This window comes from Coregonus lavaretus (genome assembly GCF_964263955.1).
Source record: "Coregonus lavaretus genome assembly, chromosome: 2".
NCBI classification, from domain to species: Eukaryota; Metazoa; Chordata; class Actinopteri; order Salmoniformes; family Salmonidae; genus Coregonus; species Coregonus lavaretus.
In genome coordinates, this window is record NC_139989.1 from 69,921,016 (window position 1) to 69,993,104 (window position 72,089).

The following is a 72,089-nucleotide window of genomic DNA, read 5'->3' on the forward strand; positions in this document are numbered from 1 at the left end:
AGCTGGCTAACTTCTATGAACCTGAATAGCTTAGCTCTAACTGGCTAACTTCTATGAACCTGAATAGCTATGTGACAGCTGGCTAACTTCTATGAACCAGAATAGCTTAGCTCTAGCTGGCTAACTTCTATGAACCAGAGTAGCTATGTGACAGCTGGCTAACTTCTATTAACCTGAATAGCATAGCTCTAGCTGGCTAACTTCTATGAACCAGAATAGCTATGTGACAGCTGACTAACTTCTATGATCCTGAATAGCTTATCTCTAGCTGGCTAACTTCTATGAACCTGAATAGCTTAGCTCTAACTGGCTAACTTCTATGAACCTGAATAGCTATGTGACAGCTGGCTAACTTCTATGAACCAGAATAGCTATGTCACAGCTGGCTAACTTCTTTGAACCTGAATAGCGTAGCTCTAGCTGGCTAACTTCTATGAACCAGAATAGCTTAGCTCTAGCTGGCTAACTTCTATGAACCTGAATAGCTTAGCTCTAGCTGGTTAACTTCTATGAACCAGAATAGCTTAGCTCTAGCTGGCTAACTTCTATGAACCAGAATAGCTTACTCTAGCTGGCTAACTTATATGAACCAGAATAGCTTACTCTAGCTGGCTAACTTCTATGAACCTGAATAGCTTAGCTCTAGCTGGCTAACTTCTATGAACCAGAATAGCTATGTGACAGCTGGCTAACTTCTATGAACCAGAGTAGCTTAGCTCTAGCTGGCTAACTTCTATGAACCAGAATAGCTTAGCTCTAGCTGGCTAACTTCTATGAACCAGAATAGCTTACTCTAGCTGGCTAACTTATATGAACCAGAATAGCTTACTCTAGCTGGCTAACTTCTATGAACCTGAATAGCTTAGCTCTAGCTGGCTAACTTCTATGAACCAGAATAGCTATGTGACAGCTGGCTAACTTCTATGAACCAGAGTAGCTTAGCTCTAGCTGGCTAACTTCTATGAACCAGAATAGCTTAGCTCTAGCTGGCTAACTTCTATGAACCTGAATAGCTATGTGACAGCTGGCTAACTTCTATGAACCAGAATAGCTATGTCACAGCTGGCTAACTTCTATGAACCTGAATAGCTATGTGATAGCTGGCTAACTTCTATGAACCAGAATAGCTATGTGACAGCTGGCTAACTTCTATGAACCAGAATAGCTTTGTGACAGCTGGCTAACTTCTATGAAGCAGAATAGCTTAGCTCTAGCTGACTAACTTCTATGAACCAGAGTAGCTATGTGACAGCTGGCTAACTTCTATTAACCTGAATAGCATAGCTCTAGCTGGCTAACTTCTATGAACCAGAATAGCTATGTGACAGCTGGCTAACTTCTATGATCCTGAATAGCTTATCTCTAGCTGGCTAACTTCTATGAACCTGAATAGTTTAGCTCTAGCTGGCTAACTTCTATGAACCAGAATAGCTATGTCACAGCTGGCTAACTTCTTTGAACCTGAATAGCGTAGCTCTAGCTGGCTAACTTCTATGAACCAGAATAGCTTAGCTCTAGCTGGCTAACTTCTATGAACCTGAATAGCTTAGCTCTAGCTGGCTAACTTCTATGAACCAGAGTAGCTATGTGACAGCTGGCTAACTTCTATGAACCAGAATAGCTTAGCTCTAGCTGGCTAACTTCTATGAACCAGAATAGTTATGTGACAGCTGGCTAACTGGCTCTCTGCGGCACAGCAAATGGACAAGAATAACTTAACGTTCACAACTAAGCGCTCCTGTCTGTACTTATAGCCTGTGGTTACTTTATTCATCTAACAACCGTTCCAGGGCCAGTGGTGGTTGAGCTCCTGATGGTATTGATGATGACTTGGCCAGGGTAAACTGATCCTAAGTCAGCAGTTCTGGGTCAGTGTGTGAGCGGTGGTTGCTGTAGAGCCTTATAGCTGGTGGTGAGTGGTTGTCAGGGTTGTTATTATAATAATGTTGGGGTTGTTGGACTGTAGAGAGGCCTTATGTAGCACTGACCGAAGGGTAACACACACACACACACACGCACAGTGGTTTTTAGGGTTTTCATTCAATTGAGTTTCCTGGACAGTGAGCTCGTCTTTAACCCTGAACCTCCCAGCTGAGTGCAGCTACGCCCACCACACCCCCTCACATCAGACCGTGCCACAGGTACACGTGCACATAGATTCTCTCTCTCTCTCTCTCTCTCTCTCTCTCTCTCTCTCTCCAGTGTGGTAGTTGGTACTGCATTCTGTTGATTTTATATCCCGCCTACTGTGTGGGGTGATTGGCAGTAGCGTGGGCCAATCACCAGTCAGCACCACATTGATGTTCCATGTACAATAAACATTATGGAAAGAAGGTTTGTTGTGGTTCTTCTACCCACGTCCTCCACATCAGCTGTACAGTGAGTTATTAGTTAGATTCACAGTGCTAGCCAGATTTAGGTTAACTGGTTTTTATTATTATTACATGTACAGCTAGTGAAGTTTTTCAATGGGATCTATCCATAGGGGGAGCCTGGTCAACTGAAATGTCTGACCTTGTCCAACAGTCTGACTGTGAACATCTGTACGAAAACCAAAGTAAGGGAGACATAGATATTATTTAAAAAACAACTGTTGATGCAATATGGGGAAAAAATGGGTGGAGGAGATTAATCCTAAACCCAAATTGAAAATATTTTGTTTGATTAAGGGTGAATTTGTGTGTGAGAGATATATTATGTATAACCTACCTGAAAGCAAGCGATCGCTATGTGCACAGGTAAGATCAGGGATATTGCCTCTGTGTATTGAAACAGGTCGGTATTGTGGTGAAATGGAAGATGAAAGACTATGTAACTATTTTGACCTCGAAGAAATAGAGAATGAAACTCATTTTATCCTCTATTGCCCTTTCTACCACTATATACGCTAGCTCTTATTCCAGAAAGCACACCAGATATACCCTGGCATGATGTGGCTGAGCGATGAGGAGAATCTGAAATGTTTTTTTGTCCATTGTGTATTTCCATTTACGGAATATTTAGATAAAGCCTGGAATAAAAGATACAGGGCTACCTGTAATTAAATTATTAAGATATTTAGCTTCTATGTGGTAAATGGCACGTGTGTATATAAATTGTGTATAGGCTTGTCTCCTATATGAATCTTCTCTTTATGCCAGACTGGGTTCAAATGCCTTCGGTTTCTTTTTTCTGTACTTATTTATCTGTATATGTTGTGTATGTATGTATGTATGTATGTATGTATGTATGTATGTATGTATGTATGTATGTATGTATGTATGTATGTATGTGTGTGTATGTGTAGGTATGTATGTATGTGTGTATGTATGTATGTATGTATGTATGTATGTATGTATGTATGTATGTATGTATGTATGTATGTATGTATGTATGTATGTATGTATGTATGTATGTATGTATGTATGTATGTGTATGTATGTACAGTACCAGTCAGAAGTTTTAGAACACCTACTCATTCAAGGGTTTTTCTTTATTTTTACTATTTTCTATATTGTGGAATAATAGTGAAGACATCAAAACTATGAAATAACCCATATGGAATCATGTAGTAACCAAAAAAGTGTTAAACAAATCCAAATATATTTTATATTTGAGATTCTTCAAATAGCCACCCTTTGCCTTGATGACAGCTTTGCACACTCTTGGCATTCTCTCAACCAGCTTCATGAGGTAGTCACCTGGAATGCATTTCAATTAACAGGTGTGCCTTCTTAAAAGTTAATTTGTGAAATTTCTTTCCTTCTTAATGTGTTTAAGCCAATCAGTTGTGTTGTGACAATGTAGGGGGGGGGGGGGGGGGGGGTATACAGAAGAAAGCCCTATTTGGTAAAAGACCAAGTCTATATTATGGTAAGAACAGCACAAATAAGCAAAGAGAAACGACAGTCCATCATTACTTTAAGACATGAAGGTCAGTCAATCTGGAGAATTTCAAGAACTTTGAAAGTATCTTCAAGTGCAGTCGCAAAACCATCAAGCGCTATGATGAAACTGGCTCTCATGAGGACCGCCACAGGAATGGAAGACCCAGAGTTACCTCTGCTGCAGAGGATAAGTTCATTAGAGTTACCAGCCTCAGAAATGGCAGTCCTGTTACTGTATGTGTATATATACAGTGTGTATGTATGTGTATATATTATTTTACTGCTCTAGCGATATAATTATTGTTTGGATAAACTTATTTACTATTATGTATAGATTTTTACCTTTAAATTGTTTCACTCTTTATGCGATGCGAACATTTCATTTATTCATCCATCCATTCATTCATTCATTAATTCATTCATGTAGGCCGTACTCGGCAGCTAAAAGCTTAATTGCAGCACATACAAGCCATTTGAACAAAAAACAATAAAACATTCTGCAAGTCAGTCAGTCAGGATGGGAGCTGATGGACAGATGGTAATCTGGGAGTTGAAACAGATCAGATAGTATTCAGAACGGAGGAAGCATTGATGGAGGAAGCTCCCTCCTGACTGAAGGAAGCATTGTTGGTGGAAGGTAGCCTAGCGGTTAAGATCATTGGACCAGTAACCGCTGGTTCGAATCCTCGAGCCGACTAGGTGAACAATCTGTCAATGTGCCCTTGAGCAAGGCATTTAACCCTAATTGCTCCTGTAAGTCGCTCTGGATAAGAGCGTCTGCTAAATGAGTCAAATGAAAAAATGAATGGTCTCAGAGGGAGCCGGTCAGTCAGTCGGAGAGACAGTAAGCTGCTGAGGTGATTGAGCATTAGCTAACGTTAGCTCACACTCTGTGAAGATCTCAAACCACGACAATATTCAATCACTCTGCAAGACTAAAATTAGGTTGATGGTAATGTTTACACTTTGCACAATTAATTTGCACTATGAAAATGTCACTATAAATCTATTTCTTTATGTAACCATGTAACCTTATTTTACTTCTGCTCTTTTTTTTCTCAACACTTTTTTTGTTGTTGTTTTATTTTTACTTTTTTTGTTAAAAATAAATGCACTGTTGGTTAAGGGCTGTAAGTAAGCATTTCACTGTAATGTCTGCACCTGTTGTATTCGGCGCATGTGACCAATACAATTTGATTTGATTTGATTTGATTTGATATACCGTGATGTACTGTAATGTATAAGGTCCAATGTGTTCGCTGTTAAATTATAGCAGTAGTAGTAGTAGTAGTAGTAGTAACAGTAACATTAGTAGTAGTATTAGCAGTTGATGTAATAGTATTAATTATTAGTAGTAGACAAAGTTGTTGATTTACATGTTGGTTTGTATGAATCTAAGGTATATGGAAGCAGTACTGCATGTTTTGCGGGTGTAAGCAGGTCAAGATTATTAGGATAAGAAGATGCAAAATCTTCAGACCACAAAGTAAAAAAACACCTCTTTACATTTGTTAAGATAATTTCTATCTCTAATTCAACCTAAGCTTGAATCATTACCAGAGGTTGTAAGGCTCTAGTTTTAATCATAAATTATTCAAGGTCCACAACCAACAAGAATGATCTGTCTTTTTATTCATGGAGAGCTCTGGCGCCAAAACCCATACACTCCTGTTTTATACCTCTTGACACACAAAGGCACTTTGCTCCGCCCACCTTTAGGAGGCTTTCTTAAACAGTTTCCACCTTTCTCCTTCACCCTGGAATGTTTAGTCCCGCCCCCCCCCCCCCCTCTGTTAGTGGGTTGATAATTGTAACACAGTTTACACATTTATACTGTATTTGGGGTGAAATCCTTTAGTCATTATTCTTAAAATACAAATTAATCTAACAATCCACCCCTTTGACTAAAGGTCTTCACATTCAGGATAAATGTATTTTACAAGCATGATTAATCTCAGAGATCACGTCAGAACTAATAAACATTTCATCCAATTGCGGTCTTTCAGGGTCCAAATCCTCGTCATCCACCAAGCCTGGAGGATCGTTTTTCACATTCCCCTGGTCAGAGTCCGGAGTCAGTCCATCTCTCATCATTGTTTAGATACTGCATTTCACCAACGCCTGACTCCCCAATCCTCGGACACAGGGAACAAGACAACAACCACATAATACAAGAATACCCATACAAACACTGACCGCTCCTAAGATGGTGGCTGCTATGGTTTTCCATTTACCAAATATTTCCTCAAACCACCCTATCCACGATGTACTAACTTCTGAGTTCTCAGTTCATTCTTCACTTAGTGCAGTTAATTCTGTAAGAGCTCTGGTGACTGTCCCATCCAGTGTGGTGTTGTTAGGGATAAATGTGCAACAATGGTTTATCATTCTATAGACACCGGCCCTTTCTGCCTGATCTAGAACCAACCTCTACTAAGTTATGAGCGGGATGGCGGATAATCGCTCGGAGATCCCCTTTACTGCATCTCTAGTCTGGTCAATAAATCGTTGTTGGTTGTAATAGATATAATTTATCCAATCCATATTTTTGTTTATTGTCACCCACCAGAAAAATGTTGTGGTAAAACCCTCCCATATTTGATTCATAGCTTTGTATTAGTCTGGAACACCCCTGGGGATGCCTATACCATCTATCCAAATTGGGCTATTTCCTTCCTGACCTATGTTTCTCCTCCTCCTGATTATTCTTCCTGTCACTGGTCTTTGATGACTAATTCTTACAGGTTTGGACCAACAATACTGGTGCACAAGTACCCACCCATCTTTCTGGTAATGTCTGTCGAATGCTCCCTTTGTTAGTGCATGCCCACCACACATCAGTCAGAGGGATGGTAAGGTTCCTAATTTTTCCCCTCCCTTCCTTATCTAAATCAGTCACATTAATTATCTCTTTACAGCCATCAAAATCACCCAAGTTACGGGTGCCATTTCTATGTCTGTAACACTGGTATTCGCCAGGAGTTAAAGTGAATCTAGGTGGGCTGGCCGAGTATGTCAATTTTGCCAGCCCAATCCCTGTGCAATTGGGCTCTTTTTGATTGGACCCCAGGTCTAATACACAGGGAAACATTGCCTTTGGCATTGGGGCGGTCAACATTGTCGGTCGCCCAATGGAGCATGCATAACAATTGGTCTCCCCCAAGGCCCTGGCGGTGTACTTCATCCACTTTAACCAGATATTCTCATCAGGGACCCCCTCCACTTCCCCCTGGTTCCATTCTTGGAGGAGAAAATCTTTCATAGTGGACGGGTTAGTCGAATTGACTCCGTCATCCCTTGACTGATCTACTCGGTCTATTGCTGTTAGTGGATCAATGACAGTACCTGTGCCCTCCATATCTTTTGACTCCATCAAATGTAATCTTAGACAAGTATCCCATCCGTATTCGTCCGCGCAAGCCCAGTAAGTTATTTTCATGTCCTCTTTAGTGACCTTTACTATTGTTACTACCATCTCCGTGGGGATGTCGTTATACCTTCTTATCCTCCATCTGGACATCCAGCCCCCCCCCCCCCCCCCCCCCCCCCGTCTCATATCTCCGTCCCCCAGTATGTCTAAATACCTGAGCCCAGGAACAATCCGCCGAGGGAGCTGAACATAAATACAATGGGATCTTATAATCCCACGTTGCTTGCTTATCCGTCCTGATAAGATCCCTAATCCTAATTTTGAATCTTACTCCCCACCCTTCTCTGACTCCTATTTTGTAGATCACTCGTCCTTGACGGTCAGTATGTCGGGTCGCTACCCTTTTATTTCTTAATAATGGTAAGGCCATGGTGGATCTTGACATACCAAGACTATTGCCGAGACTATGATGCAACTCAGGGTCACCCATATTCCCAAAAACCGCCAACCCTCTCCTGCCTTTAGTCCTTCTGCTTGGTACCACCCCATACTCACACCCTAAGAACACACTACAGTGATGATAGGTCGGGGTAGGAGATCTTTGTTGACAGAGGTGATCCCCGGACCCTATTGGTCTAGTTCTGCTCTCCAACTCTGTGTGTGTTTCAGTGGTGCTTGTATGTGGTCTTACCTCTTGCAGTGGGTAACATGGACCCAGGTTCCTCTCTCTGCTATTCTAATGGCAAAGGCGGTGACCAATATAACCTGATAGGGCCCTTCCCAACAGGCCTGCTTCCAGTTTCCCTTCTTTTAGGGACTGGATGCTCACCAGTCACCTGGTTAGATAGAGTGGGTCACCTTCTCCTTTAGTTCACCTGTGGGGCACAAAACCTCTGACATACGTGTGGTTAATAAACTATCTTCACACATGTTCAGATTAATATAACAATTTCTGACTACATTCTCTTTCTAGACTGTATCTAAAATTGTTTTTTTTTTTCAAGTATTTTGTCCTCTCCTTCGTATATATTATTTAATCCTACAATTAGCCTCTTCCCCCCTCTTGACACATAGTTCTGCTCATGTGTCAATATTACCACCTACCTAAACATTCCCTTAGGTAATTTATCAACCAATTGCCATGCCTTTCATTTTTGAGATTGTCTTTTGCTTCTTTATTGTTCCTCCCACTTCCTTTGTCTTTATGGCGGCTAAATTCGACTTTCATTCAGTTCAGAATCAATTAGTAATCCAATCAATCAATCTCTTATCTTGTAAAAACACTTATGTTTAGTTCAAACTCTGTTCTACCCCGGCTCTCCCGGGCTTGACCTGAAGACTGATTGTTGGACATGACAAGTCCATATTTAGGTCACCTAAGTCTTCTGCCTAGCAACAAAGAATAAAAACCTCTATGTTCGTGATTAACCCAGTTATCTCTAATAGCCCACCCAAAAAAACCCTCATCATCTTTAAATCACGACCAATGTCATATCCCTCTTTACTCTCTACCATTTGGGTAACATCCCTGATATATGTATAAAAAGCTAAGACTGTTTGGGAAGAGAGCAACAACATAAACTGTTCTTCCTTCTTAGAGTTCCAAATGATGTTACCATGGGCTGCCATTGCCTTCCCATAGATAAGATCACTTAATTTACCAGTATGCAGTACATAATGGGGCGGCAGGTAGCTTAGTGGGTAAGAGCGTTGTGCCAGTAACCGAAAGGTCGCTGGTTCTAATCCCCGAGCCGACTAGGTGAAAAATCTGTCGATGTGCCCTTGAGCAAGGCACTTAACCCTAATTGCTCCTGTAAGTCGCTCTGGATAAGAGCGTCTGCTAAATGACTAAAAAATGTAAAAAAATGTAGAGCTCTCCATGAATAAAAAGACAGATCATTCTTGTTGGTTGTGGACCTTGAATCATTTATGATTAAAACAAGAGCCTTACAACCTCTGGTAATGATTCAAGCTTAGGTTGAATTAGAGATAGAAATTCTCTTAACACATTTTTACATTTTAGTCATTTAGCAGACGCTCTTATCCAGAGCGACTTACAGTTAGTGAGTGTATACATTTTTTTATTCATACTGGCCCCCCTGGGAAACAAACCCACAACCCTGGCGTTGCAAGCGCCATGCTCTACCAACTGAGCTACACGGGTCTTTCCATCAGCATCATCTTTTCATGTGTGGTACTTTACCACATCAGCTAACTCTGCTCTGACACTTCAGTCCTCCAGCAACTCAGAGGGAACTACATTTACATTTACATTTTAGTCATTTAGCAGACGCTCTTATCCAGAGCGACTTACAGTTAGTGAGTGCATACATTATTTAATTTTTTTATACTGGCCCCCCGTGGGAATCGAACCCACAACCCTGGCATTGCAAATGCCATGCTCTACCAACTGAGCTACATCTGAGCCATTCCCTCCCATACCCTGGACGACGCTGGGCCAATGGTGCGCCGCATGGGCCCCAACCATGGGCCCCAACTAGATGAATAGATACAGGGCTATACAGTTCTAAACAGTTCTAAACAATTCTAAACAGTTCTAAACAGTTCTACACAGTTATATACAGTTATATACAGTTATAAACAGTTATAGAACCTTTATATAACCTTTAAATAACCTTTATATAGCCTTTATATAACCTTTATATAACCTAACCTTTTTCATTTTACTTGATATAACGTTTAATATATAAGGTCCAATGTGTTTGCTGAAAGTCAACATAAAGTTAATTGCAGTAGTAGTAGTAGTAGTAGTAGTAGTAGTAGTAGTAGTAGTAGTAGTAGTAGTAGTAGTAGTAGTAGTAGTAGTAGTGGTTTAGTATTTACATGTTTTTTTATGGTAAAGATGATATACAGTGAGGGAAAAAAGTATTTGATCCCCTGCTGATTTTGTACGTTTGCCTATTGACAAAGAAATGATCAGTCTATAATTTTAATGGTAGGTTTATTTGAACAGTGAGAGACAGAATAACAACAAAAAAATCCAGAAAAACGCATGTCAAAACTGTTATAAATTGATTTGTATTTTAATGAGGGAAATAAGTATTTGACCCCCTCTCAATCAGAAAGATTTCTGGCTCCCAGGTGTCTTTTATACAGGTAACGAGCTGAGATTAGGAGCTCTTAAAGGGAGTGCTCCTAATCTCAGTTTGTTACCTGTATAAAAGACACCTGTCCACAGAAGCAATCAATCAATCAGATTCCAAACTCTCCACCATGGCCAAGACCAAAGAGCTCTTCAAGGATGTCAGGGACAAGATTGTAGACCTACACAAGGCTGGAATGGGCTACAAGACCATCGCCAAGCAGCTTGGTGAGAAGGTGACAACAGTTGGTGCGATTATTCGCAAATGGAAGAAACACAAAATACCTGTCAATCTCCCTCGGCCTGGGGCTCCATGCAAGATCTCACCTCGTGGAGTTGCAATGATCATGAGAACGGTGAGGAATCAGCCCAGAACTACATGGGAGGATCTTGTCAATGATCTCAAGGCAGCTGGGACCATAGTCACCAAGAAAACAATTGGTAACACACTACGCCGTGAAGGACTGAAATCCTGCAGCGCCCGCAAGGTCCCCCTGCTCAAGAAAGCACATATACAGGCCCGTCTGAAGTTTGCCAATGAACATCTGAATGATTCAGAGGAGAACTGGGTGAAAGTGTTGTGGTCAGATGAGACCAAAATCGAGCTCTTTGGCATCAACTCAACTCGCCGTGTTTGGAGGAGGAGGAATGCTGCCTATGACCCCAAGAACACTATCCCCACAGTCAAACATGGAGGTGGAAACATTATGCTTTGGGTGTGTTTTTCTGCTAAGGGGACAGGACAATTTCACCGCATGAAAGGGACGATGGACAGGGCCATGTACCGTCAAATATTGGGTGAGAACCTCCTTCCCTCAGCCAGGGCATTGAAAATGTGTCGTGGATGGGTATTCCAGCATGACAATGACCCAAAACACACGGCCAAGGGAACAAAGGAGTGGCTCAAGAAGAAGCACATTAAGGTCCTGGAGTGGCCTAGCCAGTCTCCAGACCTTAATCCCATAGAAAATCTGTGGAGGGAGCTGAAGGTTCGAGTTGCCAAACGTCAGCCTCAAAACCTTAATGACTTGGAGAAGATCTGCAAAGAGGAGTGGGACAAAATCCCTCCTGAGATGTGTGCAAACCTGGTGACCAACTACAAGAAACGTCTGACCTCTGTGATTGCCAACCAGGGTTTTGCCACCAAGTACTAAGTCATGTTTTGCAGAGGGGTCAAATACTTATTTCCCTCATTAAAATGCAAATCAATTTATAACATTTTTGACATGCGTTTTTCTGGATTTTTTTGTTGTTATTCTGTCTCTCACTGTTCAAATAAACCTACCATTAAAATTATAGACTGATCATGTCTTTGTCAGTGGGCAAACGTACAAAATCAGCAGGGGATCAAATACTTTTTCCCTCACTGTAGTTGTTTTTATGGTATAGAATCTATAGTTGTTTTTATGATATAGATTCAATAGTTTGAGTATGTCAAGAACTGCAACGCTGCTGGGTTTTTCACGCTCAACAGTTTCCCGTGTGTATCAAGAATGGTCCACCACCCAAAGGACATCCAGCCAACTTGAGAACTGTGGGGGTGCAACTCATTATTAGGAAGGTGATCTTAATGTTTTGTCCATTCAGTGTATATGAACTACAACAAAAGCTTCTCATGGTAGATTGCAACAATCATTACAATCATCATAGCAGCTGAATCAAAGCTGACAGATATTTGACAGTCATTTATGATCTATGTATTTATGGCAGATAAGCCCTAGTCATGACATCGTGACATCATCAACCCGTGACCATCTGTACCCACCACACCCCCCACATCAGACAGTATCACATACACATGTACATAAATAAACGTATACTCTCTCTCTCTCTCTCTCCCTCCCCGTCTATCTCTTTCACTCTCTCGTTCTGTCTCTCTCCCTCCTTCCTCCACAGCAAACGTCCAGGCCTACGTTTTTCGCCCGTAAGTTTGAGGCTAGCGTGAACCAGGAGATTGTTACCCAGCTGGACAGCTTCCTATTTGGCCCTTATCCGCAGGTGGGTGGAACACACAGCGTACACACACACAGAGCACACACACTGCTCCCTGTCCTCCAGGACACCCCAGCGTTCTACTATAACACTGCTTCCTCTCCTCCAGGACACCCCAGGGTTCTACTATAACACTGCTTCCTCTCCTCCAGGACACCCCAGGGTTATACTATAACACTGCTCCCTCTCCTCCAGGACACCCCAGGTTAATACTATAACACTGCTTCCTCTCCTCCAGGACACCCCAGGGTTCTACTATAACACTGCTTCCTCTCCTCCAGGACACCCCAGGGTTCTACTATAACACTGCTTCCTCTCCTCCGGGACACCCCAGGGTTCTACTATAACACTGCTCCCTGTCCTCCAGGACACCCCAGGGTTCTACTATAACACTGCTCCCTCTCCTGCAGGACACCCCAGGGTTCTACTATAACACTGCTTCCTCTCCTCCGGGACACCCCAGGGTTCTACTATAACACCGCTCCCTCTCCTGCAGGACACCCCAGGGTTCTACTATAACACTGCTCCCTCTCCTGCAGGACACCCCAGGGTTGTACTATAACACTGCTCCCTCTCCTGCAGGACACCCCAGGGTTCTACTATAACACTGCTCCCTCTCCTCCAGGACACCCCATGGTTCTACTATAACACTGCTCCCTGTCCTCCAGGACACCCCAGGGTTCTACTATAACACTGCTCCCTCTCCTGCAGGACACCCCAGGGTTCTACTATAACACTGCTCCCTCTCCTCCAGGACACCCCAGGGTTCTACTATAACACTGCTCCCTTTCCTGCAGGACACCCCAGGGTTCTACTATAACACTGCTTCCTCTCCTCCAGGACACCCCAGGGTTCTACTATAACACTGCTTCCTCTCCTCCAGGACACCCCAGGGTTCTACTATAACACTGCTTCCTCTCCTCCAGGACACCCCAGGGTTCTACTATAACACTGCTCCCTGTCCTCCAGGACAACCCAGGGTTCTACTATAACACTGCTCCCTGTCCTCCAGGACACCCCAGGGTTCTACTATAACACTGCTCCCTGTCCTCCAGGACACCCCAGGGCTCCAGTCGTACTGGGAGAATGTGTATGATGAGACGGACAGCGTAGTCAGCCTATCAGACAGCCAGCTCACTCACTACCACGCCTTCACACGCATGGGCCTATCACGGGCCTCCATGTCACTGCAGGGCCACGCCGACGACGACAGCTGCAGGTCAGTCCGGAAGGTGTGGATGTGTAGGCGCGTGTGTGTGTGTGTGTGTGTGTGTGTGTGTGTGTGTGTGTGTGTGTGAATAACTCCTCAATTCCAAACCAACCCCTAACACCACCCTGTACACACTGGTTAGAACAAAAAGGATTGGATAGGGCCCTGTCCAAAAACAACCCCTACTCCCTAGACACTTGTACAGAGCGGAGAATGTTTGGACAGGTTTAGTAATATGAAATAAAATCCCATCTAGCCTATCAGAGGGAAAGGTGGAAAATATCACCACATTGCTTGTTATACCTCACTGTCTTACAGCCGTCTGCACTGTCACGTTCAAATAATACACCTGTCTGAAGACAATGTATTATACGGTGCCTTTAGAAAGTATTCACACAACTTGACGTTTTCCACATTTTTGTTGTGTTACAGCCTGAATTTAAAATTGAGATTTTTTTGTCACTGTCCTACATACAATAACAATAACTGATCGTGACACTTCAGTCCTCCAGGAACTCAGAGGAAACTAGGTGAATAGATACAGTACCTTCAGAAAGTATTCACACTCCTTGACTTTTTCACAATTTTGTTGTGTTACAGCCTGAATTTTTAAATGGTTGAAATTGAGATTTTTGTCTCACTCACTGTCCCACACACAACACCCCATTGTTGGTTAAGGGCTTGTAAGTAAGCATTTCACGGTAAGGTCTACACCTGTTGTATTCGGCTCATGTGACAAATACAATTTGATTTGATTTGATCTCTGTACCCCACACATACAATTATCTGTAAGATCCCTCAGTCGAGCAGTGAATTTCAAACACAGATTCAACCACTAAGACCAGGGAGGTTTTCCAATGCCTCACAATGAAGGGCACCTATTGGTAGATGGGTAAAAAAAAAAAAAAAAAGCAGACATTGAATATCCCTTTGAGCATGGTGAAGTTATTAATTACACTTTGGATGGTGTGTCAATACACCCAGTCACTACAAAGATGCAGGCGCCCTTCCAAACTCAGTTGCCGGAGAGGAAGGAAATCGCTCAGGGATTTCACCATGAGACCAATGGTGACTTTAAAACAGTTACAGAGTTTAATGGTTGTAATAGGAGAAAACTGAGGATGGATCAACATTGTAGCTACACCACAATACTAACCTAATTGACAAAAAAATTCTAAAACATGCAACCTGTTTGCAATAAGGCACTGAAGTAAAACTGCAAATAATGTGGCAAAGAAATTAACTTTATGTCCTGAATACAAAGCGCTATGTTTGTGGCAAATCCAACACAACACATCACTGAGTACCACTCTTCATCATGTTATGGGAATGCTTGTCATCGGCAAGGACTAGGGAGTTTTTTAGGATAAAAAGAAATGGAATAGAGCTAAGCACAGGCAAAATCCTAGAGGAAAACCTGGTTCAGTCTGCTTTCCAACAGACACTGGGAGACAAATTCACCTTTCAACAGGACAATAACCTAAAACACAAGAACAAATCTACACTGGAGTTGCTTACCAAGAAGACAGTGAATGTTCCTGAATGGTTGAGTTACAGTTTTGACTTAAATCTACTTAAGAATCTATGGAAAAACCAGAACATGGTTGTCTAGCAATGATCAACAACCAATTTGACAGAGCTTGAAGAATTTTGAAAATAATAATGGGCAAATATTGCACAATCGAGGTGTGGAAAGCTCTTAGAGACTTACCCAGAAAGACTCATAGCTGTAATCGCTGCCAAAGGTGATTCTACAAAGTATTGACTCAGGGGTGTGAATACTTATGTAAATGAGGCATTTTTGCATTTCATTTTCAAGACATTTGCAAATATTTCTAAAAACCCGTTTTCACTTTGTCATTATAGGTTATTGTGTGTAGATGTGTGAGAAATGTTTTAGTTTTTAAAATACATTTTGAATTCAGGCTGTAACATAAAATGTGGAATAAGTCAAAGGGTATGAATACTTTCTGAAGGCACTGTACCTATCAAAATCCTCTCAGATCTCCACAAGGGCCTAAACCAGTGTTTCTTCATCCTGGTCCTGCATGGGGATTAGAACCAGCGACCTTTAACCCTAGACCCTGTCCAGAATCAACCCCTAGCCCCTAAACTCTAGGCCCTGTCCAGAATCAAACCCTAGCCCCTTAAATAAAATGCAAACTTTCCACCCTCATAATGTGCAGCATCTCCTGACCACAGAGTTTAAATAGCCACTTGTTTTTTCCATCATCAACATGTTTTTCTGTGTGGTATTTGACCACCTCTTGTCAGGTTTTGGCCATGACTGTTCGGGTTTTGGTCACTAGATGTCCCCATTGCACCTTTTTTTGTACCTTTTTGTTTTTTCTTGATCTAATTATTGTTTGCACCTGTAGGTCATTCCCTTGTTAGTATTTAAACCCTGTGTGTTCCTCAGTTCCTTGCTCAGTGTTTGTAGTTAGCACCCAGCCCCAGCCCAAGCCTTGTGTTATATGGATATTTCTCTGGTGGGATTTTTACCACTTTTTGGAGTTTCTTTGTTTTTTGGAGGTTTTCCTCTTTGTGCCTCTTGGCTTTATTTTTGGACATTGTGGATTTAGTTTCTTTGCCTGAGGATTTTGTTCTTTATTAAACCACCATCTCTAGTACTGCTGTGTCTGCCTCATCTTCTGGGTTCTGACAATTATTAGTGACTGTTTCTCGCACCGGGTCCTGACAGAAACACTGAGCCATTATTATGAACCCAGAGGCAGCCAGTACCCAGGATTTTTTTTCCATGCTGTCCCACCATGAGGGGACTGTCCAACGCCACGAAGCTGCTCTGGTTCAGCAAGAGGCCTTAATGGCTAGACATTCTCAACTTCTGTCAGAGATGCTGACTTCCATAAAGCAGATTTCGGATCGACTTTCCCCGGCAACCGCTTCTGCTCCAGTTCATCCGATTCAAGGGCTCCTGGCAGTTAATCCCCTGGCGGAACCTCGTCTGCCGCCTCCTCAACGGTTCTCAGGGGACCCAAGTGTTTGTAAGGGGTTTTTCACCCAATGTTCTCTCTCCTTTGAGCTGCAACCATCGTCGTTTCCCACCGACCGGTCCAAGATAGCATATATCATCACCCTGCTGTCGGAAAAGGCTCTAGCCTGGGCTACTGCTGTGTGGGATGCCCAAAGTCCCTGCTGTGCCAGCTACTCTACCTTTGCTGAAGAATTCAAGCGAGTGTTTCAAGGTCCTACCAACGGCCCTGACTCAGCCAAACAGCTCCTGACTCTCCGCCAAGGTCGGCGCAGCGTGACGGACTATGCCATCCAGTTCCGCACTGTGGCAGCAGCAAGTGGCTGGAACGACGAGGCGCTCACAGTGTGTTTTTTGAAGGGTCTTTCTGACACCATCCAAGATGAACTGGCCACTCGGGAACCACCGGACAACCTCGAGTCCCTTATCAAGTTGGCTTCACGCATAGACCAGCGTCTGAGAGAGAGAGAACAAAACCATAGACCGCTCACCCTAGTTCCTATCGGTTCCAACTCCGAGTCTCCACCTTTATCCTCGCTGGCTCCACCAGAACCCATGCAGGTTGGACGCATCTCCCAGGCTGAGAGAGACCGCCGGATGAGGGAGCGATGCTGTCTATATTGCGGCAAACCGGGTCATTTCCGCTCCACGTGTCCCGGGCTCCAGGGAAACGCACTCTCCCGTGCAGGCCTGGGAGGACTGTAACGGGAAACATAACCTCCTCCCATCCATCCAACTCCCGCCTGCTCATTCCTGTTACCCTTTCCTGGGACGACCACGAGGTTTCTCTTCAAGCCTTGGTAGACTCTGGAGCCGCAGGTAACTTCATGGATGGGATCTGGGCGAAGGAGAATGGCGTTCCTTCTGAACCTCTAAGTGACCCCATAAGGGTTACTACGTTGGATAGAAGTCCTTTGGGATCTGGACTTGTCACTCGTGCCACTACCCCCTTACGACTTTCAGTTTCCCAACACAAGGAAGTGATGAACTTTCATCTGATCGCCTGTTCCGAGTTTCCTCTCGTCCTTGGCTATCCCTGGCTTCACAGCCATAACCCTAACATCGACTGGTCTGTGGGCACTATCAAGCAGTGGGGTCCCACGTGCCAAGCCACTTGTATCTTCCCGAGTTCCCAGAGTTCTCCTTCCGAGTCTCTAGAATCCATCGACTTGTCCCGAGTTCCCGAGTGTTACCATGACCTCAAACTGGTATTTAGCAAACAGAGGGCCACCAAACTACCACCCCATAGACCTTACGATTGCACCATCGACCTGTTGCCGGGGACCTGCCCTCCCAGGGGTCGGATCTTTTCCCTTTCTCCTCCCGAACGAGCTGCTATGGATACCTACATCAAGGACGCTCTGACAGCAGGCCTCATGCGTCCATCTACCTCGCCGGCGGGAGCAGGGTTTTTCTTTGTGGCCAAGAAAGACGGCGGATTACGACCTTGCATCGACTACCGGGGACTCAATGCCATAACCGTCCGTAACCGCTACCCGCTACCTCTTATGGCCACAGCCTTTGAGCTGCTCCAGGAAGCAGTTGTCTTCACTAAGCTTGACCTGCGGAACGCATACCATCTTGTGCGGATCAAACCCGGGGACGAGTGGAAGACCGCTTTCAACACGCCTACTGGTCACTACGAATACTCGGTGATGCCCTTCGGCCTGACCAACGCTCCGGCTGTGTTCCAAGCGCTCATAAACGATGTGCTTAGGGATATGCTTAACATCTTCGTGTTTGTGTACTTGGATGACATCCTCATCTTTTCGAGCTCCCTTCAAGAACACACTAAGCATGTCAGACAAGTGCTCAAACGCCTCCTAGACAGCCATTTGTACGTTAAGCCGGAGAAGTGTGAATTCCATTCCTCTCGAGTACAATTCCTGGGATTTATAGTGGAACCCGGACGAGTCCAGATGGACCCCAAGAAGGTAGAGGCGGTAGCGGATTGGCCCACCCCCAAGTCCGTTAAGGAAGTTCAACGTTTCCTGGGCTTCACCAACTTTTACCGCAAGTTCATCAAGAACTTCAGCTCGGTGGCAGCCCCTCTCTCGGCGGTAACCAAGGGTGGCAACACAAGGTTTCTGTGGGGAAGAGAAGCTGAGACGGCCTTCCAAGGACTCAAGCAGCGCATCCTCTCTGCTCCCATCCTGACACTACCCACGGCGGAGGAACCTTTTGTGGTGGAGGTAGACGCATCAGAGGTTGGGGTTGGAGCTGTCCTGTCTCAGAGGGGTGAAGACAAGAAGCTTCATCCTTGCGCCTTCTTCTCTCACCGGCTTACCCCGGCCGAGAGGAATTACGATGTGGGGGACCGTGAACTCCTAGCGGTTAAGATGGCATTGAAGGAATGGAGACACTGGCTCGAGGGGGCTTCTCAACCGTTTCAAGTGCTTACGGACCACAAGAATCTGGAGTATATCCAGCAGGCGAAGCGGCTGAACGCCAGACAAGCTCGATGGTCTCTTTTCTTCAGCCGATTTCAGTTTATCCTCACCTATAGACCCGGGTCGAAGAATCTCAAACCGGACGCCTTGTCACGAATCTACTCTCCTGCCATTCGAGAAGATACTGACATGACTGTCCTTCCGGCCGCTAAGATCGTGGCTCCGATCTCGTGGCAAGTGGAGGATACCGTGAAACAAGCTCAAGCCATCGAACCGGGCCCTGGTGGAGGTCCTGCTAATCGGTTGTTTGTTCCCAAGGCAGCAAGGTCCCAAGTCCTTCGGTGGGGGCACTCCTCTCGCCTCACCTGTCACCCGGGCATAGGCCGCACCTTGGAGTTCATCCAGCGTAAGTTCTGGTGGCCCACCATGAAGGAAGACGTTGCCACTTTCATCAAGGCCTGTTCCGTGTGCTGCCAGGGCAAATCTTCTCACCTTCGCCCTCAAGGACTCCTTCACCCTCTATCTATTCCCCACCGACCCTGGTCCCATATCTCATTGGACTTTATTACTGGCCTTCCTCCGTCCCATGGTAATACTACGATCCTAGTCATCATCGACAGGTTTTCTAAGGCGGCCAGGTTTGTTCCTTTGACCAAATTACCTTCTGCCAAGGAAACAGCTGAGTTGGTGATTAACCATGTGTTCCGAGTCTTTGGGATCCCGCAAGATATGGTTTCCGACAGAGGTCCCCAGTTCGCCTCAAGGTTTTGGAAGGCCTTCTGCCAACTCATAGGGGCCACGGCCAGTTTATCTTCCGGGTACCATCCGGAGTCCAATGGCCAAACTGAGAGGATGAATCAGGAGCTGGAAACCACCCTCAGATGCATGGTTTCCAACAACCCGTCCACTTGGTCATCCTTCATTGTTTGGGCCGAGTACGCGCACAACACCTTGTGCTCCTCCTCCACTGGTATGTCCCCGCATGAGTGTCAGTTTGGCTATGCACCTCTATTGTTCCCGGACCAGGAGGCAGAAGTCAGAGTGCCTTCAGCCTCGAGGTTCATCAGACGCTGTCGGCTTACGTGGAAGAAGGCACGTCTTAATCTTCTGCGTTCCTCTCAGCAGTACCAACGACAAGCCAACAGAGGTCGCCGTCCCGGTCCTACCCTGTACCCCGGCCAGAGAGTATGGCTCTCAACTAAGAACCTACCGCTACGGGTGGAGTCTCGCAAGCTGTCCCAGAGGTTCATCGGTCCCTTTAAGATTGCCAGGAGAGTCAATCCCGTTACTTTTCGCCTGCACTTACCCAGATCCCTTAAGATCAATCCAACATTTCACATTTCTTTATTAAAACCTGTTGTTTTTTCTCCCCTTATTCCGGCAGGCAGACCTCCCCCTCCGCCCCGTGTCATCGGTGGCCAGTCGGCTTATACCGTCCACCGGATACTGGATTCCCGCCGGGTGCAGCGGTCCTGGCAGTATCTGGTGGACTGGGAAGGCTACGGTCCCGAGGAGCGCTCCTGGGTTCCTGCCAAGGACATACTGGACCCTGACCTCATTCGTCAGTTCAGGGCCCTCCACCCTGAGAAGGCTGGTAGGAACGTCAGGAGCCGTTCCTAGGAGGGGGATTCTGTCAGGTTTTGGCCATGACTGTTCGGGTTTTGGTCACTAGATGTCCCCATTGCACCTTTTTTTGTACCTTTTTGTTTTTTCTTGATCTAATTATTGTTTGCACCTGTAGGTCATTCCCTTGTTAGTATTTAAACCCTGTGTGTTCCTCAGTTCCTTGCTCAGTGTTTGTAGTTAGCACCCAGCCCCAGCCCAAGCCTTGTGTTATATGGATATTTCTCTGGTGGGATTTTTACCACTTTTTGGAGTTTCTTTGTTTTTTGGAGGTTTTCCTCTTTGTGCCTCTTGGCTTTATTTTTGGACATTGTGGATTTAGTTTCTTTGCCTGAGGATTTTGTTCTTTATTAAACCACCATCTCTAGTACTGCTGTGTCTGCCTCATCTTCTGGGTTCTGACAATTATTAGTGACTGTTTCTCGCACCGGGTCCTGACACCTCTGCTCTGCTCTGACACTTCAGTCCTCCAGCTACTCAGAGGAAACCAGATCTCATCATTACCAGGGTAGGAGCTAGGTGTTATCTAGCAGAGGAAACCAGATCTCATCATTACCAGAGTAGGAGCTAGGTGTTATCTAGCAGAGGAAACCAGATCTCATCATTGCCAGGGTAGGAGCTAGGTGTTATCTAGCAGAGGAAACCAGATCTCATCATTACCAGGGTAGGAGCTAGGTGTTATCTAGCAGAGGAAACCAGATCTCATCATTACCAGGGTAGGAGCTACAGTGAGGGAAAAAAGTATTTGATCCCCTGCTGATTTTTTACGTTTGCCCACTGACAAAGACATGATCAGTCTATAATTTTAATAGTAGGTTTATTTGAACAGTGAGAGACAGAATAACAACAACAAAATCAAGAAAAACGCATGTCAAAAATGTTATGAATTGATTTGCATTTTAATGAGGGAAATAAGTATTTGACCCCTCTGCAAAACATGACTTAGTACTTGGTTGCAATTTGACCCCTCTGCAAAACATGACTTAGTACTTGGTTGCAAAACCCTTGTTGGCAATCACAGAGGTCAGACGTTTCTTGTAGTTGGCCACCAGGTTTGCACACATCTCAGGAGGGATTTTGTTCCACTCCTCTTTGCAGATCTTCTCCAAGTCATTAAGGTTTCGAGGCTGACGTTTGGCAACTCGAACCTTTAGCTCCCTCCACAGATGTTCTATGGGATTAAGGTCTGGAGAATGGCTAGGCCACTCCAGGACCTTAATGTGCTTCTTCTTGAGCCACTCCTTTGTTGCCTTGGCCGTGTGTTTTGGGTCATTGTCATGCTGGAATACCCATCCACGACACATTTTCAATGCCCTGACTGAGGGAAGGAGGTTCTCACCCAATATTTGACGGTACATGGACCCGTCCATCGTCCCTTTGATGCGGTGAAGTTGTCCTGTCCCCTTAGCAGGAAAACACCCCCAAAGCATAATGTTTCCACCTCCATGTTTGACGGTGGGGATGGTGTTCTTGGGGTCATAGGCAGCATTCCTCCTCCTCCAAACACGGCGAGTTGAGTTGATGCCAAAGAGCTCGATTTTGGTCTCATCTGACCACAACACTTTCACCCAGTTCTCCTCTGAATCATTCAGATGTTCATTGGCAAACTTCAGACGGGCCTGTATATGTGCTTTCTTGAGCAGGGGGACCTTGCGGGCGCTGCAGGATTTCAGTCCTTCACGGCGTAGTGTGTTACCAATTGTTTTCTTGGTGACTATGGTCCCAGCTGCCTTGAGATCATTGACAAGATCCTCCCGTGTAGTTCTGGGCTGATTCCTCACCGTTCTCATGATCATTGCAACTCCACGAGGTGAGATCTTGCATGGAGCCCCAGGCCGAGGGAGATTGACAGTCTTATGTGTTTCTTCCATTTGCGAATAATCGCACCAACTGTTGTCACCTTCTCACTAAGCTGCTTGGCGATGGTCTTGTAGCCCATTCCAGCCTTGTGTAGGTCTACAATCTTGTCCCTGACATCCTTGGAGAGCTCTTTGGTCTTGGCCATGGTGGAGAGTTTGGAATCTGATTGATTGATTGCTTCTGTGGACAGGTGTCTTTTATACAGGTAACAAACTGAGATTAGGAGCATTCCCTTTAAGAGTGTGCTCCTAATCTCAGCTCGTTACCTGTATAAAATACACCTGGGAGCCAGAAATCTTTCTGATTGAGAGGGGGTCAAATACTTATTTCCCTCATTAAAATGCAAATCAATTTATAAAATTTTTGACATGCGTTGTTCTGGATTTTGTTGTTGTTATTCTGTCTCTCACTGTTCAAATAAACCTACCATTAACATTATAGACTGATCATTTATTTGCCAGTGGGCAAACGTACAAAATCAGCAGGGGATCAAATACTTTTTTCCCTCACTGTAGGTGTTATCTAGCAGAGGAAACCAGATCTCATCATTACCAGGGTAGGAGCTAGGTGTTATCTAGGGATCATTGCCCGCATCCCAAATAGCACCCTATTCCCTATGGGCTCTGGTCAAAAGTAGTGTACTACAGTATGGAATAGGGTGCTATTTGGGATGCAGCCTCTATGGCTGCGTTTACACAGGTAGCCCAATTCAGATATTCTTTTCCACTAATTGGTCTTTTGACCAATCAGATCAGATTGTGAAAAGATCAGATGTGATCGGTCAAAAGACCAATTAGTGGAAAGGATATCTGAATTGGGCTGTCTATGTAAATGCAGCCTAAAGTGCAGAGAAATATCTCTCGCTCTCTCTCTGTCTGTATGTCTGCCTTTCTGTCTGTCTGTCTGTCTGTCTGTGTAGGTGCGTGTGTGTGTGTATGTTGCAAGAGGTCCAAATCAAATATGGAGATTAACTTGTTACATTTAGACAAACAGGCCTCAGTCTCTCAGACTGGCTTTTTCCAGTCATATAAGTAGTGGGGATGACTGTGTGTGTAGGTTTTGGGTGCAGTGTGTACACAGGCACAAGGACACACTTGTTGCTGGTTGGGTGTGTGTGGGGGGGGGCGGTGAGGGGTGAGAGTAGAGTGATCTCTCTGTTCCTCACAAGCTCCTGTGACTCCAGCCTAGTTAGCTCTGACGAGTGTTTGAGTACCATGAAGTGAACATGACTGTGTCTGCGTACATTTGGGTGGGTGTCTGCGTACATTTGGGTGGATGTGTCGTGGAAATTACCACTAAGGACCCCAAAGTCAAGCTTTAAAGTAATTTATGTTTATTCACGCCAGCGGAGAGATTACAGACAAACAGCACTTCATGCGGAGGTTAGTCAGAAGCTCCGACAAGGCATTTCCCCCTCAGCATATTTATACTATCGCTACGGGTTACACAAAGATAGCCAAGTGCATCCTTTCTCAGCGAAGCGTTTGCTCCCAGAGACCGGCTGCAGAGGAAGAGAACACCTGGCAACCACAGAGTCTGGGTGTTCAGACAATATTTCCACTCTCCTTGTGAGAACAAACCTCAGACACCCTGTCTGTCTACAACAGGCGCTTTTCTAAGTATGCAACAGGTCAAACATGTATGATAAGTGTGTGACACTGTAAGCAGAAAGACAACAGTAAAATTCCACTACAGATGTCTGTGGATATTTGGGTGGATGTCTGTGGATATTTGTGTCACGATCGTTGAGAGACGGGTCAGACCAAGGTGCAGCGTGGTATGCGAACATGTTTATTAAACTCAATAAACATAAACAAAACAAGAACCAGCGTAACGTGAAGTCCTCAGGCTATACACATACAAGCCTAAACACGGAACAAGATCCCACAACCAAGGTAGGCAAACAGGCTACTTAAGTATGATCCCCAATCAGAGACAACGAGCGACAGCTGTCTCTGATTGGGAATCACACCTGGCCAAACATAGAAATACAATACCTAGAACATAAACATAGAAATCTTAAACATAGAGGGGGGGGGGGGGGTTGAGAGTAGAGGGATCTCTCTGTTCCTCACAAGCTCCTGTCACTTCAGCCTCGTTAGCTCTGACGTGTGTTTGAGTACCATCAAGTGAACATGACTGTGTCTGCGTACATTTGGGTGGATGTCTGTGTACATTTGGGTGGATGTCTGTGTACATTTGGGTGGATGTCTGTGTACATTTGGGTGGATATCTGTGGATATTTGGTTGTGTGGGTATTTGTGTGTAACTGTACTGTGTATGTATATATTTGGGGTTTCCCAGGTATATCTCCAGGGGCCACCCGGTGTCTGTCCACCTGTACTTCCTGTCAGACGTGTTCCAAGGCTACCTGGTTCGTCAATACGCTAGTAACCTAGCAAACAGCCAGATAGAGACCCTAGAGACTTGGGTCACCCATAGCAACCACTTCACCCTGGCCCTGACAACGAAAACACTCAACAGACTACAGTTTGCAGAGGTGAGACACCCACGCCCGCACACACACACATTCACACTTTAAATGTAACCTTCTGCAAACATCTGCAGCCTCTAGCATCCCTGATCCCTGGTACCTGGGAGACAGATAGATGGTCGTTCTGTCCATGCTGAAACAGGCTTTGGTACCTGGGAGAGAGAGAGAGAGACGGTGGTTCTGTCCATGCTGAAACAGGCTTTGGTACCTGGGAGAGAGAGAAGGAGACGTGGTTCTGTCCATGCTGAAACAGGCTTTGGTACCTGGGAGAGAGAGAGAGAGACGGTGGTTCTGTCCATGCTGAAACAGGCTTTGGTACCTGGGAGAGAGAGAGAGAGAGACGTGGTTCTGTCCATGCTGAAACAGGCTCTGAGTTACTAGAGTTGTTAAGTGTCTTTATTGGCAGGTTGCTGCTGCCCCCTAGGGATGACATGTGGTACTGGATGTGTCCTGTCACGTTATAGCTGAAATACTCATTAAGATTACCATTTGTTAACAGGCAAATCGTTTAAAAAAATTAAGTAGTGCACAGGGTGTCATTCAGGGGACTTAGTTTCCACCTGGTTAGCCTGCTGTAAATCCTTCCCTTCTCTCACTTCTTCAATCTACAGTATCTCCATATTCATTCAAATCAATCCTCTGTTTATTGATCTATATATATATATATATATATATATATATATATATATATCTTTCTCTGTCCCCCTCCCTCCCTCCCCTGCTCCTCCCAACCCACCCCTCCTACTCTCAGGTGGGTACAGACTGGGACGCCAAAGAGAGAATCTTCAGGAACTTCGGAAGCCTCCTGGGCCCCATGGAGGAGCCTGTTGCCATGCAACGCTGGGGCCGGGGGCAGAACGTCACGGTAACCGTCGTCTGGGTGGACCCCACCAACGTCATAGCCGCCACGTACGACATCCTGGTGGACGGCGGGGCAGAATACACACACTACCGGCCCCCGTTAACCCTCCCGTTACGACCTGGTGTGTGGACGCTACGCGTTCTGCATCACTGGAACCTACTAGCCTCCACCAGCTTTGTGGTTTCACCCCTGGAGTACCACGACCAGCAACCTATACGCCAGGGTAAACACACACACACACACACAGCTAAGCACTTGGACACACAAACGCGCACACGCACACACACACCCACACCCACACACACAATCATAGCGCTAAAAGGCATTCTCTGCCTCTGCTGTCAACACAAGGCCTATAGAGAGATATAGCACCCAGTCACATATTAATCCACACACACACACCTCTGTCTGAATAAAGGTGCTGTGGGGAAATGTCCATGATGTGTGGGTACAGTAGGTGTGTGGAGTCCAGTGGAATTCTCAACTTCACCTCTAGGACTGACACTGGACTGATCACTAGAACCTGGACACCTCCCCTACATACAGTGCATTCGGGAAAGTATTCAGACCCCTTGACTTTTTCCACATTTTGTTACGTTACAGCCTTATTCTAAAATGGATTAAGTAAACTTTTTTTTCCTAATCAATCTACACTCAATACCCCATAATGACAAAACAAAAACAGGTTTTTAGAAATGTTTGCAAATGTATTACAAATTTTAAAAACTGAAATACCTTATTTACATAAGTATTCAGACCCTTTGCTATGAGACTCGAAATTGAGCTCAGGTGCATCCTGTTTACAGTGATCATCCTTGAGATGTTTCTACAACTTGATTGGAGTCCACATGTGGTAAATTCAATTGATTGGACATGATTTGGAAAGGCACACACCTGTCTATATAAGGTCCCACAGTTGACAGTGTCAGAGCAAAAACCAAGCCATGAGGTCGAGGGAATTTTCCGTAGAGCTCCGAAACAGGATTGTGTCGAGGCACAGATCTGGGGAAGGGTACCAAAACATTTCTGCAGCATTGAAGGTCCCCAAGAACACAGTGGCCTCCATCATTCTTAAATGGAAGAAGTTTGAAACCACCAAGACTCTTCCTAGAGCTGGCCGCCCGGCCAAACTGAGCAATCGGGGGAGAAGGGCCATGGTCAGGGAGGTGACCAAGAACCCGATGGTCACTCTGACAGAGCTCTAGAGTTCCTCTGTGGAGATGGGAGAACCTTCCAGAAGGACAAACATCTCTGCAGCACTCCACCAATCAAGCCTTTATGGTAGAGTGGCCAGATGGAAGCCATTCCTCAGTAAAAGGCACATGACAGCCCGCTTGGAGTTTGCCAAAAGGCACCTAAAGACTCTCAGACCATGAGAAACAAGATTCTCTGGTCTGATGAAACCAAGATTGAACTGAATGCCAAGCATCACATCTGGAGGAAACCTGGCACCATCCCTACGGTGAAGCATGGTGGTGGCAGCATCATGCTGTGCGGATGTTTTTCAGTGGCAGGGACTGGGAGACTAGTCAGGATCGAGGCAAAGATGAACGGCGCAAAGTACAGAAAGATTATTGATGAAAACCTGCTCCAGAGCTCTCAGGACCTCAGACTGGGGCGAAGGTTCACCTTCCAACAGGACAACGGCCCTAAGCACACAGCCAAGACAATGCAGGAGAGGATCTGCAGAGAAGAATGAGAGAAACTCCCCAAATACAGGTGTGCCAAGCTTGTAGTGTCATACCCAAGAAGACTGCTGTAATCGCTGCCAAAGGTGCTTCAACAAAGTACTAAGTAAAGAGTCTGAATTCTTATGTAAATGTGATTTCTGTTTTTTCTTTTTAATAAATAGCTAAAATAAAAAATAAAACAGTTTTTGCTTTGTCATTGTGGGGTATTGTGTGCAGATTGATGAGGGGAAAAAAATATTTAATCATTTTTAGAGTAACAAAATGTGGAAAAAGTCAAGAGGTCTGAATACTTTCTGAATGCACTGTACATCACCTGGAACACACAAACACACACACACAACACACACACAACACACACACACACTCACAGTAAACGCATTCACAGCTGCGCATGTTGGCTCGCTTTTGAATGACAGGCATTAGCAACAACATCAATGCTAATTATTTCATTAGCGCTTTCTGTCACCGATATGTCACCTAGGGATAGTAAGAAAGAGTCTGTGACACACAGCCTCTCACAGTTACACCTCCAGAACATCTGCTATGTGGATGTCTGCCAACGCTGGTTAATGCTGGTTAACACTCGACCTGATTTAATCTTCATTTAATAAATAACAATACTAGAACATTGATATAAACATTATTACATAAATTATCTTATTTTCTAGCTCATTGTTTGACACAAAGGCCTATCCTGTAACTCCTAGATGGAATTTAAATAGATTATCCCCTCCTTACCTCCCCCCCCCCTTCCCCCCTCCTCCTCCTTACCTCCCTCCCCCCCTTCTCCCCCCTTACCTCCCTCCCTCCCCTCTCTAGAAGACACAGTGAAGTTCCACAACGGCCCGGTCCATAACTCCTACATGGAGCAGAGTTTCCACGGCCTCAACCCCATCCTCAACCTCCCCGTGCACCTAGGACAGGTGGAGGAGGCGGAGTTTAACGCATCACTGACGGGGGCGGAGCTCCAGAGCTGGGTGGACCGTCTCCTGGCGGGGGTGTGGTCTGCGGCAGACGTGTGTTCTCAGGGTCCTAGCTCGTGTCCCGTTATGCAGCGGTGTCGGGAGACGGGATGGAGCGCGCTCAGTCCCGACCTCAAGTCTGATCTGGGCCCGCCCCGAGGGAACGGACGGATTAGGTAGCACCGTCGCCACGGCTACTGCTGCAGCCACTCAATGGCTTGGAGGATGAACTGACAGGAAACTTTTTTGTGTGTTGTGCACCATAGCTATCGTTAGATGGTCTGCTGTGTCCCAAATTGCTCCCCCCTATATACTGAGTGTACAAAACATTAAGAACACCTGTTCTTTCCATGACATAGACTGACCAGGTGAAAGCTATGATCCCTTATTGATGTCACTTGTTAAATCCACTTCAATCAGTGTAAATGAAGGGGAGGAGACAATTTAAGCCTTGAGACAATTGAGACATGGATTGTGTATGTGTGCCATTCAGAGGGTGAATGGGCAAGACAAAAAATTGAAGTGCCTTTTTAACGGGGTATGGTAGTAGGTGCCAGGCGCACCGGTTTGTGTCAAGAACTGCAACGCTGCTGGGTTTTTCACGCTCAACAGTTTCCCGTGTACTAAGAATGGTCCACCACCCAAAGGACATCCAGCCAACTTGACACAACTGTGGGAAGCGTTGGAGTCGACATGGGCCAGCATCCCTGTGGAACGCTTTCAACAGCCAACGAATTGAGGCTGTTCTGAGGGCAAAAGGGGGGTGGGGGGGGGGGCTACTCAATATTAGAGAGCTGTTCTTAATGTGTTGTACACTCATGTCTAGTGCACTAACATAGGGCTCTGGTCAGAAGTAGTGCACTATATAGGGAACAGGGTGCCATTTGGGACGCAGACGTGGTGTTTGGGTATGGGAGAAGATTGAATGCATTGGATTACTGTGTGAACCCTGTCAACACCAAACATGGCGTAACTCAGGAGCTGGGTAGTAAAGAAGGTTAGAAGGAAAGCCGTAGACTGACACCAAGAAGAAATTAGATAAGGGGCAAGACATCTTCAGCATCAGGTGGCGCCACCTGCTGTCTGGGAGGCTAAACTGACTCTAGGATTAGTTCCATTTGATTTATTGATTTGTGTGTCCAAAATGGCACCCTTTTCCCTATGTAGTTTACTACTTTTGACCAGTGCCCTAAGGGGAATAGGGTGCTATTTGGGACACAACCTCATGCCTGGAGAAGAAGATGGAGGAAGTGTACACGACGCCGCCCTCTGAAAGGAAGGAGAGGAGGTGGACACGACGCCGCCCTCTGAAAGGAAGATGGAGGAAGTGGACACGACGCCGCCCTCTGAAAGGAAGACGGAGGAAGTGGACACGACACCGCCCTCTGAAAGGAAGATGGAGGAAGTGGACACGACGCCGCCCTCTTAAAGGAAGATGGAGGAAGTGGACACGACGCCGCCCTCTGAAAGGAAGATGGAGGAAGTGGACACGACGCCGCCCTCTGAAAGGAAGATGGAGGAAGTGGACACGACGCCGCCCTCTGAAAGGAAGGAGAGGAAGTGGACACGACGCCGCCCTCTGAAAGGAAGGAGAGGAAGTGGACACGACGCCGCCCTCTGAAAGGAAGGAGAGGAAGTGGACATGACGCCGCCCTCTGAAAGGAAGATGGAGGAAGTGGACACGACACCGCCCTCTGAAAGGAAGGAGAGGAAGTGGACACGACGCCGCCCTCTGAAAGGAAGATGGAGGAAGTGGACACGACGCCGCCCTCTGAAAGGAAGATGGAGGAAGTGGACACAACGCCGCCCTCTGAAAGGAAGATGGAGGAAGTGGACATGACGCCGCCCTCTGAAAGGAAGGAGAGGAAGACAAGAAGAGAGAGACAGAAGGAGGAGTGAAAATACCTCCATATTCTAATTTATTCTTCTCTGAGCCCCTACTGAACACATCTGGACTAAGTGTGTGTGTGTGTGTGTGTGTGCACGAGCGTGTGTGGGTGTTCTTCTGTGCCATGTCTGGATCTCTGCAGGTTATCGTGTGTGGCACCAGACCTCAGCTATGCTGGATCACAAAGTGAGTGCGTCACAATATCTCCTATCTCCTGAAGTGTACACTCATTCACTACTTTCCACTACTCTAAAAGCAGAGACATGGGCAAGAAGCAGAGACATGGGCAAGTGGGAGTTTCCACCGTATTTCTGATACCAGTAATTTCCTTCAAACCAGTGAAGGGAAGTGAACAAGTGCACACTGGGAGGAAGGAGATATAATTGGCATGTACAGTGACCAGGGATTGTATTCATCTCTGTCTACCCAGTAGAACTCTCTACCCTTCATGACCATACAATTCTAAGTTTACTATTTATTCAAGTTAATTATCATGAAATCGTTTTTTGTTGTTGTTGTAAATGACTGACGTTTACATTCTGCATCCCAAACGGCATCCTGTTTCCTACATACTGCCTCTGGGTGCTGGTCAAAAGTAGTGCACTATATAAGGAATAGGGTGCTGTTTGGGAGGCAGGCATGCTGGTTATTTTTTGCACATGGCAGAGAACCTGCTGTCTTTGATTTCCAAAGGCCCTCAACCCCCTGTTGTCATGACATCAGACATGTTGTTCTGACTTCCAGTCATTGTGCTAACGCTAGTTAGCATTGGTTTTGCGAAAAGACCTGTAACTGGACACAGAGACATAAAAATAGTATCCACGATTTCATTGGACTCTGGGGAAGTAGATAAAGGGCCAGAATCATTGCCAGAATCCTGAAGTATCCCTTTAAGGGAAATAAGTGAGGAGAGGAGCTTGAGGTGAGGAAGCCTCCTCTGTAGATTATTGAGATGCAGCCCTGTGACTTTGGTCTACTGCCACCCACAGGCTGCGTCCCAAATGACACCCAATTCTCTATATAGTGGACTACTTTTGACCAGAAAACTATGGGCCCTTTTCCCTATATTGTACACTACTTGACCAGAGCCCTATGGGTACATTGTACTGCCACACAGTCAGTAGCTGGTTATACAGTCAGTAGCTGGTTATACAGTCAGTAGCTGGTTACACAGTCAGTAGCTGGTTATACAGTCAGTAGCTGGTTACACAGTCAGTAGCTGGTTATACAGTCAGTAGCTGGTTACACAGTCAGTAGCTGGTTACACAGTCAGTAGCTGGTTACACAGTCAGTAGCTGGTTATACAGTCAGTAGCTGGTTACACAGTCAGTAACTGGTTATACAGTCAGTAGCTGGTTACACAGTCAGTAGCTGGTTATACAGTCAGTAGCTGGTTACACAGTCAGTAGCTGGTTACACAGTCAGTAGCTGGTTACACAGTCAGTAGCTGGTTATACAGTCATACAGTCAGTAGCTGGTTACACAGTCAGTAGCTGGTTAAACAGTCAGTAACTGGTTACACAGTCAGTAGCTGGTTATACAGTCAGTAGCTGGTTATACAGTCAGTAGCTGGTTACACAGTCAGTAGCTGGTTATACAGTCAGTAGCTGGTAACACAGTCAGTAGCTGGTTAAACAGTCAGTAACTGGTTACACAGTCAGTAGCTGGTTATACAGTCAGTAGCTGGTTACACAGTCAGTAGCTGGTTACACAGTCAGTAGCTGGCAACACGCTTGTGTGATGCGCAACCTTGCTTGGGCTTTAGCTCAGCAGGCTAACACAGTTTTGCAGCGTGCAGTCGACCAAGGTTCAAACCCACACTGACCTCAGAAAGAACACTGTCGCTTAGTTACCTCTGTGTCCATGGGAACTCTTCCAACTTTTATTGACCTTTTCAGTCTCAGACATTTTTAAAAAGTTAGACTGAGCTAAATTACGTTGCCACGAACAGCACCGCTGATATTGAAATGCAATACTTCTCTCGCACACAGTATCTGCGCCTGTGCACGGGTTCGCTTCACGCTGTCCACAGCCTGGTAGCCACGGGTCCAAAACAGCAGAGAAGTTGAGACTAACGCGTCTACCTTTAAATTAAACGTATTTAATAAAATATTCTGCAGATGTTTTTATGATGTACAAGAGCTATTTTAGTATGAATTATTTAAAAACTAAAATGTAAATATGTATTTTGTAACGTTAGATGTTTTTTTTTAAAGTATAGTTTATAACATTAAGTTATGGAAAAGTGTCTAACAAAATGGATGGAGAAAAATACTTTGTATTCGTTCAAATGGCACCCTATTCCCTATATAGTACACTACCCCATAGGGCTCCGGTCGAAAGTAGTATACCGTATAGGGAATAGGGTGCCATTTGGGTCGGAGGATCTGTACTACAAGTCACGTGACTGTTTTAAAGAGCCTTGTAAGATGTTATGGTGACTGTGTTGTCTGGCTGTTATGATAGTGGTGACATGACATCAGCTCAACGTTGGTTAGCCTTTCTTTCTTTCTCTTTCTCTCAGCAATGCTTTTCCTCTCTCTCTCCCCTCCCTCCCCTCTCTCCCCCTCTCCCCTCCCCTCCCTCTCCCCCTCTCCCCTCCCCTCCCTCTCCCCCTCTCCTCTCCCTCTCTCCCCCTCTCCTCTTCCTCTCTCCCCCTCTCCTCTCTCCCCTCTCCTCCCACTCTCTCCCCCTCTCTCCCCATCTCCTCTCCCCCTCTCTCCCCTCCCCCTCTCTCCCCTCCTCCCCCATCTCCTCTCCCCCTCCCCTCTCCTCTCCCCCATCTCCTCTCTCTTAATCTCCCCTCCCTCCCCCCTCCCTCTGAGGGGTGGTGGGCTTTGCCTTAGCTGTCCTCCTGTCCAAGGGCTCTATTCATTCCATATCGCTGAAGTTCAGCGTTACAGCGTGATTGAAATTTAAAGGCAATGTTCGTTAGCGGAAACTGCATTCATGGTTAAACGCTGCATATGTCGACTCAATTGGAAATTACCTTAACATTTCTATCACGCATTCTGTATCACTTCAGCGATTCAGATTGAATATAGCCCTAATGCTGGGATTCAATCAAAGGTGCATTCTGTCTGCGGAGATACCATTTGCCGTAAACGCTACGGATGTCGGCTCAAGCTTAAATTACCTGTAAAAGTCCAGTACAGTGTACAGTGATGTTGTTGACAATGCGCCTTTGATTGAATCCCGGTCGGAGTTCATTCTCAACCTTCTGTCTGTGACAAACAAACACTTCTGATGTTGTTGATGCCTTCTGGATTACCTTGTTGGTTTGGGTCTACATTTTGAAATAAATTAAGAAAATAAGACCGTTTCATCTTGATTTCAGTCAGCCAGTCAGTTATTTAATCAGTCAGTCAGCCAACCAATCAGCCAGTCAGTCAGTTATTTAAATCAGCCAGTAAGTCAGCAGCCAGTCAGTTATTTAATCAGTCAGGCAGCCAATCAGCCATTCAGTTATTTAATCAGCCAGTCAGTTATTTAATCAGCCAGTGAGTCAGTAATGTAATCAGTCAGTCAGTCAGTTATTTAATCAGCCAGTAAGTCAGTTGTTGAATCAGCCAGTGAGTCAGTTATTTAATCAGCCAATCAGTTATTGAATCAGTCAGCCAGTCAGTTATTTAATCAGCCAGTCAGTTATTGAATAAGTCAGTCAGCCAGTCAGTTATTTAATCAGCCAGTCAGTTATTGAATCAGTCAGTCAGCCAGTCAGTTATTGAATCAGCCAGTCAGCCAGTCAGTTATTGAATCAGCCAGTCAGTTATTTAATCAGTCAGTCAGCCCTCTTCTCATGTCCGTGGTGAGTCTCTTCTGATCTTGACATCTCTTTCATGTTCACCCAACCAATGTTTCAAAATCACAGGTTTGTTCTTACGTCAAGTTTACATGTACACACCAAGGCAGGCACTCACACAGGTCTGTGCCACTGAATGGGTGCCATCACTGTGTAGACATACATGTTTGTCCTTTGAAGAGCTCTCCCCAGTGTCTCCTATACACCTGTCAGTTAATAATATAATAATATAATAATAATAATTAACTCTTTGATCACAGGAGAGAGGAGGGAGAGAGAAGAAAGGGTTTTTACTTCAAAAAGGGCAAGCTACAACCTGTCTCTGGTCTCAGGGAGAGAGAACACACGTAAATACTCCTTCCTCCTGAAGTGTACACTCGTTCACTACTTTCCACTACTCTAAAAATCACATGGGCTAGTGGGAGTTTCCACCATATCTCTGATACCAGTCATGAAGGACACTGCCTCTCTAACTCCTTCACTAGGGAAACAAGAGGCCTTGATCTGAATGCTGTGGCTGAGCCACTCTGTGATGTGGTACTGTAGTAGACTGTTATTATCATCTGATCAGAAGGCAGCTGATGGTACACTACTCCTAGTGGGGGGACACCCTTTACTGGCCAACTGGCTGGAGGGATGGAGGGACGGAGGGATAGAGGGACGGAGAGATGGAGGGACGGAGAGATAGAGGGATGGAGAGATAGAGGGACGGAGAGATAGAGGGATGGAGGGATTCACTCAAACTCACAACATTGATAAGCACACTGCACTTCAATTTTAAAGTGGCAATTCGCGATTTTATTTTTTTTAATTTTTTTATTTTACCTTTATTTAACTAGGCAAGTCAGTTAAGAACAAATTATTATTTACAATGACGGCCTACACCGGCCAAACCCGGACGACGCTGGGCCAATTGTGCGCCGGTTGTGATACAGCCTGGAATCGAACCAGGGGGTCTGTAGTGACTCCTCAAGCACTGAGATGCAGTGCCTTAGACCACTGCGCCACTCGGGATAAATTTTTTTGAATTTTTTATTGATATACACTGAGTGTACAAAACATTAAGAACACCTTCCTAATATTGAGTTGCACCTCCTTTTGCCCTCAGAACAGCCTCAATTCGTCGGGGCATTGACTCTACAAGGTGTCGAAAGCGTTCCACAGGGATGCTGGCCCATGTTGACTCCAATGCTTCCCACAGTTGTGTCAAGTTGGCTGAATGTCCTTTGGATGGTGGACCATTCTTGAAACACACGGGAACTGTTGAGCATGAAAAACCCAGCAGTGTTGCAGTTCTTGACACAAACTGGTGCACCTGACACCTACTACCATACCCCATTCAAAGGCACTTAAATATTTTGTCTTGCCCATTTGAATGAGAATGGCACACATACACAATCCGTGTCTCAATTGTCTCAAGGCTTTAAAATCCTTCTTTAACCTGTTTCCTCCCCTTCATTTACACTGATTGAAGTGGATTTAACAGGTGACATCAATAAGGGATCATAGCTTTCACCTGGATTCACCTGGTCAGTCTATGTCATGGAAAGAGCAGGTGTTCCTAATGTTTTGTAAACTCATTCCTGAATAATATAATCTATAAATCCCTCATGAGCTCCAACTGACTAATTAGTTCAATGGTGTAACTCCAGCAGGACCTAAAATATAGGTTTGTTTTACTCTTGTAAACATGCCAAGGGCTAGATTCAATCCGTAGAGCTGAAGAGCTGCGCTACAGCGCGTTTGAAATTTGAAGTCAATGTTAAAGTTAATGTTCCTGTGTTTGTGGAGACTGCATTCACCGGTAAACGCTATATATGTCGTCTCCATCGGAAATTACCTTTACATTTCAACCACGGTATAGCGCGTATCTTAAGTGCTACGGATTGAATCAAGGCCTAACTGTGAACCAACACTGTAGAAGTCTCAAAACATGGGACTAGATTCAATCCGATCTGCCCTTTCGGCTATGCACCTTTTAATGGCAATATTTCCGCATTCACTGTTACACGTTGCATATGTCGGCTCAATTGGAAACGACCTTTAAATGCTGCATTGTCCTTTATCCCTGATCCCTATCGTTTTGATCTCATGGATGGTCAGTCCTTGCTTCGATAGCTCTGTTTATGAATTTGAATATGTCTAATGTCAGATTGGTTACATTTCTCCAGCCCCAATCACAGCTGTTTACCAAAACAGTGGCGGGGTTTCTGCTTTGTTGTGGTTTGAACTGCAGATTGTAATTTACCTTAGAAGCCGACATCCGCAACATTTACCTTGAATGCGATCTCCATGAACATCACAAAAATTGCCTTTAAAAGTAAAGTGCAGTTTGCTTGTTGATAACGTGCCTTTGATCAAATCCCTTCATAGAATGACATATAAACATATAAACAAAAGACAGATGAATAGTCGTTCAATAACAATTTTAAATCAGACATGGTTAGTGAACAATGAGTCTTCATAAAACAAAAAAGTGTCCTGAGTGACATTCTATCTCCACTATCTCAACCCTGTTCATCTATGATAGAAGATTCTAATGTCCTGAGTGACATTCTATCTATGTCACTAAGCAAAAATGCACTTACGTGCTCCCTCTCTTGTGAATATTCCTGATGTGCATTTTAAGGGAACTTCTCTGACTAAAGCAGTTGGCGCAGATGCTGCAGCGGAATGGTTTCTCACCAGTGTGAGTTCTCTGGTGGCGTTTTAGACCACGAGATGATTCAAAACACATCTCACACACATTACATTTATATTCCCCCGTGTGGGTCTTAATATGTGTTTTAAGACTGTGCTTCTGACTGAAACATTTACTGCAGTCACTACACTGATGGGGCTTCTCTCCAGTGTGACTGCTCTGGTGTAGTTTCAGAGAACCTGAATGTACAAAACATTTTCCACAAACAGAACACTGGTGGGGTTTCTCTCCAGTGTGAATTCTCTGGTGGCGGTTTAAGGAACCCAATGATACAAAACATTTTCCACAAACAGAGCACTGATGCCTTCTTTCTTTGTGAGTCCTCCACATATGGCCTTTCAGGGTTTTCATATTTGAGAAGCATTTGCCACAATCGCTGCAGAGGCATGATGGTTTCTCTGGTTGGTCGGTCTCTGGTTTTTCTCCCAGGTGAATATGCTGGTGATGTTTTAGTCCACTTGATGACATAAATGAATTGACACAAAGAGGACACTTATATGGATTTTCTCCTGTGTGAGTTCTCATATGCCTTGTCAGAACCATCTTGTGTTGGAAACATTTGCCACATTCTTTGCAGGTATATGATTTATCCCGTGTGAGTTTTCATATGCCGTATCAGACTACCGTTAAAACTGAAGCATTTGCCACACTCTTTGCAGCTGTATGATTTCTCTCCTGTGTGAGCTCTCATATGCACTCAGGCTAATGTTATGAAGGTAACATTTGCCACATTCTTTGCAGCTATATGGTTTCTCCCCTGTGTGAGTTCTCATGTGGTAGACCAGGAGTGATTTGATGTGAAAGCGTTTGTTGCATTGTGTGCATCTATGTAGATTATCTCCACCACTGTGAGTTGTCATGTGCAGTCTCAGGCTAATGTTATGACGGTAACATTTGCCACATTCTTTGTAGCTATATGGTTTCTCCCCTGTGTGAGTTCTCATGTGTTTAACCAGGTCTGATTTGATGGGGAAGCATTTGTTACATTGTGTGCATCCATGTGGTTTCTCTCCACTGTGAGTTCTCTGGTGGCGTCTTAGAATGGTTGTTGAAGTAAAACACTTCTCACACACAGAACACTTATATGATTTCTCTCCTGTGTGAGTCCTCACATGCTCTTCAAAGCCTGTCTTGGTCCGGTAACACTTGCCACAATCATTACAGCTATACGATTTATCTTCGGTGTGAGTCATCCTGTGGCGTTTTAGATTGTACTTTGACTTAAAGTATTTCTCACATGTTGGACACTGATACGGTTTCTCTTCAGTGTGAGTTATCATGTGGAGATATACACCTGACAGAAAAGCAAAGCGTTTTTCACATGTTGGACACTGATGGGGTTTCTCTCCAGTGTGTATTCTTTGGTGCGTCTCTAGATAGTTTGCTGATTTAAAGCATTTTTCACATGTTGGACACTGAAATAGTTTCTCTCCAGTGTGGCATCTCATATGAGTTTTCAGATGGTTTGGTAGTTTAAAGCTTTTACTGCACACATGACATGTAGGTGATTCCTCCTCTGTGTGATTATTCATATGTTTCTTCCATTGCTGCGACAAGTTGAAGAGTTTGCCACATTTTTGCAGTGACGATACTTTTTAGTTGAGTGAATTCTCTGATGTGTTTTTAAACTGCCTAGTGTCTTATAGTGTTTACTGCACACAGGACACTTGAATGGCTTCTTATTTGTGTGAGACTTCAATGGTTCTTTCAGCTCACTGGTTGTCTTGGCCTCAGGGCAGACTTGAGAGCTTTGTCGTTTCTCTGCCTGTGTCCTCCTTGATTTGAGGGTCTTTAACTCTGACAGAACTTCTTCACTCTCGTCTTCATCCACACTTACAATGATTTCACTGTGAGCTGCAGAACAGTCTGGATTTACTGCAGAGAGGAGCAGAGAGGAGCAGAGAGGAGCAGAGAGTCACTGGTTAGTTCTGCTACTCTGTAGTCCTCTCCATCAGGTTCTGTTTGGATCTGTTCAGTTGTGTTGGTGGGTAGAGAGTCCCTCTCCCTCTCTTTGTCCTGATCAGAGTATATTTCCACACAGGGAGGAGCAGTAAATATGAACTCTACAACATCTGTGGGATCAGACTCAAGTCTGTGAAGCTGCTCTTCCTCCTGACTGGTCCTGAGTTCCTCCTGTTCCTCTTTAATCTGTGTGGGCTCTGGGTCCTCCTGCCGCAGACTGGGGCTCCATTCCTGCTGCTCCTCAGGAGGAACCTCCTCTTCAGGGACAGTTAGCTGCTGGGGGTCTGGAGAGAAGGAGAGGGAATAATTATCCAGATAGACACTCAAGAAAAACCTAAGATACGTCACATTTATCCAAATACACTCATGTGTCTCTGTGCTCTGCTGAGGCTAAAGGAATATCATACAGCATATAGAAGTGAATATAGCTAGGAGGGTGGCTGATCTTTGCTTTTGCCACAGTGAGGAATGACAAGGTATGAGAGGGCTTACAGTGAGGGAAAAAAGTATTTGATCCCCTGCTGATTTTGTACGTTTGCCCACTGACAAAGAAATGATCAGTCTATAATTTTAATGGTAGGTTTATTTGAACAGTGAGAGACAGAATAACAACAAACAAATCCAGAAAAACGCATGTAAAAATGTTATAAATTGATTTGCATTTTAATGAGGGAAATAAGTATTTGACCCCCTCTCAATTAGAAAGATTTCTGGCTCCCAGGTGTCTTTAATATAGGTAACGAGCTGAGATTAGGAGCACACTCTTAAAGGGAGTGCTCCTAATCTCAGCTTGTTACCTGTATAAAAGACACCTGTCCACAGAAGCAATCAATCAATCAGATTCCAAACTCTCCATCATGGCCAAGACCAAAGAGCTCTCCAAGGATGTCAGGGACAATATTGTAGACCTACACAAGGCTGGAATGGGCTACAAGACCATCGCCAAGCAGCTTGGTGAGAAGGTGACAACAGTTGGTGCGATTATTCGCAAATGGAAGAAACAGAAAATAACTGTCAATCTCCCTCGGCCTGGGGCTCCATGCAAGATCTCACCTCGTGGAGTTGCAATGATCATGAGAACGGTGAGGAATCAGCCCAGAACTACACGGGAGGATCTTGTCAATGATCCCAAGGCAGCTGGGACCATAGTCACCAAGAAAACAATTGGTAACACACTACGCCGTGAAGGACTGAAATCCTGCAGCGCCCGCAAGGTCCCCCTGCTCAAGAAAGCACATATACAGGCCCGTCTGAAGTTTGCCAATGAACATCTGAATGATTCAGAGGAGAACTGGGTGAAAGTGTTGTGGTCAGATGAGACCAAAATCGAGCTCTTTGGAATCAACTCAACTCGCTGTGTTTAGAGGAGGAGGAATGCTGCCTATGACCCCAAGAACACCATCCCCACCGTCAAACATGGAGGTGGAAACATTATGCTTTGGGGGTGTTTTTCTGCTAAGGGGACAGGACAACTTCACCGCATCAAAGGGACGATGGACTGGGCCATGTACCGTCAAATCTTGGGTGAGATCCTCTTTCCCTCAGCCAGGGCATTGAAAATGGGTCGTGGATGGGTATTCCAGCATGACAATGACCCAAAACACACGGCCAAGGAAACAAAGGAGTGGCTCAAGAAGAAGCACATTAAGGTCCTGGAGTGGCCTAGCCAGTCTCCAGACCTTAATCCCATAGAAAATCTGTGGAGGGAGCTAAAGGTTCGAGTTGCCAAACGTCAGGCTCGAAACCTTAATGATTTGGAGAAGATCTGCAAAGAGGAGTGGGACAAAATCCCTCCTGAGATGTGTGCAAACCTGGTGGCCAACTACAAGAAACGTCTGACCTCTGTGATTGCCAACAAGGGTTTTTCCCTAAGTACTAAGTCATGTTTTGCAGAGGGGTCAAATACTTATTTCCCTCATTAAAATGCAAATCAATTTATAACATTTTTGACATGCGCATAGTCTAGTGTTCAGCCTGCTGCACAGTCTCTATGGAAGCTCTAGTCTAGTGTTCAGCCTACTGCCCAGTCCCTATGGAAGCTCTAGTCTAGTGTTCAGCCCGCTGCACAGTCCCTGTGTAAGCTCTAGTCTAGTGTTCAGCCTGCTGCACAGTCCCTATGTAAGCTCTAGTCTAGTGTTCAGCCTGCTGCCCAGTCCCTATGGAAGCTCTAGTCTAGTGTTCAGCTTACCGCCCAGTCCCTATTGAAGCTCTAGTCTAGCATTCAGCCTGCTGCACAGTCCCTATGGGGAAGCTCTAGTCTAGTGTTCAGCCTTCTGCACAGTCCCTGTGTAAGCTCTAGTCTAGAGTGCCTTGTTAAATAGCGTTAAGGAGCATTTCAAACTCTCTCCATGGTTTCCGACATTTTGATCTTGTTCTTGATACCATGTCTTGCTTTGAGGTGTTTTGACAGATTTCATGTCAATGCTAATATGGCTAAAATTAACTAGCTAGCTAACCAACAACTGTAACTATGTATTTGAGAGACAACAGGTGCTCATTCTGCAAATGTATTTATTAGGCTTGGGCGGTATCCAGATTGTCCTTCATTCCAACCTTGTGCCATACTGTGATATTCAGACAAGAATAAAAACTCTCCGGGATAAAGAAAGGCGGAGGTGTATGTTTCATGATTAACTACTTATGGAGTGATTGTGGTAACGTACAGGAACTCAAGTCCTTTTGTTCACCCCACCTAGAATACCTCACAATCAAATGCCGACCGCATTACCTCCCAAGAGAATTCTCTTCGGTCATCGTCACAGCCGTGTATATTCCCCCTCAAGCCGATACCAAGACGGCTCTCAAGGAACTACACTGGCCTTTGTGCAAACTGGAAACCTCATATCCTGAGGCCGCATTTATTGTAGCTGTGGACTTTAATAAAGCAAATCTTAGAAAACCTTAGTTTTATCAACACGTTGCCTGCGCTGCCTGCGCCACCCGTGCATCAAAATCTCTCGACCATTGCTACTCTCCCTTCTGGGACGGCTACAAGGCACTCCCCCACCCTCCATGCGACAAATCAGATCACGCCTCCATCTTGCTCTTTCCTTCCTATAGGCAGAAACTCAAATAGGAAGTACCCGTGGAAAGGACTGTTCAACACTGGTCTGACCAATCGGAATCCATGTTTCAAGATTGTTTTGATCACGCGGACTGGGATATGTTCCGGGTTGCCTCTGAGAATAACATTGACATATACACTGACATGGTGACTGAGTTCATCGGGAAGTGTATAGGGGATGTTGTTCCCACTGTGACGATTAAAACCAAAAACCGTGGATAGATGGCAGCATTCACGCAAAACTAAAAGTTCGAAACACCGCATTTAACCACGGCAAGGTGACTGGGAATATGGTAGAGTACAAACAGTCCAGTTGTCCTTCGTAAGGCAATCAAACAGGCAAAACGTCAGTACAGAGACAAAGTAGTCACAATTCAACGGCTCAGATATGAGACATATGTGGCAGGGACAACCACAGATTATAAAGGGAAAACCAGCCACGTCGCAGACACCGACGTCTTGCTCCCGAAAAAGCTAAACACCTTCTTCGCCCACTTCAAAACAATCAGTGCCGCCGACGCGGGCACCCACTGCGTCTTGTGGACTGTGAGCTCTCGTTCTCGTGGCCGACATGAGTAAGACATTTAAGCGTGTTAACCCTTGCAAGGCTGCTGGCCCAGACGGCATCCCTAGCTGCGTCCTCAGAACATGCGCAGACCAGCTGGCTGGAGTGTTTATGGATATATTCAATCTCTCCCTATCCCAGTCTGCTGTCCCCACTTGCTTCAAGATGTCCACCATTGTTCCTGTACCCAAGAAAGCAAAGGTAACTGAACTAAATGACTATCACCCCGTAGCACTCACTTCTGTCATCATGAAGTGCTTTGAGAGGCTAGTTAAGGATCATATCACCTCCACCTTACCGGACACCCTAGACCAATTGCAATTTGCATACGGCAATAAAAGGGATAAAAGGGACAATAAAAGGCCACTCTAAAATGTGCAGTTTTGTCACAACACAATGCCACAGATGTCTCAGGTTGAGGGAGCGTGCAATTGGCATGCTGACTGCAGGAATGTCCAACAGAGTTGTTGCCAAAGAATTTAATGTTAGAGAAATTAACATAAGCCGCCTCCAACTTAGTTTTAGAACATTTGGCAGTACGTCCAACCAGCCTCGCAAACACAGACCACGTGTATGGCATCGTGTGGGCGAGCACTTTGCTGATGTCAACTTCGTGAACACAGTGCCCCATGGTGGCGGTGGGGTTATGGTATGGGCAGGCATAAGCTACAGACAACAAACCCAAATGCATTTTATCGATGGCAATATGAATGCACAAAAATACCGTGACGAGACCTGAGGCCCATTGTGAGGCCCATTTTTTGTAAGGTATCTGTGACTAACAGATGCATATCTGTATTCCCAGTCATGTGAAATCCATAGATTAGGGCCTAATGCATTTATTTCAATTGACTGATTTCCTCATATGAACTGTAACTCAGTAAAATCAATGAAATTGTTGCATGTTGCATTTATATTTTTGTTCAGTATAGGTCCTGGACTTCCTGACGGGCCGCCCCCAGGTGGTGAAGGTAGGCAACAACACCTACACTACGCTGGTCCTCAATCACTGACAATCTGAAATAGTCCACCCACAGACAACTGCGCCTCTTCAACCTCAGGAGGCTGAAGAAATTTGGCTTGGCCCCTAAGACCCTCACCGCTTGGTAGGGCAACTGTACCGTCCGCAACTGCAGGGCTCTCCAGAGGGTGGTGTGGTCTACCCAACGCGTCACCTGGGGCACACTGCCTGCCCTCCAGGACATCTACAGCACCCAATGTCACAAGAAGGCAAAGGACCTCAGCCACCCGAGGCGAGGTCTGTTCACCCCGCTACCATCCAGAAGTCGAGGTCAGTACAGGTGCATCAAAGCTGTGACCGAGACTGAAAATAGCTTCTATCATCTCAAGGCCATCAGACTGTTAAATAAATAAAAATAAATAAAATAATATGCCATTTAGCAGACGCTTTTATCCAAAGCGACTTACAGTCATGTGTGCATACATTTTTACGTATGGGTGGTGCCGGGGATAGTCACCACTAGCTGTCCTCTGCCCAGTACACTGCCCTGAACTTCAGTCACTGTCACTGGTCGGCTACCACCTGGTTACTCTACCATGCACCTTAGACTGCTGCCCTATGTACATACAGTCATTGAACACTGATCAATTTAATAATGTTTACATACTGTTTTACCCACTTCATATGTATATACTGTATTCTAGTCAAGGATCATCCTATATAACTGTTTAACTATTGCTGTACATGTAGTATTCTTCAGATATACCATATATTCTATCCCATTGGTCACCAACCGGTCGATCGCGATCGACTGGTCGATCTTCAATGCATTCCTAGTCGATCACCAAACATTTCTGTAGAAAAGCCAACGATAAAGAGCGCTGCTGTTTTTATGAGCGAGCTCATGTTTAAGTTTTATTCAGCATCGTTTTGGTTTTGTTGCTAAACAACCAACCCATCTATAGCATACCATTTACACCAACAATAGAAATTTGGTTCAGAAAGAGAACCAATCCTTCAGGCATTTTCCAAGAAACTGACCAAGACGCACCTCCAACCACACAACACCTTGGATAATTCTGCCCAAAAACAATGACAATTTCCGTCAACCAGTGGCATAAGAGGCTAATTAGGTGAGCGCTGAGGTGCTGTTGGGGAGATGCACCGCTACGGCGCTGTACCAACCTTCCATCCAAACATCATCTAACAAAAAACGTAAGTGCCTTTGAACGGGGTACCGGTAGTAGGTGCCAGGAGCAATGGTTTGTGTCAGGAACTGCAACGTTGCTGGGTTCTTCACGCTCAACAGTTTCCTGTGAGGGTGTGCAACTTAATATTAGGAATGTTTGGTATACTCAGTGTATGTTGCCCACTCACAAACTACTGCAACAATGACATCGATTTTTCACTCATTTAACCATTTAAAAAATGTTCTCTAACACGATTTAACCAGGCTCTGTCGTAGCCGGCCGTGACCGGGAGGCCCATGGGGCGGCGAATAATTGGCCCAGCGTCGTCCAGGGTAGGGGAGGGAATGGCCGGCAGGGATGTAGCTCAGTTGATAGAGCATGGCGTTTGCAACGCCAGGGTTGTGGGTTCGATTCCCACGGGGGGCCAGTATGAAAAACATAATGTAGGCACTCACTAACTGTAAGTCGCTCTGGATAAGAGCGTCTGCTAAATGATTAAAATGTAAAATGTAAAATGTAAACCAGGCGCTCAAGACTAGAGCCTCCATAGAGCTCACCAGCTTGCAGTCCTAAAGACCTCTGGTTCTTTCAACCAGTCCTATGGGGAAAATCAATGGAGAAAGAGTAGGATTTGGGGGATTAACACCGAAAATAAGGTCTGAGGTTCACACAAATTTAGGAAATCTTATATGTTTTGTTCTATGAGATTATATCAGTCAGTTAACATTACCTTTATGAACGTTGAAGCCTTTATGCTGTGTGTTTATTATTACATAAATGCTTTAAAAGTTAAACCGATTTAGCTGTATTAGACAAGTTTTTGAGATCAGAGACCAAATCCCCATGTCGTTGCCTACTCGGGGCGCGCTGCGGTCACCGACGCTCGTGTAATGTGAGCGGGTCAAGAGACGCAATATGAAGGCTACCGATCCCGTCTTTGAGCATTCCCCAGACGTCCCGATATTTCCAAACACGTTTGATTTTATCGGCACAAAATCTGCAATAATGCTCTTGTAGTGTGAGATATGCAACGACAATATTTGACAACAGTGATCAGCAATAGCCAATGAGAGCTCTCCAGAGAAGAAGCCAGTGAGATGATGATGATGATGTTGTATCGCATTACCCAGAATGTGTAGACTAGCGCAGAAGCGATGACTACTACTAGTCTGCGTTTGTACTTGTCAAAGTGTCAAGTCGTTACAGCTCTGACAAGCTCTTTACACGCGATGTTATTTCATTCAAAATGTATTGGCTAGATATTTCAACTCTGTATGGCAAGAGTGAATGTTTGACTGAAAACGTTTATGAGGCTGCTTTGAGCCAGCTCGTTCTAGCTATCTAACCACATCACATCCTGGTTTTAGCGAGACAACGTGGTATGGACAATCCTCATGACCAAGTGAAGATTCCTGTAGTGCGTGACCAACCATCTGTGCCACATCGTTTAGTGTGCGCACCACTATGTTGGCAAGACAAAAAAACTACAGGAAAGACGGATGTTTAATGAGAGGCTCAACGATGTTAGATTTTTAAGGTTGTGTAGTGTCCTTCCGTCGTTAACAGAACTGTGGGAAAACAGTGCCGGACAGGCGGGGGCGAAGGACACTGTCTACCGGGGTACGGCTAGCTAGCTACCGTTCTCGCCCCCACCCCTTCTGTGGGGTTTATTGGCGGCTGGCATCTAACGTTATTGTCAGAGCTGCCAACTCTCACGCATTGGCCGTAAGACACACGCATTTCACCCTCTTCTCACGCTCTCACGGCACACCTCACGCATTGAAAATACAGCTTACATTTTTCTAATTAGTCCATTGTATAGTCAGCGAGTTAACTTTTCAACTGTGCTCCAAATCGTTTTGAAATCGGAGCGTCTGCAACTTAACATCAAGAGCAGAACCTGTATCATTGTCCTGTCTTGCCACAGCACTGTGAAACGCGGCACATTGTAGCATATGATTGGTCTAGTTATGTAAGGGATCAATGGGATTGGATGCGTGTTTCAAAGAAACACCACTCAAGATTAGGGTGGAGCTGAATGGCAAGAGGGAATGTTCTCCACTGAGTTGATAAAACTGTAAAAAGAGCAGCACGGAAATGCTGTTTTATGTACAATGTTGTCAACAAAATTAGGTTGCTGTTACTCCAGTCCCTATTATTGCAGAATGCAGCCTTTTGACAGCATGTACTAAAGTTGATTTAATCCACACTTGCATTAGTCCCCTCGTTTGGTGATTGGCATTTAGGCCGTGATAATGAAAAGGCAGAAGACAGACCTGCAGTATGTTTTAGCAGGAAGTTTGGTAGAGTGACCTTGAAACTATGAAAATAATTTAGTCAAACAGATTGTGAACCCAAACGTGTAAGTTTGATTCTGGAGGAGGGACAATTAATATAAAAAAATATTTGGTTAGGGTGTAGGGGCAGATTTATGTCATTTTGAGATTGTATTATCTATTTACTTTATTTAGTCTGATCAGTGAAACAATTCTCAATCTTCAAAATAAAAAATACAACCCCAATTTTGTGATATCCAATTGGTAGTGTGGGGCTCTATTTTCTTATAACTAGATGTGATGCCTAGCTTAGAAAGAATACATTAATGATTAAACATAATAGGTTTGTGCTGTACTGATATAGATTGGTCAACATAACAAGCTGTGATTAATGTGAGGAACTATTAGGGGGTAGGCCGAGACAGACTTGTGTCTCACATACACACACTGCCTCTTTGTTAGACCGCTCAAGGACGTGTAATGCAAAAGTGCTGACTCTCTGGACAAGTTGCAAAACAACTAAACACCTGGCAACAGTGAAGCGCCAAGGGGCTGGGACCAGCCTGTGCGCCAACGATAGGCTGAGGAAGTCTAAACCACGCTCAGTCTCTACTCTGATAGGCCAGCAGGGAGCGGGAACTATCTCTGTCAGATTATTTAAAGAAGAACCTATAACAAATGGCTCAGTTCTCTGAGTGCCCTGCGTGGTATTTCAGTGGACCCGTATATACGAACATCATATTTACCATTGAAGTGGTTTGCATTAATTAAAATACTAGTCTATTTTAGAAGATGTGTATTGACCTCTTTTTGTTCCTATACCAGATTTGAATTGACGCAACTTCACAATTGGTGACCACCGACTGTGATCTGGTAGAAGGGACTTCGCTGGGTATTGTCCGGCCCATTGGACATCTCTGTCATTGAACGGTGTGTTTCACAAAGAGTCCGGACTACTAAAAACAGGTAAGCAGACACCTATTGTTATATAACTAAAGTTCTGCACATTGGCTTTATCCAAATTAATTTTGTGAAACACCTGTCTGATGTAAGTGAACTAAATTATGAAACTATTATGAGTAGATAAGCACCATATTGTGACATGCAAACCTTTGGTGAATGTGATGTTAAACCATGGTACCATAGAGTATTTGTTCTACTGGCAAGGTCCGTAACTGCGGGGGTACGGCTAGGTTCGGAGAAAATACTGAAATCTATCGGCAAGGTCCGTAACTGCGAGGGTACGGCTAGGTTCGAAGATACAGGGAATAATTGACTTAAGTAATTGCTATCGGCAAGGTTCGTAACTACGTGGGTACGGCTAGGTTCGAAGAATTACACCGGCAAGGTCCGTAACTTCGAGGGTACGGCTAGGTTCGGGAAATTTTAGATAGTGTTGCGCTATCGGCAAGGTCCGTAACTAGTACGGCTAGGATCGTAGGAGCACTTTAAAGTACACTATAGTGTTGCGCTTCGGCAGGGAGTTGTACTTGGGGGTACGGCCCAGATCGGAGGAGCACTTTAAAGTATAGGGTGTCGTATGCATGAGAGTGTGAATGATCCCAGTGTAATAAAAGAGTGTTTGCAGACGAAATAAAAGAGTGAATGCGGGTTACTAAAATTAATAAACCTGTATACCTTGATAGAAAACTAATTAGGAATTAAAGACGTCTGTGGCTGTCCAAACTGTATAATTTGTGAATAACTGTTGGGTTTGTGGTTGCTTAAACCGTATAACCCGTTAATAACAATTGGGAACATAAAGGTAAAATAATGAATAACTAGTATGACTAAACTGAAACGTTTGAACTGATATGATTGAACCTTAACGTTTGATGTTTGACATAGCATAATACTGGTTTTAAATAATTAAGTTGAAGCAATTTGGTTTATTATTGTCACGGTTTCGGCCGAGGCTGCTCCTCCTCCTGGTTCGGGCAGGCTTCGGCGGTCGTCGTCCCCGGAGTACTAGCTGCCACCGATCGATGTTTCATGTTCGTTTGGTTTTGTCTTTATGTTGTACACCTGTGTCTTGTTAGTCCTCGTTAGTGTCCTATTTAGTTCTCGTTGGTTGTGTTTGTCTTTGTGTGTGATTGCTCTTCTGTTTTCGTGTTGGAGCTACGTACTTCCCTCCAGTGTTTTGGAGAGGGTTTTCGCACATGTTAGTGCGCCGTTTGTTTGACGCCTGTGTGCGCCGTGATTTCGCCTTCGGGCTTATTGTGCTTATTTTCTACGTGATTATTGCACTAAAGTCTTTTGGACTGAGCTTCTGCGTCCTGCGCTTGATTCATGCACCACACCCACCTTCAGCACCCCTTGACAATTATTTAATTTAACGTTTGATGTTTGACCCTGCAAAATACTGGTTAAATAATTAGACTGAAATAATTTGGTTTATCGTTGAAATATAAATATGCACCGACTTTAACTAATTAGGTGGGAATAATTTGATTTTAATAAATAGATAGACGTACTTTAAATGATTAAATAACGGAAGAATATTACAAATTAGGACGAGGAACAGACGGGGCCTGTTCCGACTGGACACAGGAGGGAGAGCCGCGAGGGGAGGGGCTGGAGACAGCGAGAGTGTGGCTTTTGGAGAGTCAGGAGAGACTGGGGGGTGATTTGTGTCGATTGGGAGTTGGCTGGGAACACCACGGGGCGATTGTTTGAGAGGTACCTATACATTTCTAACGATATATACGTATGAACTTGCTCACCCGAACGTAGACCTACATCATGGGTGAGAAAGTAGAGAATATTTACATTTGCAGTCATTTAGCAGACGCTCTGGTCCAGAGCGACTTATGGGAGCGATTGGGGTTGAGTGCCTTGCTCAGGGGCACATCGACAGATTTTTCGCCTGATCGGTTCGGGGATTGGAACCGGCGACCTCTCGGTTGCTGGCGCGGCGCTCTTGGTCACTAAGCTGCCTGCCGCCCCATATGCGTTTAAGGTTGTGCCGTTGTTTGATCATGTGATGGGGTTTGATGGGTGATCGGACCATGACTGGTGTGGTTATGGAAGTAATGTATAAATAGTGGAGAGCCAATAGGGGGCTCCATTGAACTATTATGTTTTGTTGGGCATTTCGGTGGCATAAGGTGAGGTCTGTGTGTATGAGTGAATTCGGCAGCTGGTATGGGTGAAGGGAGAGAGAGCATTATTTTGTGTTACTGAATGAGGTGAGAGTTAAACTACTGAGAATAGAGAAGTATTATGGACACTCCGTAATAAATAAACTGAACCAAACAAGACGTTACTACAGCAATAGAGGATGGTTAATGTTGTTACGTTAGTTTTTAAACCCGATGATAGAGGTAAATGCAGAACGCTGTTTGAGAGTGTGTTTTATTTTTGCTACTAGGGGATTTAGTGTTTGAGATGAAAGGGCTGGCTAGTAGGGAGTGATGACATGGCTGGTTGTGCGACATGGAAGTGGTTGTTTGGCGTGCTTTGAAAGCATCGCCGAATGTGTGGGGTGACTGGCAATGTATGGAGAGGGTCCCTGGTTCGAACACAGGTAGGGACAGTGGGTAAAGCTTTTGCATTGGGGCTATAGACCTAGATTACTACGTGGATTGAGAAATGTGAAAGGTTGAATCAGATAGCTTAAGTAGAAATATTCTAGAAAGGTCTATGAAAATATGTTTCAAGGTCCCCGCGCCTTCCCCGTTGTGTAGGAAGGAGCAAGGGGAGGGGTGAGAGACAGTACATAGTTCAAAAATGATAGGGATATGAATTAAATGTGTGCTGGTAAATTATAGCGAGTATTTGTTTTATTAATTAGGGCCTAATCAGAGAGAACAGTTAAATAAATTGAATAGCGAACTGAAATGGCGATAGAGCTGTGAAAATTATTTAAATTGAGGACAAAGGAAAATAATTTATGATTCTAGTTCCCGGGTAAAAGGGTTGTACTTGCTTGACTAGATCGAGCAGAAGTTTTAATAGTTGAATGAAAAGCATTTCTTTGACGAAGTCTAATGGTTATTACTTTATTCGATAGGTTGCTTAACACCAGTGGTGTATGCAAATAGTTGGTAAATTCTAGAACGATAATTTATTTTCGTTACGGGGACCAGGGGATGCAAGTGGCTTTGGCTGTTGTGCTGGGGGAATAGCGCCAGCCTGTGGTGGGTTCTAGATTTGTTAAATAAACAAACTTATATTTTAAACTAAAGTAATGCAATAGGCTACAATTATAACATTATCAGAAAAAGGCACAATTTAATGTGAAATAGTTATTACAATTATTATTAATAGTTATTACAGTTATTATCATGGCCAAAGGAGGGAACATTTGATGTGATTGTATTGGCTAAAAAATGAAATGTGACATTTACAGGGGGGACAGGAACAATAGAAGGGGAGACAGATTTTCCTAGGGGGTTGATCAAATAATTGATAATGGATCATTTGAGATGAGATCACATGTAGCAGATTTAGGGTAATCAATTAAATAATCATTGTATACTCGAGGAATTTTGAGTGGTTTTATGGATTAGTTATGAGGAATTAGATTGATACAAACAATTATTGATGGGTTAGGACTGGGGATATCTGTATCATGTTTTGTGTGTACTACCATCTTTAGATTACTGATGGTAATTGAAGGTTAACAAAAATTATAACCAGGAGAAAGAGAATTAGCTTATCTCATTGGAATGTTGCCCAGGGCTAGGGGGAGCAGTAGTGAAGTTAGGCAGTATTTAAGTGGGGCCTGGCTATTTGTGGTTGTTGTTTTTCAAATTGGGTTTTTCAAACAAAAAACAACACACCTAGTATGATGTTTATAAAGCCTTGTTGTTTCAATTTTGGGTTTTTTTCAGCAGGTCAAGGGTGATAGGTCTTGGAGGAGCACGCACAGTGAATTTTATGGAGTTTTTCGGTTTTGGCTGAGTTTGGGGTATATATGATTTCTTATGAGAATGAATGTCATGAGGACTTAATGAACACTTGTGATAAGTAACATTTATGAAATATTTAGAATAATGGTAATGTTTGGTATACTATGGGATGGAACAGTTCGTTTAATAATTTCAATTGCCTCTGAACTCTGTTTTAACTTTCTGGTGTTAATTAATCATCCACACTGGTAAATTCTAAAAGCATGAGAGGAGGACTTTAAGATAGTTTATTTGACTAAGTTGAGGGTAATTTATAATACTGTGAAAAGTGTGAAGAAGATTATAATTTGGTAATAATATAGATGATTTGAACCATAAAACAACAGAAGAGAGAGAGAGAGCTTTCCCTGAATGAGGGATACCTGTTGCTAGTCAATTGTACTAATCTTGGATTACTTTTACGGGATAGAAGTAAATTGAGGTATTATCAAATGTTGTCATTTAAATTTCATTTTTAGTATGCTTTAATAAACAACAAGTTGGTATTTGAAACTAAATTAATGCAATGAGCTGCAGTAATCAGAGGAAGGCACAATCTAATGCGAAACAGCTATTACCTAGATCATTTATTTAGTAATGAGATCAGGAAGATAGGAGCAATAAAGAAGCAAGGGACAGTCTCAAAAATAAATAAGGGATGGCAATTGGATGATAAATTACCAATATTACCTAAGTGATTGTTTAGGTAGGTGGTAATATTGACACATGGGCAAATCATGTGTCAAAAGGGGGGTGGTAGGATTAAATAATAAATATATACGAAGGAGAGGACAACATACTTGTAAAAACTTTTTTTTGATACATGCAGTCAGAAATAGAAATTGAGAGCTGAACATGTGTGAAGATAGTTTATTAACCACACCCGTATGTCAGAGGTTTTGTGCCCCACAGGTGAACTAAAGGAGAAGGTGACCCACTCTATCTAACCAGGTGACTGGTGAGCATCCAGTCCTGAGAGAGCCACTTGGGTCAACGTTACCCACTGCAAAAAGGTAGGCCCACATACCAACACTGTTGAACACACACAGAGTTAAAGAGAAGAACTGGAACCAATAGGGTCTGGGGGTAAACTCTGTTAACGAAGATCCCCTACCCCGACCTATCATCACTGTGGGGTGTTTATAGAGGTGTGAGTATGGGGTAGTACCAAGCAGAAAGACTGAGGACAGGAGAGGGTTGGCGGTTTTTGGGAATATGGATAACTTGGGTTGCATCATAGTCTCGGTAATGGTCTTGATATGTCAAGATCCACCACCAATTATGCTATGCCCTTACCATTGTTAAGAAGTAAAAGAGAAGAGAAGCGACCCGACATACTGACCGTCAAGGACGAGTGGCCTACAAAATGGGAGTCAGAGATGGGCAGACTGTCAGATTCAAAATAAGGGTTGGGGACGTAGCCAATGGGTGGGGTACATGTCAATAAGCATATTGGGATTATAAAATCCTATTATATTCATGTTTGGCCCCCACGGCGGATTGTTCCTAGACTCAAGTGTTTAAATACACTTGGGGATGGGGATATGAGACCGAGGGGGACTGAACATCCAGATGGGGGGTAAAGAGAAACAAAGACATCACCAATTATCAATTGGAGACTTAAGTTCGGAAGCACAGGAGAGAATTCTGAACCTTACAGCCCCTGTAACCGATGTGTGGTGGGCGTGTGCCAGTAAAGGCAGTGTAAGGCAGAGAATTCCAAAGGGGTGGCTAGATACATGCGCCCTGGTTCTACTGGTTCAACTAGTTAGAATTAGTCACCAGGAACCAAGGATTAAACAGATGTAGGAGGAGTTTTAACAAGAAGGAGAATAGCACTATTTAGATGGATGCGATTGGGCTACCAAGGGGGGTATCGGATGGATACTGAGCTATGAAACAATTAGGGGAAGGGTTTACTACCACGTTCTTTTGGTGGGTGACAATAAACAAAATTGTGAATTGGATTAATTATATCTATTACGACCAACAACGATTTATTGGCTGGACTAGGGATGCAACAGAAGGGATCTGTCACGATCGTCTAAGGAGGGAGAGGACCAAGGCACAGCGTTGAAAGCAAACATATTTATTTTATCAAGATCACACGATCAAAACAACGAAACGTGACGTCCTTGGTTACAAAAACAAACCAACACGGAACAAGAAACCACAACACAAAGTGAAAAGACCGATAGTTAAATATGGCTCCCAATCAGAGACAACCAGCTGTCACTCGTTGCCTCTGATTGGGAGTCACTCAGCCCAACATAGAAAATCAAACATAGAATACACACCCTGGCTCAACATAACATTGTCCCCAGAGCCAGGGCGTGACAGTACCCCCCCCTAAAGGCGCGGACTCCGACCGCGCCAACTAAATCCCACAGGGGAGGGACCGGGTGGGCACTCCGCCTTGGCGGCGGATCCGGCTCCGGGCCTGATCCCCACTCCCTCTCCAACCCCCCAAAGTACCCCTGGTCCGGTCTGGCCCCGCTGGCCGGAGCCGGACTGACGATACGCACCCCTGGCTTGGTGCGTGGAGCAGGAATGGACCGGACTGGGCTGGCGACGCGCACCCCAGACTTGGTGCGGAGAGCAGGCACGGGCCGTGCCGGACTGATGACGCACACCACTGGCTTGGTGCGGGGAGCTTGGATGGGCCGGACTGGGCTGGCGACGCACCCCGTAGGCTTGGTGCGTGGAGCAGGGACTGGCCGGGCTGGGCTGGCGACGCACACCGTAGGCTTGGTGCGGAGAGCAGGAACGGGCCGGACAGGGCTGACGAAACGCACCACAGACTTGGTGCGGAGAGCAGGCACGGGCCGTGCCGGACTGATGACGCACACCACTGGCTTGGTGCGGGGAGCAGGAATGAGCCGGACCGGGCTGACGACGCGCACCACCGACTTGGTACGGAGAGCAGGAACGGGCCGGACAGGGCTGACGACGCACACCACAGGCTCGGTGCGAGAGGCAGGAACAGGCCGAACCGTACTGGGGACACACGCCACTGGCCCTATGCAGGGATCAGGAACGGGCCGGACCGGACTGGTAATACACCCCAGTACCTCTCGCCGTGCCTCCACACTTTCCCTCTCCTCTGTGACCAGTGGCCCCCTTAACCTGGCGGCCTCCTCTTCACACCCGCTGGACCGCTCCATCGCGGCCTCCTGCTGCCCCGTCGTCCACGTCGTGAGCCCCCCCCTAAAAAATTTCTGGGGTTCTCTCCTCCCCGTGGACCAGGCCTCCCTAGCTCTCGCCAGACTCTCGATCCATTGCTTCATAGACCAGCCTCTCTCCTCTTCACTTAGCGTGGCCCAGCCGAAACTCCTACTCCCCTGATCCCAGGTCCTTCCTCTCTCCTCTTCACGCTGCTTGGTCCATTTTTGGTGGTTTCTTCTGTCACGATCGTCTAAGGAGGGAGAGGACCAAGGCGCAGCGTTGAAAGCAAACATATTTATTTTATCAAGATCACACGATCAAAACAACGAAACGTGACGTCCTTGGTTACAAAAACAAACCAACACGGAACAAGAAACCACAACACAAAGTGAAAAGACCGATAGTTAAATATGGCTCCCAATCAGAGACAACCAGCTGTCACTCGTTGCCTCTGATTGGGAGTCACTCAGCCCAACATAGAAAATCAAACATAGAATACACACCCTGGCTCAACATAACATTGTCCCCAGAGCCAGGGCGTGACAGTACCCCCCCCTAAAGGCGCGGACTCCGACCGCGCCAACTAAATCCCACAGGGGAGGGACCGGGTGGGCACTCCGCCTTGGCGGCGGATCCGGCTCCGGGCCTGATCCCCACTCCCTCTCCAACCCCCCAAAGTACCCCTGGTCCGGTCTGGCCCCGCTGGCCGGAGCCGGACTGACGATACGCACCCCTGGCTTGGTGCGTGGAGCAGGAATGGACCGGACTGGGCTGGCGACGCGCACCCCAGACTTGGTGCGGAGAGCAGGCACGGGCCGTGCCGGACTGATGACGCACACCACTGGCTTGGTGCGGGGAGCTTGGATGGGCCGGACTGGGCTGGCGACGCACCCCGTAGGCTTGGTGCGTGGAGCAGGGACTGGCCGGGCTGGGCTGGCGACGCACACCGTAGGCTTGGTGCGGAGAGCAGGAACGGGCCGGACAGGGCTGACGAAACGCACCACAGACTTGGTGCGGAGAGCAGGCACGGGCCGTGCCGGACTGATGACGCACACCACTGGCTTGGTGCGGGGAGCAGGAATGAGCCGGACCGGGCTGACGACGCGCACCACCGACTTGGTACGGAGAGCAGGAACGGGCCGGACAGGGCTGACGACGCGCACCACAGGCTCGGTGCGAGAGGCAGGAACAGGCCGAACCGTACTGGGGACACACGCCACAGGGCTGACGACGCACACCACAGGCTCGGTGCGAGAGGCAGGAACAGGCCGAACCGTACTGGGGACACACGCCACTGGCCCTAGTGGCGTGTGTCCCCAGTACGGTTCGGCCTGTTCCTGCCTCTCGCACCGAGCCTGTGGTGCGCGTCGTCAGCCCTGTCCGGCCCGTTCCTGCTCTCCGTACCAAGTCGGTGGTGCGCGTCGTCAGCCCGGTCCGGCTCATTCCTGCTCACCAGGAACCAAGGATTAAACAGATGTAGGAGGAGTTTTAACAAGAAGGAGAATAGCACTATTTAGATGGATGCGATTGGGCTACCAAGGGGGGTATCGGATGGATACTGAGCTATGAAACAATTAGGGGAAGGGTTTACTACCACGTTCTTTTGGTGGGTGACAATAAACAAAATTGTGAATTGGATTAATTATATCTATTACGACCAACAACGATTTATTGGCTGGACTAGGGATGCAACAGAAGGGATCTGTCACGATCGTCTAAGGAGGGAGAGGACCAAGGCGCAGCGTTGAAAGCAAACATATTTATTTTATCAAGATCACACGATCAAAACAACGAAACGTGACGTCCTTGGTTACAAAAACAAACCAACACGGAACAAGAAACCACAACACAAAGTGAAAAGACCGATAGTTAAATATGGCTCCCAATCAGAGACAACCAGCTGTCACTCGTTGCCTCTGATTGGGAGTCACTCAGCCCAACATAGAAAATCAAACATAGAATACACACCCTGGCTCAACATAACATTGTCCCCAGAGCCAGGGCGTGACAGTACCCCCCCCTAAAGGCGCGGACTCCGACCGCGCCAACTAAATCCCACAGGGGAGGGACCGGGTGGGCACTCCGCCTTGGCGGCGGATCCGGCTCCGGGCCTGATCCCCACTCCCTCTCCAACCCCCCAAAGTACCCCTGGTCCGGTCTGGCCCCGCTGGCCGGAGCCGGACTGACGATACGCACCCCTGGCTTGGTGCGTGGAGCAGGAATGGACCGGACTGGGCTGGCGACGCGCACCCCAGACTTGGTGCGGAGAGCAGGCACGGGCCGTGCCGGACTGATGACGCACACCACTGGCTTGGTGCGGGGAGCTTGGATGGGCCGGACTGGGCTGGCGACGCACCCCGTAGGCTTGGTGCGTGGAGCAGGGACTGGCCGGGCTGGGCTGGCGACGCACACCGTAGGCTTGGTGCGGAGAGCAGGAACGGGCCGGACAGGGCTGACAAAACGCACCACAGACTTGGTGCGGAGAGCAGGCACGGGCCGTGCCGGACTGATGACGCACACCACTGGCTTGGTGCGGGGAGCAGGAATGAGCCGGACCGGGCTGACGACGCGCACCACCGACTTGGTACGGAGAGCAGGAACGGGCCGGACAGGGCTGACGACGCACACCACAGGCTCGGTGCGAGAGGCAGGAACAGGCCGAACCGTACTGGGGACACACGCCACTGGCCCTATGCAGGGATCAGGAACGGGCCGGACCGGACTGGTAATACACCCCAGTACCTCTCGCCGTGCCTCCACACTTTCCCTCTCCTCTGTGACCAGTGGCCCCCTTAACCTGGCGGCCTCCTCTTCACACCCGCTGGACCGCTCCATCGCGGCCTCCTGCTGCCCCGTCGTCCACGTCGTGAGCCCCCCCCTAAAAAATTTCTGGGGTTCTCTCCTCCCCGTGGACCAGGCCTCCCTAGCTCTCGCCAGACTCTCGATCCATTGCTTCATAGACCAGCCTCTCTCCTCTTCACTTAGCGTGGCCCAGCCGAAACTCCTACTCCCCTGATCCCAGGTCCTTCCTCTCTCCTCTTCACGCTGCTTGGTCCATTTTTGGTGGTTTCTTCTGTCACGATCGTCTAAGGAGGGAGAGGACCAAGGCGCAGCGTTGAAAGCAAACATATTTATTTTATCAAGATCACACGATCAAAACAACGAAACGTGACGTCCTTGGTTACAAAAACAAACCAACACGGAACAAGAAACCACAACACAAAGTGAAAAGACCGATAGTTAAATATGGCTCCCAATCAGAGACAACCAGCTGTCACTCGTTGCCTCTGATTGGGAGTCACTCAGCCCAACATAGAAAATCAAACATAGAATACACACCCTGGCTCAACATAACATTGTCCCCAGAGCCAGGGCGTGACAGTACCCCCCCCTAAAGGCGCGGACTCCGACCGCGCCAACTAAATCCCACAGGGGAGGGACCGGGTGGGCACGCCGCCTTGGCGGCGGATCCGGCTCCGGGCCTGATCCCCACTCCCTCTCCAACCCCCCAAAGTACCCCTGGTCCGGTCTGGCCCCGCTGGCCGGAGCCGGACTGACGATACGCACCCCTGGCTTGGTGCGTGGAGCAGGAATGGACCGGACTGGGCTGGCGACGCGCACCCCAGACTTGATGCGGAGAGCAGGCACGGGCCGTGCCGGACTGATGACGCACACCACTGGCTTGGTGCGGGGAGCTTGGATGGGCCGGACTGGGCTGGCGACGCACCCCGTAGGCTTGGTGCGTGGAGCAGGGACTGGCCGGGCTGGGCTGGCGACGCACACCGTAGGCTTGGTGCGGAGAGCAGGAACGGGCCGGACAGGGCTGACGAAACGCACCACAGACTTGGTGCGGAGAGCAGGCACGGGCCGTGCCGGACTGATGACGCACACCACTGGCTTGGTGCGGGGAGCAGGAATGAGCCGGACCGGGCTGACGACGCGCACCACCGACTTGGTACGGAGAGCAGGAACGGGCCGGACAGGGCTGACGACGCGCACCACAGGCTCGGTGCGAGAGGCAGGAACAGGCCGAACCGTACTGGGGACACACGCCACTGGCCCTATGCAGGGATCAGGAACGGGCCGGACCGGACTGGTAATACACCCCAGTACCTCTCGCCGTGCCTCCACACTTTCCCTCTCCTCTGTGACCAGTGGCCCCCTTAACCTGGCGGCCTCCTCTTCACACCCGCTGGACCGCTCCATCGCGGCCTCCTGCTGCCCCGTCGTCCACGTCGTGAGCCCCCCCCTAAAAATTTTCTGGGGTTCTCTCCTCCCCGTGGACCAGGCCTCCCTAGCTCTCGCCAGACTCTCGATCCATTGCTTCATAGACCAGCCTCTCTCCTCTTCACTTAGCGTGGCCCAGCCGAAACTCCTACTCCCCTGATCCCAGGTCCTTCCTCTCTCCTCTTCACGCTGCTTGGTCCATTTTTGGTGGTTTCTTCTGTCACGATCGTCTAAGGAGGGAGAGGACCAAGGCGCAGCGTTGAAAGCAAACATATTTATTTTATCAAGATCACACGATCAAAACAACGAAACGTGACGTCCTTGGTTACAAAAACAAACCAACACGGAACAAGAAACCACAACACAAAGTGAAAAGACCGATAGTTAAATATGGCTCCCAATCAGAGACAACCAGCTGTCACTCGTTGCCTCTGATTGGGAGTCACTCAGCCCAACATAGAAAATCAAACATAGAATACACACCCTGGCTCAACATAACATTGTCCCCAGAGCCAGGGCGTGACAGGATCTTTTGAACAATTATCCGCCATCTCACTCTTATGACTTAGTAAAAAGAGGATGGCTCTAGATCAGCCAGAAAGGGGTGGTGTCTATAGAATGGTAAGCCATTGTTGTACGTTTATCCCTCTCTAAAGCCCTAGTTGGTTTAGATAAACTATCAGCTGAAATGAAGAGCATGGCTGGAATGGAGGGAAACGGACTGTTCTCCTGGTTGGGGGAGTGGTTTGGTAAGTTCGCATCATTGGTGGTTACTGGATTTCTGACCCTAGTAGTTGTGTTTCTAATATTAATGGCTGTACTGCCTGTGTAATTCCTTGTCTAAGAGAATCTGTTACAGAGGTTGTGCATACGGCTGGTATGATGCCCCTCCTAGGGGCTCAAGAAGGGGATGCAGACACTGAGATGGGGTTGACAAAAGATGACCCTTGGTTTGCTATTGGTGAGGTGGTGGAGTGACACCCTAGAGGGCCAAAATGTATTAATCTTTGTGTTTTATGTTTTATTAATCTTGTGTTTTGTGTTCTATTAATCTTTGTGTTTTATGCTTTATTAATCAAGTTAACCATTGTGAATGTGTGTCTTTCCTTATGTGAAGGTTTGAAGTTCCTGGGTGGCTGGTAGCCAACCTAGTACAAGTTGGGTGTAGATGGAAGGACTGAAGGCCTTTTTATTATCATTATTGCCTATTAATAAAAGTGTGATTCTTTTTGTTTGTATTGTATTTTAATGAGTAACACCCTAGAGGATGTCAATAGGGGGAATCCTAAATTTCCCTGAAATTTCTTATTTTGGGTTTTCTTATTTTGGGTTCACACCCAGTGTGTGTGAAAAGGGGGATTGTGGGGCTCTATTTTCTTATAACTAGATGTGATGCCTAGCTTAGAAAGAATACATTAATGATTAAATATAATAGGTTTGTGCTGTACTGATATAGATTGGTCAACATAACAAGCTGTGATTAATGTGAGGAACTATTAGGGGGTAGGCCGAGACAGACTTGTGTCTCACATACACACACTGCCTCTTTGTTAGACCGCTCAAGGACGTGTACTGCAAAAGTGCTGACTCTCTGGACAAGTTGCAAAACAACTAAACACCTGGCAACAGTGAAGCGCCAAGGGGCTGGGACCAGCCTGTGCGCCAACGATAGGCTGAGGAAGTCTAAACCACGCTCAGTCTCTACTCTGATAGGCCAGCAGGGAGCGGGAACTATCTCTGTCAGAGTATTTAAAGAAGAACCTATAACAAATGGCTTAGTTCTCTGAGTGCCCTGCGTGGTATTTCAGTGGACCCGTATACAGTGGGGAGAACAAGTATTTGATACACTGCCGATTTTGCAGGTTTTCCTACTTACAAAGCATGTAGAGGTCTGTAATTTGTATCATAGGTACACTTCAACTGTGAGAGACGGAATCTAAAACAAAAATACAGAAAATCACATTGTATGATTTTTAAGTAATTCATTTGCATTTTATTGCATGACATAAGTATTTGATCACCTACCAACCAGTAAGAATTCCGGCTCTCACAGACCTGTTAGTTTTTCTTTAAGAAGCCCTCCTGTTCTCCACTCATTACCTGTATTAACTGCACCTGTTTGAACTCGTTACCTGTAAAAAGACACCTGTCCACACACTCAATCAAACAGACTCCAACCTCTCCACAATGGCCAAGACCAGAGAGCTGTGTAAGGACATCAGGGATAAAATTGTAGACCTGCACAAGGCTGGGATGGGCTACAGGAAAATAGGCAAGCAGCTTGGTGAGAAGGCAACAATTGTTGGCGCAATTATTAGAAAATGGAAGAAGTTCAAGATGACGGTCAATCACCCTCGGTCTGGGGCTCCATGCAAGATCTCACCTCGTGGGGCATCAATGATCATGAGGAAGGTGAGGGATCAGCCCAGAACTACATGGCAGGACCTGGTCAATGACCTGAAGAGAGCTGGGACCACAGTCTCAAAGAAAACCATTAGTAACACACTACGCCGTCATGGATTAAAATCCTGCAGCGCACGCAAGGTCCCCCTGCTCAAGCCAGCGCATGTCCAGGCCTGTCTGAAGTTTGCCAATGACCATCTGGATGATCCAGAGGAGGAATGGGAGAAGGTCATGTGGTCTGATGAGACAAAAATAGAGCTTTTTGGTCTAAACTCCATTCGCGGTGTTTGGAGGAAGAAGAAGGATGAGTACAACCCCAAGAACACCATCCCAACCGTGAAGCATGGAGGTGGAAACATCATTCTTTGGGGATGCTTTTCTGCAAAGGGGACAGGACGACTGCACCGTATTTAGGGGAGGATGGATGGGGCCATGTATCGCGAGATCTTGGCCAACAACCTCCTTCCCTCAGTAAGAGCATTGAAGATGGGTCATGGCTGGGTCTTCCAGCATAACAACGACCCGAAACACACAGCCAGGGCAACTAAGGAGTGGCTCCGTAAGAAGCATCTCAAGGTCCTGTAGTGGCCTAGCCAGTCTCCAGACCTGAACCCAATAGAAAATCTTTGGAGGGAGCTGAAAGTCCGTATTGCCCAGCGACAGCCCCGAAACCTGAAGGATCTGGAGGAGGTCTGTATGGAGGAGTGGGCCAAAATCCCTGCTGCGGTGTGTGCAAACCTGGTCAAGACCTACAGGAATCGTATGATCTCTGTAATTGCAAACAAAGGTTTCTGTACCAAATATTAAGTTCTGCTTTTCTGATGTATCAAATACTTATGTCATGCAATAAAATGCAAATGAATTACTTAAAAATCATACAATGTGATTTTCTGGATTTTTGTTTTAGATTCCGTCTCTCACAGTTGAAGTGTACCTATGATAAAAATTACAGACCTCTACATGCTTTGTAAGTAGGAAAACCTGCAAAATCGGCAGTGTATCAAATACTTGTTCTCCCCACTGTATACGAGCATCATATTTACCATTGAAGTGGTTTACATTAATTAAAATACTAGTCTATTTTAGAAGACGTGTATTGACCTCTTTTTGTTCCTATACCAGATTTGAATTGACGCAACTTAACATTAGTTACAGTCTTGTCCCATCGCTGCAACTCCCGTACGGACTCGGGAGAGGTGAAGGTCGAGAGCCATGCGTCCGAAACACGACCCTGCTTAAACCGGAAGCCAGCCGCACCAATGTGTCGGAGGAAACACCGTACAACTGGCAACCGTGTCAGCGTGCATGCGCCCGGCCCACCACAAGGAGTTGCTAAGAGGGCGATGGGACAAGGACATCCCGGCGCCCGGCCCCTAACCCGGACAACACTGGGCCAATTGTGCACCGCCTCAGGGGTCTCCCGGTCGCAGCCAGCTGCGACACAGCCCAGGATCGAACGCGGGCTGCGCCACTCGGGAGACTACAATTCTCATTCTTAACAATGGGCTAAAATACAGGGTAATTACTGTGCTTGTCAGCAAGAACACTACTGTTATTCCCCACACGTATTGTATTATTCCACTTCTTCCCAGTGTTGCCAGTGTAATCACATATTTCAAATCTGATATGCCTACTTGTGTCTTTGAAAATGAATGATATGAGGCTATGTATTTTTGCAGCCATTCATAGACAGTTTTGAATAAGTCATACAAATAAGCATGGGATATTAAAATGCTCCAGGAATCAAATATAATTTGGTAGGGGGACTCACAACTCATAAACATCATATTTTGTCTATATAGAGTAAGATGAAGACAGGGACCTTCAACTAATTGGCATAAACCACCTGAATATTGATATTCATTTGATTTTTCATGAAGGTTGGGTGATTGAGAAATTATTGTTATAACAATAACTTTTTCAAACACCCAGCACTTGGGAAACATACAGTGGGGGAAAAAAGTATTTAGTCAGCCACCAATTGTGCAAGTTCTCCCACTTAAAAAGATGAGAGAGGCCTGTAATTTTCATCATAGGTACACGTCAACTATGACAGACAAATTGAGCATTTTTTTCTCCAGAAAATCACATTGTAGGATTTTTAATGAATTTATTTGCAAATTATGGTGGAAAATAAGTATTTGGTCACCTACAAACAAGCAAGATTTCTGGCTCTCACAGACCTGTAACTTCTTCTTTAAGAGGCTCCTCTGTCCGCCACTCGTTACCTGTATTAATGGCACCTGTTTGAACTTGTTATCAGTATAAAAGACACCTGTCCACAATCTCAAACAGTCACACTCCAAACTCCACTATGGCCAAGACCAAAGAGCTGTCAAAGGACACCAGAAACAAAATTGTAGACCTGCACCAGGCTGGGAAGACTGAATCTGCAATAGGTAAGCAACTTGGTTTGAAGAAATCAACTGTGGGAGCAATTATTAGGAAATAGAAGACATACAAGACCACTGATAATCTCCCTCGATCTGGGGCTCCACGCAAGATCTCACCCCGTGGGGTCAAAATTATCACAAGAACGGTGAGCAAAAATCCCAGAACCACACGGGGGGACCTAGTGAATGACCTGCAGAGAGCTGGGACCAAAGTAACAAAGCCTACCATCAGTAACACACTACGCCGCTAGGGACTCAAATCCTGCAGTGCCAGACGTGTCCCCCTGCTTAAGCCAGTACATGTCCAGGCCCGTCTGAAGTTTGCTAGAGTGCATTTGGATGATCCAGAAGAGGATTGGGAGAATGTCATATGGTCAGATGAAACCAAAATATAACTTTTTGGTAAAAACTCAACTCGTCGTGTTTGGAGGACAAAGAATGCTGAGTTGCATCCAAAGAACACCATACCTACTGTGAAGCATGGGGGTGGAAACATCATGCTTTGGGGCTGTTTTTCTGCAAAGGGACCAGGACGACTGATCCGTGTAAAGGAAAGAATGAATGGGGCCATGTATCGTGAGATTTTGAGTGAAAACCTCCTTCCATCAGCAAGGGCATTGAAGATGAAACGTGGCTGGGTCTTTCAGCATGACAATGATCCCAAACACACCGCCCGGGCAACGAAGGAGTAGCTTCGTAAGAAGCATTTCAAGGTCCTGGAGTGGCCTAGCCAGTCTCCAGATCTCAACCCCATAGAAAATCTTTGGAGGGAGTTGAAAGTCCGTGTTGCCCAGCGACAGCCCCAAAACATCACTGCTCTAGAGGAGATCTGCATGGAGGAATGGGCCAAAATTCCAGCAACAGTGTGTGAAAACCTTGTGAAGACTTACAGAAAACGTTTGACCTGTGTCATTGCCAACAAAGGGTATATAACAAAGTATTGAGAAACTTTTGTTATTGACCAAATACTTATTTTCCACCATAATTAGCAAATAAATTCATTAAAAATCCTACAATGTGATTTTCAGGATTTTTTTTCTCATTTTGTCTGTCATAGTTGATGTGTACCTATGATGAAAATTACAGGCCTCTCTCATCTTTTTAAGTGGGAGAACTTGCACAATTGGTGGCTGACTAAATACTTTTTTTCCCCACTGTAGATCAGGGGTGGCCAACCCTCCTGGAGAGCAAGCAGGATTTTCTTCCAGCCCTATTTTAAATGAGAGAGTTCACCCAAATTACAAAATGTTTGTGTCCTTACCTTGAAAGCAGTCTATGGACAAGCAGACTGCAATCTATGATTTGGTTACCCACTGCCATCAACCATTAATATTACAATTTCCTGTGCAGAACCTTGGTGTAGTGGTAACACTCTCTGGCATGTGTCGCATACAACTTTCCACCTGAGAACAGGGACCAATCCCTTCCAACCTTCCCACTGTTTCTCCCATTTGCCTGTCTCCCCATCTGATTACTGTCTGAATAAAGTGTCAAACCACCTAAAAAAATATATATAATAGCATTCTTTAAATTTCATCCCCCCAAAATCTCAAAGTAACAAAGTCATCAGATTTTGAGTGTTCATTTAATGTTCAAAGTATCCTGAATACACCTGACCCTGGTCATATGCCTAAGACATGTCAAAATACGTAGAATTGCAGGAAATGAGCTTCAAAACTGTAACATTTTCCACTTAGGGGTTGTGCCAGGGGGCAATGAAATTCACATAGAAAATCTCATTCCAAACTTTCTTCAAAAGTTGGCAGCCCTGGTTATTGTGCATTAACGCCACCTCCTGTACTATACCGCCCCCGCCTCCTGTCTGTCCTAACTTAATAATGGACCAATAGAAGTATAAAGAGGGGTTCGCAGGAACACCCACATGTAGGAACGCCCCGAATTGCGGGCCGCAATTGCACCCTTCTCGCAGCCTGAACGTTTGACATCCCTACTACATGAAAACCACCCCCTCGCTTCTCAAAACCTGCTCCCAAGCTAGTGCTACGAACCTGCTCCCAACTCCAGAAGCAGTCTCTGTAGACGTTCATTCACCTCGTTTGAACGGGAGAGCTCTTGTTCTATCGTCTTTTCCACCGCTGCCATTATCTCAACAGTCACTGCTGCTAGTTGCTGCTGGTACTGGGCTATCCACTTTTCCTCTATCCCAAATATGTTAACACCTGCCGCTATTAATCGTTCCGCGATAAACACGGTCAACAGCCGGGGTTTCAACATTTTTTAAAAAGCATTTAACTTGAGATTGTCGTCCATGCGTGTGTCTCTTTCGTCGTAGAGTTTTCCCAACTTCCGGATCGGTGTCCGATACATTACGAACCCAATGATATTCGAGCAGAGGCGGGAAGAATATTCCAAGGGCTCGCCAGCTTGTAGCACAGATAGAACATTATCAAAATCTTTGCTTGTAGTCCTAAAACTCCCTTGCTATCTCTCTCAGAATGACCTTCTTGATCCAAACCAGTCAGGTTTCAAGACTGGTCATTCAACTGAGACTGCTCTTCTCTGTGTCACGGAGGCTCTCTGCACTGCTAAAGCTAACTCTCTCTCCTCTGCTCTTGTCCTTCTAGACCTGTCTGCTGCCTTTGATACTGTGAACCATCAGATCCTCCTCTCCACCCTCTCCGAGCTGGGCATCTCCGGCGCGGCTCACTCTTGGATTGCGTCCTACCTGACCGGTCGCTCCTACCAAGTGGCGTGGCGAGAAGCTGTCTCCGCACCACGTGCTCTCACCACTGGTGTCCCCCAGGGCTCAGTTCTAGGCCCTCTCCTATTCTCGCTATACACCAAGTCACTTGGCTCTGTCATATCCTCACATGGCCTCTCCTATCATTGCTACGCTGACGACACACAACTAATCTTCTCCTTTCCCCCTTCTGATAACCAGGTGGCGAATCGCATCTCTGCATGTCTGGCAGACATATCAGTATGGATGACGGATCACCACCTCAAGCTGAACCTTGGCAAGACGGAGCTGCTCTTCCTCCCGGGGAAGGACTGCCTGTTCCATGATCTCGCCATCACGGTTGACAACTCCGTTGTGTCCTCCTCCCAGAGTGCGAAGAGCCTTGGCGTGACCCTGGACAACACCCTGTCATTCTCCGCTAACATCAAGGCGGTGACCCGATCCTGTAGGTTCATGCTCTACAACATTCGGAGAGTACGACCCTGCCTTACGCAGGAAGCGGCACAGGTCCTAATCCAGGCACTTGTCATCTCCCGTCTGGATTACTGCAACTCGCTGTTGGCTGGGCTCCCTGCCTGTGCCATTGAACCCCTACAACTCATCCAGAATGCCGCAGCCCGTCTGGTGTTCAACCTTCCCAAGTTCTCTCACGTCACCCCGCTCCTCCGCACACTCCACTGGCTTCCAGTTGAAGCTCACATCTGCTACAAGACCATGGTGCTTGCCTACGGAGCTGTGAGGGGAACGGCACCTCCGTACCTTCAGGCTCTGATCAGTCCATACACCCAAACGAGGGCATTGCGTTCATCCACCTCTGGCCTGCTGGCTCCCCTACCTCTGCGGAAGCATAGTTCCCGCTCAGCCCAGTCAAAACTGTTCGCTGCTCTGGCACCCCAATGGTGGAACAAGCTCCCTCACGACGCCAGGACAGTGGAGTCACTCACCACCTTCCGGAGACATTTGAAACCCCACCTCTTTAAGGAATACCTGGGATAGGATAAAGTAATCCTTCTACCCCCACCTTACCCCAACCCCCCCCCCCCAAAAAAAACAAAAAAACATTGTAAAGTGGTTATCCCACTGGCTATAAGGTGAATGCACCTATTTGTAAGTCGCTCTGGATAAGAGCGTCTGCTAAATGACGTAAATGTAATGTAATGTAAAATATGGAAAAAAGAGTGGGGAAAGAATAGTGTTTTGGGATAACCTCAAACCTTATTTTCAGAGTTAAACACAAGCTTAGAAAATATTATATGTTGTGTTCTATGAGATACTATCAGTCAGTTAACATTACCTTTATGAATTATGAAGAATTTATGTGCTTTTTTAAATTACATAAATGCTTCAAAATTCACAAAAAGTGACATTAGCTGATTAAGATTATCTCATAGAACAAAAAGTATAAGATCTCCTAAGCCTGTGTTTACCACATACCTTATTTTCGGCGTTTATTCAAAAACCCTCCAAAAACGCCATTCATTTCCACATAGGCTCTGTCCAAGGAAACCATGACAGAGTAAACAAAAAAAAGACACCATTACTATTTCTCTGGTCATGGTTAGAAGGGATCCAGCTTTTGTCAAATTAAAATCAGATTTGACTTTTCGCAGCAGGTTTTGAGAATTAGGTTAAGGAAAGGGGTTAGGTTTCGCTTAAATGCAAAAAATTTCAACATTTGATGTTAATTTGACAAAAGCTGGATCCCTTCTAGCCATGGCCTATTTCTCTCTATCTCTAAGCAAAAACAGAGGTGCGTTCAGTTCGCTTGAACGTTTGCTACGTTCCTGACCACACCCACCAAACTGGAGCAAACGTACCTCAAAGTCTTGTTCAAGAACCTACAAGAACGTTTTGGGGAAACGTGTCATTCAGAACAAACCGTTCCACAACGTAGCAAACGTTCAAGCGAACTGAACGCACCTCAGATGTTTCACCAGATGTATAAATCTGAAGCATCTGGTTAGAATTTCAACTCTCCATCAAATATGGTGAGGAGAGGAAGCCCAGTGGCCGGCAGTGGGAGAGTATGGAGCGACATGGAACTGGGCCGACTTTCTGCTAATTTCCTCATTGATGACTGTTAACATATAGACTAATATGTTATTAAATTGTGTTGTTACACTGGTACAGTCATGCCCTATGAGAGATGTACAACTGCGCATGTGCGAAAATAAAAGAAAGGGCATTCCCGCGTTCTGGTTGAAACACCAACGATGAACATGTGTGTTTATTCCTCCGTTAAGTAAGCCGGTATTCCTGTCCTGAAGATGACAGCACCAACAGGTTATGGGCCCAGGAGGGAACATGGAAGCCGATGGAATAGATTATGTTTCGACGGAGATGAAAAAAAACTACGAGTTATGGGAGACAACGTTTTTGGGGCACTTGCGTTTGCTAGGGCTAAAGGCCACCATATTGAGCGTGGATGAAGATGAAGAAGACGGAGAGAGAAAATGAAGAAGCCTACGCCGAATTGATACAGGTTTTGGATGATAAAAGTCTTTCCCTGATAATGAGAGAAGCAGCAGATGATGGGAGAAAAGCGTTGAAGATATTGAGGGAACATTATGCAGGTAAAGGGAAGCCACGTGTGATTAGCCTCTACACTGAGCTAACTTCTCGTCAGAAAGCCGCTGACGAAAGTGTTACGGATTATATAATTCGTACTGAGACGGCTATTACAGCACTGAGGAATGCTGAAGAGACTTTAAGTGACGGGCTGTTGATTGCAATGATTCTGAAAGGTTTGCCCGAATCATTTAAGCCGTTTGCCATCCACATAACGCAGAGTGACCAGCCGACAACTTATGGCAAGTTCAAAACCAAGTTGAGGAGCTATGAAAGCACCGAGAAGTTTAGCGCCATTTCCACTGACGACAACGTGATGAAGGCAAGTAACATTCAAGTTAGCTGGCCAAGAGGAAGAGATAAAGGGACCGAGATAACCTGCTTCAACTGTGGCCAGAAAGGGCACAAGGCCCGGGAATGTACCGTTACTGGAGAGCACAGAGAACGGACACAGTGGTGTAGTTTTTGCAAGAGCTCCACTCATACTGACGCAAATTGCAGACGAAAAAGAAGAGACAATGTGAAACAAGCAACAGATGCTGAAGGCCACACATTTGCATTCAGAATAAGTGACTGTCAGGTTCGTGGACTGAAACAAAAAGGGCTGATGGTTGATACGGGAGCAACGACACATATAGTCACGGACATCGGGAAGTTTAAGGAGTTTGACGAGACTTTCAAACCGGAAAAACATTCTGTGGAGCTGGCTGACGGAACAAGAACGAATGGTGTCGCGGAGAGGTGCAGCGGAGGTTTACCTGAGAGACAACACGTGTCGTTGGGTGAGAACCATGCTGACGAAGGCGCTGTACGTGCCGTCGTTTCCACAGGACATTTTCTCTGTTAAAGCAGCGACAGCCAACGGAGCTTCAGTCAACTTTCGACAGGGGTGTAACAAGCTCATCCACAAGAACGGTACCACTTTTGACATCGAGGAGTACGATAGACTTTACTATCTTAACACTGTAAGTGATGAAAATGATGATGGATGTCATGGGTGCTATGATATTCACACATGGCACAAAATTCTTGGCCACTGTAATTTTGAGGATGTGTCAAAGTTAGAAAATGTGACAGAGGGAATGAAAATCACAGGTAAGATTGACAAATCTACCCTCAACTGTGAAATCTGCACACAGGGAAAATTTGTTCAGAGCAGAAACAGAGAGCCTGATGAAAAGGCAAAAGCAGCTCTCATACCTGCCAACTTTTCAAAAAACCTTGGAGTGAGATTTTGTCCTGGGTCCGCCTGGGTCCTGCAGTCGGTGAAAAGCAATTGCACTGCCTGCGTCTCAGAACTGCGGCCACCTTGATCTCATGAGGTTATCGTTGCCCACGTGTGCATGACATCAGAGAAAGTCGGGATCAAGTCGGACACAAATCTAACCAGCATGCATTGGGCGGTGATCGCCGGTGATCGATTCTGCGCAGACCTGGCTCATCTCAAATGAGCCTCTTGTCTATGATCTGTCGGCATGGTTATACTGGCCTGTGGCCTTCTTGGAGGCCTTGATGATATCGGAGGGGGGCTTCCATTTGAAGCAGGGCTCCAGATTGGCCATCTTTATGGTCATTATTGAGGACAGGGTGCCATCCAATGCTAGGCTGTTTCTTCTCTTGGTTTTGTTCAGTCCCACAACTGAAAACACCCTCTCAGCATCTGCGTTTGCATGGGGTAACACCAAGCTTGGCGACGGCAGCAAGCCTCTCGAATTCTTTGGCTCCTGTCACCTATGGAAAATGCACCAAAACACAATGGAAAAACATACCTTGATTTTTGATTGATTAATACTGTAAGTATACTGTGGGTTGATCCATTAACAAAGTTCAGATGAAAACATGCATAATTTGCAACATGCATGACCCATATATGCATGCAACAATTTTAAGCAACAGATGTAGCCAAGCCACACCTGCCAAAAGGAAAGACAAAAAAGGAAAAAATGTTTACCTTATGCTTCCGGGTTTCCATTTCAGCCCAGAAGCTTTCCATTTCAGTTTCGTCCTGCAGGGATATCATTGGCATGGTCTGATAATTTAGAAACTCCTCACCCAGAAGGTCATGCTCCTCTGGCCCATGGTATGGGAGGAGATGGGGAAACATATTTATGAAAGTAGTTACAAGTTGTTACGTTTTAGGTATATAGTCATCAACCAGCAGCAGTTCATACACATCTTTGAGGAGAAGCCACATAAGAATATCTCATGTGCAGTTTAGGAGTGAACACACCTCATCATAAAACACAGGGTATTTTAGCTAAGATTATAGTCAATAATTAGAGAGAAAAAAACTAACCTTTCAACAAAGTACAGGACATCTTCGATGTCACTTTCTGCCCTCTGCCGTACATCTACAAATTGTGCGTGCTTGATCAGTGGCTCTTCCAGTGGCAGCTTCTTAAGTGCATAATCCACAGCACTTGTCAGGAAACACAACACAGCTTCAAGTTTTTAAAGTTTAAGAGAGTGAGTACTCAATTGGACGACATTTAGTTGTTACATACCTAGTCTCAGCTCAGCTTCTTATCAGACTTCTTGAGGTAGTGACCGTTTCTTCTTCTGTTGTCTTTCGCGGCAATAGTATCTCTTCTTCTGTCACTAACTTCGGGGTGCAGCGCATATGGTTCAGTGGCGCTCATCAGCGCCATCTACCGTCGGGGAGTTTGAAAAAAAGGAACGAACGAGTCTCGGCCGATTTTTGTTGCGTGAGAAATTGGATGTGTGGCGTGAGTGCGTGTGAAAACAGGCAAAAACGTGTGTCACATGGCGAAAGCGTGAGAGTTGGCAGCTCTGGCCTCTATCCCAAATATGTTAACGGCTGCAGATATTAATCGCTTGGCTATAAATACATTCAACATCCGTGGTTTCGACATTTTGAAGAAAGATTTAACTTGAGATTGTCATCCATGCGTTTCT

The 72,089-nt window shown here is 45.8% G+C and overlaps 1 protein-coding gene across 1 annotated transcript; it reads left to right on the forward strand.

Annotated features, from left to right (window-relative positions):
- Positions 1–2,696: 2,696 nt before the first annotated feature.
- Positions 2,697–28,595, forward strand: LOC311140224 (xylosyltransferase 1-like; the record flags this gene model as incomplete). Its single annotated transcript, XM_084175177.1, has 6 exons — positions 2,697–2,738; positions 12,236–12,337; positions 13,387–13,550; positions 24,711–24,906; positions 25,652–25,985; positions 28,273–28,595. 6 exons carry the CDS (start codon positions 2,697–2,699, stop codon positions 28,593–28,595), a joined length of 1,161 nt encoding a protein of 386 aa, XP_084031303.1.
- Positions 28,596–72,089: the final 43,494 nt, after the last annotated feature.